This window comes from Carcharodon carcharias, chromosome 14 (assembly GCF_017639515.1).
Source record: "Carcharodon carcharias isolate sCarCar2 chromosome 14, sCarCar2.pri, whole genome shotgun sequence".
Taxonomy (NCBI): domain Eukaryota; kingdom Metazoa; phylum Chordata; class Chondrichthyes; order Lamniformes; family Lamnidae; genus Carcharodon; species Carcharodon carcharias.
Genome location: NC_054480.1, coordinates 105,386,801 through 105,447,748, shown reverse-complemented (window position 1 = coordinate 105,447,748; position 60,948 = coordinate 105,386,801). Strand labels below are relative to the sequence as shown.

At 43.8% G+C, this 60,948-nt stretch overlaps 2 protein-coding genes across 5 annotated transcripts; one reads left to right on the top strand and one right to left on the bottom strand.

Moving 5' to 3' along the window:
• The first annotated feature begins 745 nt into the window (after positions 1–745).
• Positions 746–24,468, top strand: ticam1 (toll-like receptor adaptor molecule 1). 3 transcript variants are annotated; one of them, XM_041205054.1, is made up of 2 exons: positions 746–818; positions 19,050–24,468. In XM_041205054.1, exon 2 carries the CDS (start codon positions 19,276–19,278, stop codon positions 21,400–21,402), a length of 2,127 nt encoding a protein of 708 aa, XP_041060988.1. In that variant the 5' UTR covers positions 746–818; positions 19,050–19,275; the 3' UTR covers positions 21,403–24,468. The 3 variants fall into 3 exon arrangements, with proteins under 3 accessions (XP_041060988.1, XP_041060989.1, XP_041060990.1); XM_041205055.1 differs by lacking the exon at positions 746–818 and adding an exon at positions 3,790–3,889; XM_041205056.1 differs by lacking the exon at positions 746–818 and adding an exon at positions 11,211–11,231.
• A 5,333-nt stretch (positions 24,469–29,801) lies between these two features.
• LOC121287087 (protein fem-1 homolog C-like) lies at positions 29,802–34,462 on the bottom strand. Of its 2 annotated transcripts, XM_041204601.1 has the most exons (2): positions 32,516–34,462; positions 29,802–30,557 (listed from the first exon to the last, which is right to left on the bottom strand). In XM_041204601.1, the coding sequence occupies exons 1-2, from the start codon at positions 34,307–34,309 to the stop codon at positions 30,543–30,545; spliced, it is 1,809 nt and encodes a 602-aa protein (XP_041060535.1). In that variant the 5' UTR covers positions 34,310–34,462; the 3' UTR covers positions 29,802–30,542. The 2 variants fall into 2 exon arrangements, with proteins under 2 accessions (XP_041060535.1, XP_041060534.1); XM_041204600.1 differs by having other exon boundaries at positions 29,802–34,462.
• Between the last annotated feature and the right edge of the window lie 26,486 nt (positions 34,463–60,948).

Here is a 60,948-nt window from a genome sequence, read left to right as displayed (position 1 = left end):
GGGAGCGATCCCTATGGAATGCCGATAAGGGGGGTGAAGGGAAGGTGTGTTTGGTGGTGGCATCATGCTGGAGTTGGCGGAAATGGCGGAGGATGATCCTTTGAATGCGGAGGCTGGTGGGGTGATAAGTGAGGACAAGGGGGACCCTATCATGTTTCTGGGAGGGAGGAGAAGGCGTGAGGGCGGATGCGTGGGAGATGGGCCGGACACGGTTGAGAGCCCTGGGTGGAAAACCTCGGTTAAGGAAGAAGGAGGACATGTCAGAGGAACTGTTTTTGAATGTAGCATCATCGGAACAGATGCGACGGAGGCGAAGGAACTGAGAGAATGGGATGGAGTCCTTACAGGAAGCGGGGTGTGAGCAGCTGTAGTCGAGATAGCTGTGGGAGTCGGTGGGTTTGTAATGGATATTGGTGGACAGTCTATCACCAGAGATTGAGACAGAGAGGTCAAGGAAGGGAAGGGAAGTGTCAGAGATGGACCACGTGAAAATGATGGAGGGGTGGAGATTGGAAGCAAAATTAATAAATTTTTCCAAGTCCTGACGAGAGCATGAAGCGGCACCGAAGTAATCATCGATGTACCGGAGAAAGAGTTGTGGAAGGGGGCCGGAGTAGGACTGCAACAAGGAATGTTCCACATACCCCATAAAGAGACAGGCATAGCTGAGGCTTTTTCTCCTCTTTGTTGGCTTGCCATTGGGCGTTTTTTATAAGCGGCTCTTTCGTCAGCAAACTGCGAGTTTGAGAGAAGTTCCGGGTTAATGTCGTAACCACCGTTGATCCATATCTGCATTTGACAGGAGGATAAGTGAAGAGGTAAGAGTTTGGAGAACGGGGACGGGAGACCGAATCCGGGGAGAAGGCTTGTCTCTGCAGCGAAACTGGTTCGCTTGCTCTGTGCCACTGGAATTGTTTCTCTCTTAAAAGGGTCCTTAAGTTGAGCTTTGAGCAACAGAGGAACTCTTTCTGGGGTTTGTTTTGGATTTCCAGCATCCGCAGTTTTTTTGTTTTTGTTTTTTTCTTTCTGGGGTCACTGGACCCAGAATCGGTGGTGAAGTGGTGGTAACGCTCAACACTCACTCACACCACCGGCGCTGCCTTGCAACTTACTCGTTTAAAAGCAGTCGGCAAGCGTGACCCAGACCTCCCTGTTGCTTGCCATTTCAACACCCCGCCCTGCTTTCATGCCCACCTGTCCGTCCTTGGCCTGCTGCAATGTTCCAGTGAAGACCAACACAAACTAGAGGAACAGCACCTCATCTTCCGATTAGGCACTTTACAGCCTTTTGGACTTAACATTGAGTTCAACAACTCCAGACTATGAACTTTCTCCTCTATCTACACCCATTTTTTAATCCATTTTTTCAATATTCATTTTTGTTTTTTATCCACTTATTTTTATTTCCATTCATTCATTGTTTTATTCCCTCCTCTTTTTATCCCCCCCTTTTTATCCCATTTTCGATCCTTTTTTTTGCCTTCCTCCACTGCTTCCTCCCCCCACCCAACCCCCACAAGGGCCATCTGTTACTTGTTCATGTTGTTCTTTTCAGAGTACTTACCTTTGTCCTGCTATTATCACATTCCGCTTTCTCATTTTGAAGCCACAACAGCACCTTTTTTAGCCCTTACCACTTCCATTAACACTTCCTTTGTCTTTTTGTCCATGACATCTTTGCCAATCTCTCCTTTGTCCCCGCCTATCACTGACCTATCCAGCTTCATCCCCCTTAAACAGCATAAATTTCATCACATTTCTACTTCTCTGTAGCTCTGAAGAAGAGTCATACGGACTCAAAAGGTCAACTCTGTTTCCCCACAGATGCTGTCAGACCTGCTGAGGTTTTCCAGCATTTTCTGTTTTTGTTTCAGATTTCCAGCATCCGCAGTATTTTGCTTTTATCATTTAAAAACATATTAAGAAGAGTTCGGGGCGGGGTAATCTGTGAATGATTTCAAGCATGTACTGGAAACATTTTTTAAGAGTTCCAATTTAGGGGAAAAAAATCACATCATAGTTAAGTAAAAACATAAGAAATAAGTGCAGGTCTAGGCTATTTGGCCCCTCTCATGTCTACACCGCCATTCAACAAGACTATGGCTTCACAGGACTTTGGACCAGACACAATGAAAAGTCCTGTTAATTAATGTTGAATTGAGAACTTAACAGAAAAATGAGGATAGTTTGGAAGCGAGGATACAGAAGGTGGAGTGACTGAAGTAGATGTGACTGTGACAGAAAAACTCAGATGGAGTCTTTATAGGAAGCAGGTGGGAAGATGGAAGCATACTCCAAGGTAATTGTGGGAGTCAGTGGGCTTGTAATAGATTTCTGTAGAAAGTTTATTGTTAAGATTATCAAGAAAAAAACATCCAGATGGAAAAGGAGAGAGATGGACCACGCAAAGGTGGGAGATGAGTAAAAATATTCCAGGTTAGACAGAGAGCTGCAACAACATTGACCTCTTTCTCATTTTGATTGACAGGGAGGTGTGCTGAGTACAAACAAAGAGTATTTCACATACCTTGCGAAAAGGACAGTTTTAGCTAGGACCCACGGGAGCTTTTTTTGTACTATCTCTTATCTGGAGTGAGTGGAATTAAAGATTCAAAGTAAGAACAGGTTTGGCAAGATTGCTGTTACTAGTTGGGCTACTGTTGAAGGAGGAAGAAAGGGCTGGGAAAGCTTCCCTGATAAGGAACAGAAATGTAAAGTGATTTTATATTAGTGGTGAAAAGAAGTTTGATAATTACTTCAGGGTTAGAATTGGGACAATGGAGTGCTGTACATCAGAGAGCTAGACTGAAATGAGGAAGGCAGGTAGTGAAACTGAGGTGGCTGATTTTATGGCAACAGCTCTCATTGAAAATGGCTGGAGGGAAGGGTGGAGGAGGATTGCAAAGGATGGAGCCAGCAAAGAAGGTCAGAATCACTGGAGGAGTCACCTTCGGGACAGAAAGGAAGGCACTGAGTTGAAAGCACCAGCAGAAGAGCTCAACTGCTGCTACACTTTGCTGGGATAAAGGGGGATGAAACTAAGATCCTCACTCAGGACAGATCATTCAGGGTTAGAAAGGGTAAGAGTCAGCGGGGATGCTGAAAACCTGCCAAAGGGTAGGATGAGAAGGGGAGATAGAATAGAAAGAAAGGGAAGGGGAAGAGAAATCAAAGGTTGGAGTTTCCAGTTTTGTTACTTGAAAGGAAAATTATTTTTCTTAAACTGTCAAATGAGATGAAGGATGATGTGGAATTAAGGATCAAGGCAGCTGAAATAATCATCCCCATCCCCTTTCCGACCCCCCTTTTTCCAATAATTTATAATTTTAAAAAATTATATATATATTTTTAATATACATTTCTTTTCCCACTTATTTCTATTATTTTTAAATTTATTTCCAACCATTGTTTTATCTCCACTTTTTAGCCTATTTTGATCCCTTCCCCCCCATCCCACCCCCACTAGAGCTATCTGTCACTTGCTCATCCTGCTTTCTACCCTTAATGTCACCATTAACACATTCCTCAGCTAATATCACCACCATCAAAACCCCTTTGTCCTTTTGTCTATGACATCTTTGGCAATCTCTTCTTTGCCTCCATCTATCACCGGCCCTCTATCCAGCTCTACCTGTCCCACCCCCCTCAACCAGCTTATATTTCACCTCATTTCTATTTGTCCTTAGTTCTGATGAAGAGTCATACGGACTCAAAACGTTAACTGTATTCCTCTCCGCAGATGCTGTCAGACCTGCTGAATTTTTCCAGCAATTTTTGTTTTTGTTTCAGATTTCCAGCATCTGCAGTATTTTGCTTTTGGCTGAAATGTTAATTGGGCTATACTACTGAAGATGGAGGTCCAGAGCATATGGAGTGCACTTAGTAGAAGGTGGATTACATGTAATAAAGTCATAGGGAATCAAAGTGTGAGGAATTGATATACTTCTCTGTTTTTTAAGATGTTAAGATTGTTTGAAGAAAATATAATCATGAATGGGTAATATTCCGGGTCACTGATTTGTGGTTTTCATGGTAAAATGAATCAATGATTATAAAACTGATGGAAAATTCTCTGATCTTGTCTAAAAAAAACAGGAATTTGACCATAAATCAGTAGACCTAATTATAAACTGGTAGAATTTGATTCCCGATCACCAGTAAAATCCCTGCTGTCACATATAATAAAAATAGAATTTGGCTTGATACTGTAAAATCAGTAGTCTCAATAATATGAACGAAGCTGTTCCTGATGTGCAATTAATTTTATTTCTGTAACAATGGGATTATTTTTAGTGTTGGGCAAACTGAAATTAAAATTCCAAGAAGGACAGTATTCCCAAACATGTCAGCAGGGGAGTTGTCCCCCTGAAAAAGATTATCTTTAGTTTTTCTTTCTGTATCTCCATGAGTTATGGACGTTATAGAATATTAACAGATGATTGTAAAATATATCAAGCTTCATTTATATTTCCTTCTGTTGTGAACAGTGAGGAGTAGAGGCAAAGTTGTGCCCTTCCTGTATCTGTATTGAGACCTCCCAGCATTCCACACTGGTATTTTTTTCATTTCTATGCAGCCAACCCTCCCTTTGGCTTTGGGAAGCCAAGGGGATGTTCGCTCTACTAATTGATCTCTTAGAAAGAGGGCATTATATTTGGAAAAATGGATATCTTGTAACTTAATTTAGGGCTTCAGGTAACATCAGGGTCACAAGAGTAAAGCTTGATCTGTCACTGAACCCCAAGTCTAGATTGCTGCCTTGAACTCATTCCTACGACCTGCCAGTATTATAAATTTAAATACACTGTTTAATGATTATTTTCTTCAGTTCTCTGCCCAATGGCAGGTGTGACCCACAGTGCCACGACCTCCACCATGGGCAGGAAAAGGAGACAGGTCCCAAATCCACCCCAGTCAGAATGGGGATTGAATCCTGTGCTGTTGGCACCAATCTGATCCACACCGGCTGTCCAGCCAACTGAGCCAACCAGGCTCCCAGGGAGTCCAAGTTGCTGTGACAACATACACTTTTACATGTATGTTGTAGCTTGGAGCCATGAATAGTGATGGTAGAGACTCCAATTTCTTTCGATCATATGGCTGACCAGGAATCTCTCCTATTCTTACTGCCTGTAATTGCTGTGTGTTGGAAGGGTTTACAAGTTGATAATCAACCTGTTTGGCCATGTTCTGAAAGCACTTCCCTTGGCTACCAAGTCCTAGAATGGGACTCGAATCCAGAGCTTCTGGCTTAGAGGATATTACCCACTGCACCACAAGATGTCCTTCGGTGAGCTAATACAGGTCTTTAAATTATGAAGGAGCTTGATAGAGACATTTAAAATGGCTGTTTCCACTTTTGGTGGTTTCAGAAACCAAAGGTCATGAATCTAAGATAGCCACTAATAAATCCAATAAGAAATTTAGGAGAGACTTCTTACTTCAGGGAGTGGTTAAAATGTGGAATTGGTCACCTCTGTACTGCACGGCTAGCAACTGAAAGTCCCCGTGGGTTGTACGCTTGGTGCGCAAAAACATTTAAAATGGTTGTGTGCATAAACAAATCGCATGGGCATTCCAATAAAAATTAGAGCATACACTGCTTGTTGCCATGTGGAGCAGTTGAGATGAATTGCATAGATGTATTTCACTAGAAGCTGGATAGGTACGTGAGAGGGAATGAAATAGAATGTGCTGGTGGGTTCAGATGAAAAATGTGGAAGGAGGCTTGTGTGGAGCATAAACAATGTTACCGACCAGCTGGGGCAAATGGTCTGTTTCTGCACTGTTAAATATTGTGTACAGACTTTAATGTGGGCTAGGCTGGGATGCATTCATGACATGGCCAAACAGGCTGATTATCATCCTGTAAATTCTTCCAATATGCCTGATGGCAAGTGGTAAGAATTTGAGTTCCCTGGTCTTTTTTTTGCAAAAATATACTTTATTCATAAAATATCTGAAAGAACATTTCAAAATGGCCATCACAAAAATTGCAATCATATTCCAATTTTCCACATAGATCATGAGGTGCTTCAATACAATCAATGAACATTACAGACATTTCAACATGTTCATTACAGTTTGAGTTTCCTGGTCAGCCATACTGCAGAAGGCTATGGCAACCACTGCGATACTTTGTCAAGTGTAATCATGTACCAATCCATGGTCGCCAACACCCTCTAAGGGCATAAAAACAGAAAAACTGCGGATGCTGGAAATCCAAAACAAAAACAGAATTACCTGGAAAAACTCAGCAGGTCTGGCAGCATCGGCGGAGAAGAAGAGTTGACGTTTCGAGTCCTCATGACCCTTAGACAGAACTGAGTTCTGTCGAAGGGTCATGAGGACTCGAAACGTCAACTCTTTTCTTCTCCGCCGATGCTGCCAGACCTGCTGAATTTTTCCAGGTAATTCTGTTTTTCCCTCTAAGGGCATGGTACCTGAATGAGGAGGAGGAGGCTGGAATGGGGCAAGAAAGAGGATGGGGTTATTTTGGATTTTGCTTGTAGTGGCATTATCATTTAACTTCAATGTTCTCACCTACTTTTCTGCTTATGCTGGGGTTTGGTCACATGGTGGTGGCTTTTTATTGACACCTTTCCTCAGTGGCTGTTTTTCTTGTATGACCTTGGACTGTAATCACTGCAAAGAACATAGAGGTTTACAAATTGCAGTGATAAGGGGAAAGAGTGAGAGAATGGGATCAGCTGAGTGGCTCTTGCAGAGAGCTGATGTGCACACAATGGGCCAAATGGCCTCCTTCTGGGCTGTAATCACCAGGAAATGACCAAATAATCTGTTTTATTAATGCTGCTTGAGGTATAAATTTTTCCAGGGAATTCGCCTACTCCGCTTCAAATCCAACGTGGTTGACATAAAAGGCAGACTGCAAATCTGTTACCTCTGCTGTAGTGAAGTCTAGTCCCAGAATCTTTGCCCCCCCCGCCACTTCCCCCATAATTATGGTTTCTTATCCGTGGCATTATTCGGAAGAATATATATGAACTTGGTGACTTTAATGTCCTTTCTATAATGGGATTCCCAAGACTGCAAACAGTACATAAAGCACATTAGAGCCAAGCCTGCTTTTGTCCCCATGTGTCTACAGACACATGTTCTAACAATAGATACTAGTTAGCAATCAGAATTGGCTGATTTTCCCCTTTCTTTTATTCTTTCACGTGATTTGGGCATTGCTGGTTAGGCCATCATTCATTGCCCATCCCTAATTACCCTTGAGAAGGTGGTGGTGAGCTGCCCTCTTAAACCACTGTAGTCCATGTGGTGTAGCTATACCCACAGTGCTGTTAGGGAGAGAGTTCTCGGATTTTGACCCAGTGACAGTGAAGGAACGGCGATATATTTCCAAGTGAGGTTGGTGTGTGGCTTGGAGGGGAACTTCCAGCTGGTGGGGTTCCCATGTGTCTGCTGCCCTTGTCCTTCTAGATGGTAGCAGTTGTGAGTTTGGAAGGTGCAGTCTAAGGACCCTTGGGGAGTTCCTACAGTGCATCGTGTAGATGGTACACACTGCTGCCACTGTGTGTCGGTGGTGGAGGGAGTGAATGTTTGTAGGGGTGCCAATCGAGCAGGCTGCTTTGTCCTGGATGGTGTCAAGCTTTTTGAGTATTGCTGGAGCTGCACTCATGCAGGATAGTGGAGACTATTCTATCACACTCTTGTGCCTTGTAGATGGTGAAGGGAGTCAGAAAGTGAGTGGGTCATTGCAGGATTCCTAGTTTTTGACCTGCTCTTGTAGCACAGTATTTATGTGGCTAGTCCAGTTCAGTTTCTGGTGAACGGAACCCCCAGGATGTTGATAGTGTGGGATTCAGCAGAGGTAATGCCATTGAATGTTAAGGGGCGATAGTTAGGTTCTCTCTTGTTGGAAATGGTCATTGCCTGGCACTTGTGCGGCATGAATTTTACTTGCCAGTTGTCAGCCAAGGCTTGGATGTTGTTCAAGTCTTATTGCATTTGGACTGCTTCAGTATCTGAGGAGGCGTGAATGGTGCTGAACATTGTGCAATCATCAGCAAACATCCCCATTTCTGAACTTATGATGGAAGGAAGGTCATTGATGAAGCAGCTGAAGATGGTTGGGCCTAGGACACTACCATGAGGAACACCTGCAGTGATGTCCTGCAACTGAGATGACAGAACTTCAACAAACACAGTCACCTTCCTTTGTGCCAGGTATGACTCCAACCAGCGGAGAGTTTTCCCTATGATTCCCATTGATTCCAGTTTTGATAGGGCTCCTTGATGCCACTTTCAGTCAAATACTGCCTTGATGTCAAGGGCAATCACTTTCTCCTCACCTCTGGCGTTCAGCACTTTTTTCCATGTTTGAACCAAGGCTGTAATGAAGTTAGGAGCTGAGTGGCATTGGCAGAACCCAAACTGCGTGTCAGTGAGCAGGCTATTCCTAAGCAAGTTCCACTTGATGGCTTCTTCCATCACTTTACTGATGATCGAGAGTAGACTGATAGGGCAGTAATTGGATGGGTTGATTTTGTCCTGCTTTTCATGTGCAGGACATACCTGGGCAATTTTCCACATTGCCGGGTAGATGCCAGTGTTGTAGTTGTATTGGAACAGCTTGGCTAGGGGCACAGCAAGTTCTGGAGCACAAGTCTTCAGTGTTATTGTTGAAACATTGTCCGGACCCATAGCCTTTCCAGTATCCAGTGCCTTCATCCATTTCTTGATATCACATGGAGTGAATCGAATTGACTGAAGACTGGCATCTGTGATGTTGGGAACCTCTGGAGGAGGCTGAGATGGATCATTCACTCGGCACTTCTGGCTGAGGATTGTTGCAAATGCTTCAGCCTTATCTTTTGCACTGATGTGCTGGGCTCCCCCATCATTGGGGATGGGAATGTTTGTGGAGCCTCATCCTCCAGTGAATTGTTTAATTGTTCACCACCATTCATGATGAGATGTGGCAGGACTGCAGAGCTTAAATCTGATCTGCTGGTTGTAGAATCACTTAGCTCTGTCTATCACTTGCTGCATATGCTGTTTGGCATGCAGGTGATCCTGTACTGTAGCTTCACCAGGTTGATACCTAATTTTACATGAATGCCTGATGCTGCTCCTGACATGCCCTTCTGCACTATTCATTGAACTAGGGTTCATCTCCTGGCTTAGTGGTAATGGTAGAGTGGAGGATGTGCCAGGCCTCGAGGTTATAGATTGTGTTTGAGTACAATTCTGCAGCTGCTGATTGCCCCCAGTGCCTCAAGATTGCCCAGTCTTGAGTTGCCATATCTGTTTGAAATATATCCCATTTAGCATGGTGGTAGTGCCACAATGGAGGGTATCTTCAATGAGAAGACGGGACTTCACCTCCACAAGGACTGTGAGGTGGTCACTCCTACCGATACTGTCATGGATAGATGCATCTGCGGACAGCACGTTGGTGAGGATGAGGTCAAGTATGTTTTTCCCTCTTGCTGGTTCCCTCACCACATGCTAAAGACTCAGTCTAGCAGCTGTGTCCTTTAAACCTCAGCCAGTTCAAACTCTACTGGTGCTACCGAGCCACTCCTGGTGAAGGACATCAAAGACCATACCCAGAGTACATTCTGTGCCCTTGCCACCCTCAGTGCTTCCTCCAAGTGGTATTCAACATGGAGGAATACTGGTTGGTCAGCTGAGGAGATGCAGTAGGTGGTAACCAGCAGGACGTTTCCTTGCCCATGTTTGACATGATGCCATGAGACTTAATGTGGTCTGGAGTCAATATTGAGGACTTCCAGGGCAACTCAATTTTAAACCCAGTGTTAACTTAGCAGGTGGTTAGGATCTGGAATGCACTCCTTGAGAGTAGCAGGTCAAACCTAGGCCTTCTGTTTCTGTCTAGCTCAGTTCCACACAGGGTAGTATAACCTACCGAACTCAATGTTGCCTTCACTCTACTCCAAGGTTTATGATAACCTTTTAGTCTTTTCTGAGGATAAATAATTATGGAATAATTTAAAGTTCCTGGAAGAATTTTTGTTAATCTTATTGAAACACATAAGATTCTGAGGGGGCTTAACACGGTAGATGTAGAGAGAATGTTTCTCTTTGTGTTGGAATCTAGAACTAGGGGACATAGTTTCAGAATAAGGGGTCACTCATTTAAGGTTAAGATTAGGAGGAATTTCTTCTCTCGCCAAGTGATGAATCTTCAAAATTCTCTACTCCAGAGAGCTGTGGATGCTGAGTCACTAAATATATTCAAGACTGAGGTAGGCAGATTTTTGAACTGTAGGGAAGTCGAGGCTTTTGGGCAACAAGCACAAAGTGGAGCTGAGGCCAATCAGCCATGATCTTATTGAATGGCAGAGCAGGCACGAGGGGCCGAATGGCCTACTTCTATTTCTGATGTTCTGGTTAGTGAGCAGCTCTGTGTTAGTGCCGTATACAAGTGTATCCGGTGTTTGTCCATTAGCATTGATTACCACTGAATCTTTTGGATAAGGTTACTATTCTCCTGTGGCGATCTCTTGGATCATTCAGCAGGCAACCCAACACACACACAGGATCAAATGTGGAATCTTTGACTCAGTATCAAACTGGGCAGTGCCATTAATTGATTCATCATTGTGGACTTAATTGAATGGCTTCAGATAACTAATGTCAATCGTTAAAAGTATCAGCTCCACCAATTTAATCTTTACAATACCACCTTGTTACTGCACAAATTAACGTTAGAGTTCATGCCATGATCCTCACCTGAAGTGATGTTCACAGGAAGCACTAGCCAAAAAATCACAGGCTCGCAGTGTTTGGTTTTCTAATGCTGTTTAAACTGATCAATACGAAAATCAAGCACTGCCAGCCCATGATTTTTAGACCAACTTGTTTGTCAATCCCAAACCTGGGGAAAAGGCCGGGGAAAAGGCAGAGATAATGAAGCAGAAAGAATTTTGTAAATTAATTTAACTGTAGTTGTACAGTTAAATTGGGAACATCTGTCCGAGGAGTATCTGGACACCACCACACCAGAGAGTGAGGTGAGAATCATGTTTGTTCACCCCGCCCCCCTCTACTCGGTCTCCCTCAGTGATGCCTGAGGCCTGTCCTTCCGTCTCCCACCCTGCAGTTCGGACACTGAGGGAGGAATCGAGCTGCAGAGGAGCTGGTGACTGCTACTGGGATATCGGTGAGCGTGTGGGCTTTATTTAAAACAGAGCAGGGAGTCTTCAATTAAAAAGAGCGCAGACAGCAGCTGATTGGTGAGTATTTCCAGTCTTTAGATTAAAATTAAGGTCTGTAGTTAGTGGTTAGATCTCTAGTCTTTATTTTCTCTTTGTTAAAATAGCTTGTTGAGTATAAGATCGATACTGGAGTAAATAATTAATTTCAATAACGTGTAAAGAGCAGGGATACTAGAGTAATTAATTAATGAATTAAATAAAATAAGATAGCGATGGCAGGACGGGCAATGTGTTGCTGCTGTGGCATGTGGGAACTGCTGGACACCAAGGTGATCTGGAGCAAACACATCTGTAGTAAGTGTTTGCAGCTCAATGAACTTCGGATCTGAGTTAAGGGCTGTAGAGAGGACTTTAAACTAAATAGAGAGGGGATAAGTAGGTTTACAAAGCAAAAGGATATGATGGCATTGCAGGGCAGCTAATGATATCCAGAGTGTGACAGGAAGTGACAGAGTGTACAAACATAAAAAAGCAGCAGCAAATAGGGTCAAAGGGGGTAAAAATGGTAAGAAGGCACAATTAATGGCTCTTTTCTTAAATGCATGTGGTATTTGGAACAAAATAAATGAATTAACTGCGCAAATAGAGATTAATGGGTATGATCTTATAGCTATTAGGGAGACATGGTAACAAGGAGATCAAAGGTGGGAACTAAATATTCGGGGGAATGTGACTTTTTGAAAGGGCAGGTAGGAAGGAAAGAGTGGTGGGGTAGCTTTGTTAGTACGAGATGGAATAAATACAATAGCCAGAAATTATCTTGGATCAGAAAATGTGTAATCCATATGGGTGGAGGTAAGAAATAACAAGGGGAAGGAAACACTGGTGGGAGTAGTTTATAGGCCCCCTAACAGTAGCTATGCCATCGGACAGAGAATAAATCAAGAAATAATGAGGGCATGCAAAAAAGGCAGCATATTAATCACGGATGACTTTAATCTCCATGTAGATTGGGAAAATCAAATTGGCAGAGGTAGCCACAAGCAAGAATTCATAGAGTGTATTTGGGACAGTTTCCTAGAACAATATGTTGTGGATCCAACCAGTGATTAAGCTATTTTGGATCTGGTAATGTGTAAGGAGGCAGGTTTGATAAATGATCTCAGAGTAAAAGATCCCCTAGGAAACATGGGGGAATTTAGCATTCAGTTTGAGAGTGAGAAACTTAGTTCGGAAACATCTGTGCTAAACTTAAATTAGGGTAATTACAAAGGAATGAGGGCAGAGTTGGCTGCAGTAGACTTGGAAAGGAGTTTAGCAGAAAAGATGGTTGATGAACAATGCAGACGTTTAAGAAGATAGTTCATGACTTACAACAAAGATATATTCCAGTGAGGAAAAAAGACTCTAGGAAGGGGATAAACCAACCATGGTTAACCAAGGAAGTTAAGGATAGTATCAAAGTGAAAGAAAAAGCATACAATGTGGCAAAGATTAGTGGTAAGCCAGAGGATTGGGAAAGTTTTAAAAACCAACAGAAGATGACCAAAAAAAAATAATAAAGAGGGAGAAAATAAACTTTGAGGGTAAACTAACAAGTAGTATAAAAACGGACAGTAAGAGTTTCTTTAAATTTATAAAAGAACTTCTTTAACTATATAAAAAATGGAGAGAGAGGCCAAAGTCAATATAGGCCCCTTAGAGAATGAGGTTGGCGAAACTATAATGGGGAACCAGGAAATGGCAGAGCAGTTGAATAAATACTTTGCATCAGTCTTCACGGTAGAAGACACTAATAGCATACCAAAAATACTAAATAATCATGGGGCACAAGAGGGGGAGGAAATAAATACAATAATTATCACTAGAGAAAAAGTATTAGGGAAACTAATGGGGCTAAAGGCCGATAAGTCACCTGGACCTGATGGGATGCATCCTAGGATATTAAAGGAAATAGATGCAGACATAGTGGATATACTGGTAGTCCTTAGATTCTGGAAAAGTCCCAGAGGATTGGAAAACTGCCAATGTAACACCCTTATTCAAAAAGGGAGGGAGACAAAAAACAGGTAACTATAGGCCAATTAGCTTAACATCTGTCATTGGGAAAATGTTGGAGTCTATTATAAAGGATATAATAGCAGAGCATTTAAAAATGCATAACCTAATCAAGCAGGGTCAACATGGCTTCATGAAGAGGAAATCATGCCTGACAAATTTATTAGAATTCTTTGAGGAGGTAAGACAAGATAGATAAAGGGGAACCAGTAGATGTAATATATTTGGATTTCCAAAAGGCGTTCGATAAAGTACCACACATAAGACTACTTAATAAGCCCATGGTGTTGGGGGTAGTATATTAGCATGGATAGAGGACTGGCTAATGCAATAGAAGACAGAGAGTTGCGTTATGGGGGGCATTTTCAGGATGGCAACCTGTAACTAGTGGAGTGCCACAGGGATCAGTGCTGGGGCCACAATTATTTACAATATATATTAATGACTGAGATGAGGGAAATGAATGTACTATCACCAAGTTTGTGGATGACACAAAAATAGGTGCGAAGGCAAGTGGTGAAGATGACACAAAGAGCCTACAGAGGTATACAGACGGGTTAAGTGAGTGGGCAAAAATGTGGCAAATGAAATATAATGTGGGAAAATGTGAGGTTATGCACTTTGGAAGAAAGAATAGAGGAGCTGATTATTATTTAAATGGAGAAAGACTGAAGAAAGCTGCAGTACAGAGGGATTTGGGGGTCCTCGTGCATGAATCCCAAAAAGCTGGCATACAAGTTCTGCAGATAATAGGTAAGGCAAATGGAATGTTTGCTTTTATTTCAAAGGGAATAGAGTGTATAAATAGGGAAGTCTTACTTAAACTATACAAGGCAATAGTTAGACCACACCTAGAATACTGTGAACTGGTTTGGTCCCCTTATCTAAGGAAAGATATATTGGCATTGAAGGCAGTCCAGAGAAGATTCACTAGGTTGATCCCGGGATGAAAGGATTTTCTTAAGAGGAGAGGTTGAGTCGGTTGAGCCTGTACTCGTTGGAGTTTAGAAGAATCAGAAGCAACGATATTGAAACATATAAGATTCTTAGGGGGCTTGACAGGGTAGATGCTGAAGGTCATTTCCCGTTAAGGGAGAGTCTAGGACCAGAGGGCATAATCTCAGAGTAAGGAGGCACCCACTTAAAACAGGGATGAGGAAGAATTTCTTTTCTGAGGGTAGTCAATCTGTGGAATTCTTTACCGCAGAGGGCTGTAGAGGCTGGGTCGTTAAGTATATTCGAGGCTGAGATAGACAGATTTTTAATCAGTAAGGGTATCAAGGGTTATGTGGAAAAGGCAGGAAAGTGGAGTTGAGGATTATCAGTTCAGCCATGATCTCATTGAATGGCAGGGCAGACTCGATGGGCCGAATGGCCTACTTCTGTTCCTGAGTCTTATATCTTCACTGGAAGCAGAGCCAGTTTTTCTCTCTCTCCTTCCTCTCTCAGCAGTATTATAGTACAAGCAAACAAGAATGACTGGTAGGCAGGAGTGGGATCGACAGTACTTCTCCTTCTTTTGCCACTCAGTCTTCCTCTCTCTGTTGTCAGTGTCTCAATCTCCACTCCAAATATGCCTTTTCCTCAGTTGTCATACTGTCTCTCCAAGTTGCTATCTTCTCGCATATTTTCTCTTCCTCTCAAACAGTGTGATAGTCATTCTCTCTCTCCCCCCTCTCAAGCCTGCATATCCCTCGCAGCACTTTGTGGGGAGATGTTAAGCGGAGGGCTGACAATTCATCTTGTGGAAGGAGATGACTATTTCGGAGTATATCTTGTCTTATCAACCATTTCAAGAACAGTATAGGCCAAGACCTGAGAGCAGTTTACCTGCCTGGTTTCTGGATGCAGTTATCATGTGGCCTGGGAAGATGAGGAAAAGCTGACATTGGAGAGAGAGAAAAACAAAGTACAAATTCTCACCAAAGATGTTGCATTTTCATCTATCCGCATTTCAAAATAGAATTTCCAGTACAGTTTTTCTGACTGAGATTTGCTACCAGTTGTAATCTTTTAGCACTGAGGCTGCGTTGTTCTTTGTACCTTGGCACAACACCAATCAACATCGTGAGGTTCCACTTTCTAAATATGTCACACATAGTGCTTTTGAAAGGATTGGAATAGACTTAGTTTTCTGCTGCTGTTTTTGATGGTGGTGTTTTATTGGCTTTGTACCTGGAAATGTGGGGCAAGTTGCCACCATCTAAAGATGGCTGTGTGGATGGTCACCCAATTTGACATTTCTATATTCAGGACTTGATCCATATTGATCTGTCTCCAAGTGTGGAGCCACAATACTCAATAGCATGATAAATGTAGTGAATGTGACTGAATTACTGGAGAGGCTGTGGTAGGAGTGGCATGAATGTCACTGTTTTTAAAAAAATGTATTCTTTCATGAGGTGTGGGTGTCGCTGGAAAGGTTGCCCATCCCAGCGGCTTGCTGGGTCATTTCAGAGGGCAGCTAGGAGTCAATTACATTGCTGTGGATCTGGGAGTCACATGTAGGCCAGACCAGGTAAGGATGGCAGATTTCCTTCCCTAAAGGACATTTGTGAGCCAGATGGGTTTTTACAACAATCGATGATAGTTTCATGGTCACCATTACTGAGACTAGCTTTCAATTGCAGATTTTTAAAAAAATTAATTGAATTCAAATTCCACTAGCTGCCATGGTATTTGAACTCCTGTCCCCAGAAAATTAGCCTGGGCCTCTGGATTACTATTACCACTACATCACTATCTTCTCAAATGTAGGGGTGCAGATTTACTGCTATTATACCACTTAACTCCTACCGTATCGAGAGACACATTTTACTGGAGTCCTAAGATATGATACAGTGTATTTGGTTGACTTGAGGTGGATTTAGATTCTTAATTCCTCAACACAGTGAATTCCTGATTTTAACTCTTCTGTCAGGTACATAAGAACAGGAATTGGCCATTTACTTCTTTGAACCTGTTCCGCCGTTCAATGAGATAGTTGATCTGCGAGCTAACTCCATATGCACACCTTAGCCAAATATCCTTCAATAACTTTGGATAATATCAACCTGAGGTTTAAAATTAACAATTGATCCACATCAACAGCTGCCCCTTGCTGAAAATAATCATGTGCGGAAGTGTTTTTTTAACTTCTGAAAGGTCTGGCTCTAATTTTCAGACTGTGTTCCCTAGTCCTAGACTCGCCAATCAGCGGAAATAGTTTATCTCTGTCTGCCTTATCTGTTTTCCTTAATAACAGGAGATGTTCATAGATGCAAAGGCCCAGGCATTTTGCCACAGGATGGGAGGGAAGATTGGGGGTGATTACTCTGGCATAGGTATTAACGGAGATTTGGAATCACTGAAATCTCCAAGTTTTCATCCAGAGATGGTTAGTAGTGCAGGGATAATATATAGTTTTCTTGTGTCTGCAGCTCAGCTCAGCCAGTCACACTCTTGCTTCTGAGTCAAAAGATTGTGGGATTAAACTGCACTTGAGTATATAATCTAGACTCACACTTGGTGCAGTAAAGCATTGTTGGATGAGATGTAAAATCAAGTCAGCCTGATTATGAGGTTGCAAAAGATTTAATGCACTACTGAAGGAAGGAAGTTCTCCCAGAACCCTAATGCTCTTCTAATATCACACGTCAATTGAAAAAAGTTAAAAACAAAAAGCAGACATTTCAGTCTTTTTTCAGCACTGCCCTAGGACATTTACAAATCATTTGGTCTGTAAATTTTCCAACATGAAGCAGCAATTCAACTCATTGACCTCAGGCTCAGTTTACTTACAGTGATTAGACCTATATGTAAATTGGATATAGTGTGATTTTAGCTGCAGAATGATGTAATGACCCATGCTTTTTGGGGGAAAAAAACCTGTATTTAAGTTGGTGTGATGGTCCCTATAAGAACTAGGTTTCACTGGAAGATGATTTCTTGCAAAAAGCAACTTGCTTCCAGTAACTGATCATATGACCAAGCTGCCTAGCAGATAACCATTAGTAAAGCAAAAAGTAAACAAGAAGTTAATTACAGAGGGGAGTAGATTCCTGTGTGTGGTTATGTTATAAAGCTGTTTAGTTTAGAAAAAACAGGCTGCAGGGAGCATCTCTTTCAAACAGAATGCGGTTGAAATTTTGTATGCTAGCCAAAAGGGATTAAACCCCTTGATAACTGAAGAGCTCTACCAGCAGTGAGTTGGACTTCTGGGATAGCCAAGCTGGAAAGAGAAAGAAAGAGAGAGAGAGAGGGAGACTCCCTAGATGCAAGACTTCAGAGTTAAAGAACATTAGAACCAGGAGAGTTCTTATCTGAGGTGGCTACACTTAAGACTTCACCAACGCCTGACTTGACATGGGTGTCTACAACTGTGGGACAGTTGGAGGAGATTTGAAGGGACAGCCTTTGCCAGAAGTTAAGCAGATGGCCCAAGAAATATCAACCATGATACTTTGAAACAATACTCAGACCAAGTGGTTAATTTTCCAATTTCTGATAATTATCTGACTTGAGCTTTTATGGCGTGTAATTCAAATAGGTGTAGAAGGAAATTTGAGTTAACAAGTTTGGTTAACAAGTGCATAAGTAACTGTGTTCATTGTACTTTTAATATCTTTAATGTAACTGGCTATTTATGATAGAGTGTAGTTATTAGTACTCATGTTCTTTGATTTTTGTTAGAAAAATTATTTTGTTTTAAACAGTGAACCTTGTGGCTTCATTCTTTTAGTAAATACCTGGATGTTTGGAATTCCAAAATAAATGATTTATTGTTCTCTACTGAGATCATAAAAATAAGACATTTATATGGTATAATACCCCTGTGCTTATAAAATAGTCCAGCATCTGGCATACTGTGAAGAATGCCACTGGTCCTAAAATAAGTTAAATACTATTGTAAGTTAAATATTATTTAACTTAGGAGATAAGATTTCATGAATTTGCAGTGCGATGGGAAAACCCATTAAATTCATTTGTTGGTTTCTTTTGAATAAAGCAGAATTTCTCAAATGGTGTTTTGGATGCAGATATGGCCCTTTGGATATAGATATGATCCAACGTAACAATGAACCATAGAGACCAAAGTCCCAAATTTGAACACCATGCTGTATTGAGTTAGCTGGTTTCAACTAGACTGGCATTAGGCTGCTACATTTGAACACACATAAAGAATTTAAAAAAAAAATTTGTTCATATGATTTGGGCATCGCTGGCTAGGCCAGTCTTTATTGCCCATTCCTAATTGCTCTTGTTCAGAGGGCATTTTTTTATGAGTCAACCACATTATTGTGGGTCTGGAGTCACATGTGGGCAAGACCAGGTAAGGACAGCAAATTTTCTTCCCTAAAGGACATTAGTGAACCAGACAGCTTTTTACAACAATCTGCAATGGTTTCATGGTCATCATTAAATGGTTTAACTGCAATTTTTTTATTGAATTCAATTTCCACCATCTGCCGTGGTAGAATTTGAACGCGGGTCCCCAGAGCATTATCCTGGGTCTCTGGATTACCAGTCCAGTGACAATACCACTACACCATCACGTCCCCATGGGAGGATGGATATCCTTCTCCTGATTATTAATCATTATCTCCTGCTCTAATGTGTGAGCATAGACATTACGTGAAGAGAGGATAGCTCTATCCTGTGATGTCCTCTATGGGTAATTAGCCTATTGACACTCATAAATTAGGTTCGCAGATGAAGAATGGCTACTTGAGCATGGAACCAGACTTCAGTATGACCAAACAGCATGAAAAAATAGAGTGGAGAAAAAAAACATACAAAATTTGTCCTGAAAATGTTGTTGCCAAGAAAAATAACTTTTGTATTCCCATTCTTTTTTAGGTTGAACTGGTGGAGCCCAGCAAAGTATCTCAGTCAACCTAAACATTGGCATTTCAAGATGCAAATAGGGTTTACAGACTGACAAACTTCCTTTCCAGTGGATTGTGCCCAGGATATGGACTCCCATTGTTAGATCAGCCTGAATGGAATTGGAAGCGATGTTGAAATGCAAGCTGGTTCCTTTGTATTCCATTAGTCTAGCCCTGTTTTGATACCAAGTGAAATTATGGCAGAGGATTGTGATCGTGCTCCATCTCTTGATGATTTGTTTGACATTTTGTCTGAAGTCACAGAGAAAAGACTGTTGAGCCTGTGGTATAAGTTCAATCCTGACAACTCAAGTGCTTCAAGGGTTCACCGACTCCTGTACAGCATCGTATTATTCTTCTTGAAAAAGAAAGATGAGGCTGAGAGAGCAGCAAGGTCAGTATTAAATGAGATGCCAGCTAACAGATCTGCTTTGTACATCTTTAATAAAATTCGAGGTTCAACAGGTAGTGCAGTCGGAGAAGGGGAAGCATCTGAAATGTCAAATGCAGAGTTTGCTGCAGAAGATGGTAGTGTTCTTGCAGACCTGGCTTCGATGCTTGCAGTGCTTGTGGAAGAAAATCTGTGCAAGCCCTCAGTGAGGAACCAGGCCTGCCAAGCTGCCATCAGAGCATTCAAGTCCAACAATCAAGACCATAGTTTGGATCTTCGGGAACTCATTGAAGGATTTAGGTTGCAGTTTGGTCCTCTGGACTTTGAAGATGAGGAGGAGAATGCTGAAGTATCACCTCTGAAGTCAATTGAAGAGCCAATTCTGAGTATGAGATCAACTGTTGCATGCAGGACCAATCCAATGACCGTCCCAAGTCAAAAACCGACAGACTCATTTAACACTTCAGAAATTACGATACCCAGCCATTTTGAAATCAGTGCATCTCCTACGGCATCATTCATTTCCAATTCATGTAGAGACAATTTAAACTCCTCAATAGTAAACCCTGAAGAGAACGCAGTTAACCCTGCCAATTCCACCAATGTATCTTTGAATAATTATAATAATGTATTGAATTTACCGTCTGACGAATATTGGGGAAGGGAGAAAGTGACCCACAGCACTGGGGCTCGGTGTGGAGAGCAGGACAATGTTGTCACAGTTTATTCAACTAAAAGTTCATCAGGAGCCAAAGTGAATGAAGTGAGACCAACTGAATGTACTGTAAAAACAAGCAGTAGCCAGGTAGTTACTTCAAAGTCAAAAATGTCAGGAAATGTAGAACATGCCAATTCCATATCACATGATCCTTCAGTGGGAGTGACCAAGCTGTCAGTAGGCGACCAGCCTAACTCTTCGGAAACCAGGTCTGGTAAATTCAGCCCTCCTAAGGCAGTGGAGGAGAGCTTTGAGAACAAATTTTACCCTTTTGTTATCTTGCATGCCCCAGAGGATATGGAAATTGCAGAAAATATGCAAGTTAGACTGGAATCATTAGTGAATGTGGAGGGTGCAACGTTTTTTGAGGAATTTTCTCTCCCAGGGCGGTCTCCAATAAAGTGTATTGAAGATGCAATTAACAACTCTGCTTTCACAATCCTCCTCCTCACAAACAATTTCAAAAGTCGTTGGGAAGAGTACAAGACCAATATTGTTCTGATAAATTCGATCAATAATGAGTACAAGCATAATACAGTCATTCCACTGCTACCGAAGATGAGTCGGATGCCTAAAGAGGGCATCCCTTTTGCACTGAGTGCTATTAATAGTCTCGATGAGAATTCCAGACATTTTGAAAGACATGTAAGAAGGACGTTTACTTCGGTAGTACTTGAGAAGCATAAAAAATTTTGGCTTGAGGAACAAAGGCAAAAACAGATTCAAGAAGAAGAAAATCAGGTCAAAAATGACCTTCAGAATGCCTGGAAAACTCTATCAGCTCAAAGGAATTATATGCAATTATACGCTCAACTAACTCAGATGCAACAATTTGCACATTCTTCCTATCCAGGACCTGGCACAGCTATTGGACACACATACCCCATGCTAAACCCACCACTGCATCCAAACTTCCCTGTATTTCCACCTGGCATTAATCTTCCTTTACCATCGGTGTTACCGAACCAACCAAACTTTAACCCACAGTCTGCCTTCTACTCATATATGCAACCACCCTTATGCAATAGCCAAGGAGGTCAAAATGTAACTGTCAGTAGTTCTACACAGCAGCAAAGCCAAGGCACTAACATAATCCAGATTCAGCATGCCAGAAACGTACAGATAGGAGATGCCAACCAGATGACAATAACAGAATCCATTGAGAGCAGTGAAAGCACAGATGGTGAAGAGGAGGTGGTTAATGACCACAATTAGATGTTTTAAAAGTTATTTTTGATCAATGGAAAAATCACAGGCCAGCAGAATTGTGGATTCTGGTAAAGCTACCTTCTGAAAATGAAAACAAATGTAAAATGTATAATTTTCTTGGTAACAATGGCTGCACAGAAATGCTCTGATACGTCAGCAGTCGAATCAATTTTTATTACATGGGGTAATTTGCCACACCAGGTCCCTGCTTAATACATAGTCTGAGCTTACCTCTCTAATTGCTGCAAGGCTTTGACAGGGAAGTTGCAACTGACCTCAGCAACCCTGAGCTGCTGCAGTGTAGTCAAGCCCAAGCTACCTGCTCCTGATTGGCCCTGACGTATATGAATATAATTGACAATGCAGTGCTGTTCCCTGCTCCTCCACCATAATCAAATGCTCTTTGTTTAAGCAGAGTGGTCACTTGGTCTTAGAGGAGAGGAATGGGAAAACACCATTCACAGAGCTGCACCTGTGTGAGTTAATACTGTAATAACGACGACTGGGTCCCTCAGTGGAAAAATAAGAGAATTGCAAGAACCAATGGTGACATGAGGAAAAATCTTTTTAACCAGCAAGTGTTTAGGATCTGGATTGCACTGGCTAAGAATGTGCTGGAGGCAGGGTCATTCATGGATTTCGAAAGAGAATTAGATAATTTTTTTAAATTATTCATTCACGGGATGTGGGCATAGCTGCCTAGACCAATATTTATTGCCCATCCCTAGTTGCCCTTAAGAAAGTGGTGGTGAGCTGCCTTCTTGAACTGCTGCAGATTACCTGAATTGAATGGACAGGGGAGTGAGCCTAGCTAGGTTGCTCTTGCAGAGACCTAGCACAGACATGATGGGCCAAATGGCCTCCTCCTTTGCTGTAACCATTCTATGTTTGCAACAGTAACTACACTTCAATAATATTATACATTATTACTGTATAATATTAACTCACATTTAAACCAAAAAAACTGAGCTGAAAGTGGGTGGAGTTGTTAATTGTTGACATTAGTTATCTGACTTTGGGCTGCTGACTTTCAAATTTTCCCAATGACACAGTGGGCAAAGGTAATGCTGATGTAGTACTAAGCTAATTATCTGAAGAGAAAACATTTGCAGGGCTACAGGGAAAGGGCAAGGGAATGGGCCTAGGTAGGTTGCTCTTGCAGAGAGCCAGCACAGATATGATGGGCCAACTGGCCACCCCTTTGCTGTAACCATTCTATGATTACAACAGTAACTACACTTCAAAAGTACTTCATTGGCTGTAAAGTGCTTTGAGATGTTTGGTGGTCATGAAAGGCACTACCTAAATGCAAGTTTTCCTTTCTGTTTTCTGCTTTGGGGGAGAGATAGGGACACAAAGTGTGTATGAAAGATGAAGGGCAGGTAGAGAAACTTTTGTGAGTGAGAATATGAGGAGAGAAAAATGGGGGGAGATTGTGGGGAACAGACAGAGAGAGAGTGCACGGGTTCAATGAGGAAGAGTGAAGAGAAAGTCTGGGGAGGGAGAGACTGAAAGATTCTGAGTTTTGTGATTAACTAACCTTGGTAGTTTCATCATGAGGACTACAGTAGCTTTAATTAATTCCTAAAATAGAACTAGTTAAAATTATTTACAGAATCCTTTATATTTTCTTGGTCTTTTTTCATTGAAACACACAGTTAACATTATTGCTATATAATATTAACTCACACTTAAACCTTAAAAAACTGAGCTGAAAGTAGGTGGAACTGTTCATTGTTGTCACTAGTTATCTGACTTTGTGAAAATTTTAAAATCAGCAGTCTAAAAACGCAGTGGGTGAAGGTAATGCCTGGTGTACTACTGAGCTGTGCAGGGCAGGACATTTTAGCTTTGGCTTTTCTCTGTGCCTTTCTGGAGGTGCTCACTCCCTTTCAGAGGTACATTTCAAAGTCGGTGTTTGTCTGGCCCACGTCTCTGTTTTTGTTGTACTAAGGCAGCAAGTCTGTCCACTGTGGGAAAACATTACAGCTGAACCCATACCTAATGTGACCCAGTGCCCACATAGGATGGAGACAGTTAGGGAGTGAGAGTAGTTGGTTTCTGTCAATGGAGATCAAGGGATACAATTGGAAGAAAAAAAATCACTTCAGCCTCTGAGATGCACAGGTTTCATTTTTAATCTAGCATGCAAATTTAAAGAAACGATGTTCCCTCTGACAATTAGAATTCAAGTCTCTTTAACAGCAATATCGAATCCTGCATAAGGTAATAAGTTTCTTCTTTAGTCGTTTATCCAAAAAACTTTTTTATTGAATTTTACCAAAAATTATTACAATCAATTCTCCACAGTCTTTGAGTTAATCGGAAGTCGATTTCATTTACTGAAATTTCCTTGTCATATTTCTTGACCATTCACTGAATTGTCAGAAACTTGTTGAGGGAACAGCTAATAAATGATGGATAAAATGGATATAAGAACTTGCAATTGGTTAAGGACTGAACAGTATTGTTAGTCTCTGCTAAGCCAATTTGTTTGTTTTAATCCAGCAGTTGACATTCTGACACTGAGATTGACACCATGCATGTGCAGTAAGCACTCCCCCTATTGTTGCAGCACAAATAAACTCAGCTATAAAATTGTGGCCTTGAAATTGCATTGTGGGACAGTTGCTATGAGCATTTAACCTATGGCTTGACACCACTGCTAAAATAATGGTGAGGGGAATTTCAGATAAATGGGTCAAGCTTTTGCATGCTGATAATCTCAAGGCCAATGTGTTTTTGGAAGTTTTTTAAAAAAGGCAACTGGAACCACACTCCGGCTCGACCAGTAATTGAAAGAAAAAAATCTCCAGTGGGTTTTGACATAAAAGTTGCATCTAAAATCTTAGTTTTCTCTCTTTCACCTGCAGATTTCTGGCACTTTTTCAGCATAAAAAGTCAGATTTCACATTCCACTTGCTTCATAAATAGTCCTGGATGAGCTGTCAAATGGATACTGTCTCTCAATAGCAAATTAAAATAATTCTATATTTTGCAAAAATGTAGCTGCATTTGTTGACTATTCAAATTCTAGGCTGTCTACCAGTGATAAAAATTTACTGAAAAGTTTTTTTGGCTCCTGTCTCCGTTTTTCTGATACTTTTACGGATAAAACTCTTCCACTGTAGTATTTGCATCTGGAAGTTTATGTAATCAATGAGCAGTTTCAAATCTTTGTCAGATTCAGCCTGATAATGATGTTATTGATGTTTACTGTGGAGCTATTGTAATAAAAGTGAATCCTGTCTTTGAGTGTTGACTTAGAATTAACCCCTACCCATAGCTGCTCTGTAACATTAGGCCTGCTACCTATCGATGGTCGACATTGCAGTTTGACTCATTATAGAAAGGGACCAAGCCACTGAAGTTAAGCACCTGCTCCATATGATAAAACATAACTAGTATTCTGTTACTAGATGTCACTGTTATTGCCTTTAATAAGTAAAACACATATAAGGCATACTGATGACATATAGTAGCATTACAACTTCATCAATCTCCAATGATCTCTTGAATCCAGCATTAAAGCTGAATTTGAATGTGAGTGAAATCCCAGTTTCAAAACCCCAAGTGGGAATCTTTATCTCAACTTAAAAGTTGTGAATCTTCAGTCTGCAACTAGTCAGTTGTGGAGATAATCAGTTAAAGACCAAGTTCACTGTCTATTTGCTGCTGATAGGAGTAATTAGAATTTACAGATGATGAGAACTAGTTAAAATTTTGCTAACAATGTAAAACATCTTCAGTGATTAAAATATTGAAACCGAGACTTTCATTTTATTTGGGAAAGCTTCAGTTGTTTGTCTGGGGGTTGTGGAGTCTGTTCTCTATTTTAAAATTTGAGGAATGCATTCTGTGATAGATTCATTTACTGGACCACAAGGTAGATGTAGATGAGAAGAGTCATTTAGGTGATCTAGTTCGTCCATCCAAAAAGAATATGCGGTTCCATTAACACCCCCCTCCACCTCACAAATCGCCCTTTCCCAGGGGCTGAGTTACAAGGAAAGACTGAAATAACTAGATTTTTTTTTAAAAAGATGAGAATGTGTTAGGGCACAGCTGATGGTAAATGCTGAGTTGTTCAAATCCCAAAGGGAAACTTGAAACAACTGCCACAACTTGTTTTTGCAATTTGTATAAATTACAAGATGCGTGCCTTGAATTCAGTAGTAATAAGACCCACCAATTTTATAGGTTTTACAAAACTAGATTAAATGTTTATTAATAAAAAAGATTGTGAGCACATACATATGTCTACAAATTACTGCTACAGTAATAATTTTTAAATCCCCTAGTTAATCTGATTCCCAGTTACACCTTCATTAAGGCAACAGTAAAACACAGATTTTAAAAGTCCCAGGCAAAGTAAACGATACCCTGAACTGTCAAATGCAAAGTGAGTTCTCTTAACTTCAGTACCTGAAGGGAGCAGTTTGAGGCATAGATGCTGAAGGCTTCTCACCCTTGTTGAATCTTAGACTACCTACCCTTACATATAGCCTTCGCTCCTTTATACATATTTCCCCCTTTGAATGCAAATTCCCATTCATCATTATGTTTTTGGACTTTATCTTTCTGATAATAAAAATCTCTTGTAGTACTAAGTTTTACCAGTAGTCTTTGGGAAAAATAAAAACACTCTTTCTATACTTTACCTGGCTAGGTGACACATTTCACTCCCTTTTTTGAAAACCATCTAGTCTGGTTTATTTAAAAATGCACCGATGTTTCTAAACTTCCCCATGTTTACCTAATTAACGTTTCAAACCTAACTTCTCTTCTTACATCAAAGCACCCAGACTAGCTGACTCTAATTCAATTAAGTCTTACACACAAAGACACATCCCACTATTACTCCATTTTACAATAAATTCCAATTACATTGAGAATTATATCTTCTTAACAAGACAAAAACATATATAAGATATAAACAGCAACAAAAAGAGAACCCTAAATGTAGAAAGAAGGATTTGCATTTATATAATGCCTTTCTTGACCTCAGGATGCCCTGAAGTACTTTAAGGCCAATGAAGTACTTTAAATGTAATGACTGTTGTAATGTAGGAAGCAAGACAGCCAATTTGCACACAGCAAGCTTCCACAAATAATGTGATTGTTACCAAATGATCTGTTTGGGTGTTGGCTGGTGGATAATTCAAAGTTAGGCGTAACATTTTCATTAAACTGTGACAGTACAACAAGGGTTTCAATTGACTGAAAGGCAAATTTAGGCCTAATGTTTGCAAGTAGAAGGTTATTGCAGAGATAAGACACCCAAAATTTCCATCCTTCTATTTCTTTCTTACTGAATGATCCTTTTTAAATTTTTGGAAAGGGCAATTCTTAGTATCATTTTTGGAGCAGAATTGAAGAAATATAGATGGAAATGAGAAAAAAGGTAAGTAATCAGACAACTGGGAGGGATTGGCATTTGAGAAATAATGTAAAAATAGAGCCAGTAATTGTCAAACTGCATTGAACAGAACAGGAAAGCCCAGGGTTTGAGCCCTGGTCTCTTTTTAAGATATCTGATCTCACCAAGGCTGCACTGGAGTCACTAAAGTTGATTCAATGCCAAGAACCAGTAAAGGGTAACAAAACGGGGTAGAATCTCTCCTCGCAAAAGACTGTCCACTATTTCCTGCCAGAGCATGCATAATGCATCCGAGGACAGTTTGGACTTTTCTCTGATGCCTCCTACAACCGATAACCCGCCTGTTGGCATTGTCTGGGTTGCTACATAAAGGATGAGCATTTGTATGTGGCAGTATGGGGCTGGAGTTAGTGTCCTCAGTAAGGGTGGAAGATGCTTTATTGTTTCCATTGGACTGAAAAGTAGGTTGATGGTATCAAAGCACCATCCAGTCCTCATAAAATTTTCCTTTTCTGAGCCTCATAATTGTGTCTATTGTACAGACAAAATATTTCTTCAGTGTCTCTGCCATTTCCTCATTCTGCATAATAATTTTCCCTGTCTCTGCTTCTAAGGGACCAGTGTTTTAAGTTAGCTACTCGCTTCCTCTTTATATACTTGTAAATGCCCTTAGAATCTATTATATTCCTGGTTAAATTGCTCCTTTTTTTTGCCCCCTTTTTAAATCCAACTTTTTGGTGGCCCTTTGCTGCTTTCTAAAACACTCCCAACCCTCAGACTTGCTACTATTCTTTTCAACATTATATGGCTCTTTTAATCCGATGCTATCCTTAACTTCCTGAATTAGTCATGCATGGATCTTTCTTGCTGAGTTTTTGTTTTTCAATGGCATGTAATTTTGTTGGAACATTTTGAATTGTTTCTTTAAATGTTTCCCACTGTTCATTTACAGCCATACCTTTTTGTCTATTTACCTAATCAGCCTTAGCCATCTCTCCCCTCATCCCTATGTAATTGCCTTTAAGATTCTTGTTTGTGATTGGAGTATGTCATTGTCAAACCTGACATGGAATTCAACTATCTTTTGATCACTAGTTCCCAGTGGATATTTACTAGAGATTACTAATTAACCAGGCCTCATTACATAATACTAGATCTAAAATGGTCCTATTCCACAATGTATTGCTCCAGGAAACTGCCATGTAAACACTCAATACAAACTTATCTTCTAGGCCATCTTTGCCAATTTGGTCCAGTCTATATGAATATTAAAGTTCCCCACAATTATTATGTTGCTTGTGTTCTACGCCCCAAAAATTTCTTGTTTAATGTTCTAACAGTTATATGTTAGGGGGCCTATAAACTACTCCCACCAAAGTTTTCTGATTCTTGCTATCCCTAATCTCCACCCATACTAATTCTACTTTATGATCTTCTGATTCCAGATCCTTCCTCACTGATGTTTTATCACCCTTTACTAATAGGGCTACCCCTCCACCTTGGCCATTCTATCTGTCTTTCCAAAATATTGTGTACCCTGGAATATTTATTTCTCAACCATGTTGAGAACAGGCTGGCAGGCCGACCGGTGTTTTCTCGTGATTTTATGTTTGTCCATATCAAGAGAAGTATTCACCATTCATAAAACAGATAGGCGAGGGAGGAGGAATTGTTAAAGGGGTGTATATAAAATATCTGTTCCCAGGTGCCTTAAATCATCAGTTTAACTGGGGCAGGGATGAGGGAAAAAAGTTGGAGGCTGAGAAACTTCAGTTTAAACTTCTCACAACTTGAGAGAATTCAGTTTTTGTTTCATCTTCAATTTGCTACTTATGCTGTCATACAGTCTCAAGGCCAGTGGTCACTTTCCTGTACCTTTTCCATGTGGCCATTCTTATAACTGACTATTTGAAGGTTAATTAACTGTGGCAGCATTACAGACAAACCAAGTCCTGTCTTCACCCAACATTCATGTCAGCACTTTTCCAGCTCCCCATTATGGCCCTATCAGCTCTAGGTATACAACCCTGCTCTCCGTTACTCGGTTACATACTATACACTGTAATTAGCAACTAAACCATAAGGGGAGGAATGACAATTAAGCTGAACACTTCCTCTAAAAGCTTTGTGGTTTACTTGAATTGAGAACCATGTAAGGATTCATGCTGGTGGAAAGTTGAAAATGACAGTAAATGGCTGTATGAAGGTTCACAGTCCTTTTTATCAAATTGAATCACTGCCATCTCTTAGCTTTGATGGTACCCTTAGTTTTTCAATTACAGCAACTCATGTTTATCTAGTGCCTTTAACTTAATAGAATGTTGCAAGGCACTTGACAGTCATTATAAAACATGACACCAAACCATATGGGATATTAGGAAATATAATCAAAAGCTTGGTCAAAGTGGTAGCTTTAAAGGAGGAAAGCGTGATTAAAATTGTGGATGCTCAGATTGGAAATAGAGGATCGCAAATAACTCAGAGGATAGTGGGGGCTGGAGGAAATTATCAATATTTGGAGGAGCAAAGTTGCATAGAGAGCTGAAAACAAAGACAAGAATTGACACTCATCTCCCCTCGTGCTAAAATTGCCAGCGAGAAGTTTAGTTCTTCTGACATTCCAAATATTTTTATTCTCTTAATAACTGTTAACACTCTACAAAGTTTAAATCCTTCTAGTATTTTAGCATTACTCACTATTTGGCGAGTTACTTCTGGGACCTTTGGGCTCCTGGAGCGATTTGAGTCTCTGTTACCACCTTTTAGTCTTTTTTTTTTGCTTATATTATAATGGTCATTCTTGTGAACTTATTTGTTTCACTGAATCGAAACGTTCTTTCTCCTCCTGCTTTACTGGGTTGAAATCAAGAATGCACCAATTTCTACCCTGAATTCTTCCTAGAATCTTAACGTTGTGCAACTCCCTAGCTCTGGTCTTTCCTTTCTGCTTCAACCTATAGGTATTCTTTTCTTAGATTTATCATTTCTTTTGAAGGAGGAATGAATAATTAATGTTCTACATCAGTTTGTTTTAGATACACTTTTATTATAAGAGCCACCCAATTCACACAAGTCCAGCTCAGCAGCAATTTGCATTTAATATTCTTCAAGCCAAACAATCTAGTGTAAACACTGGGCAAAGAATGTGCTAAAATAAATAGGTTCCAAAAGCTAAGTTTCTAAGTGTAGTTATGAAATGCTTAAAAACAATATTAGCATTCTTATCTGCTGTGTGAAAACATGCAGTAACACAGCTGGTTTGAAAGTTTCTCCATAAAATAAAACCCAGTTGAAACAAATTAGATCTATACATAGGCGCCTTTAACAGTCCCAGTATTTACAACAAGGTTTAAAATCTCTGCCATCCTTAACTTTATGAAAACTGCAGTTTAATGTTTACACTATAAAACCGGCCCCACCAATCTTTGTTTTACTTCTTCAGTGAACACTGACTTATGAACACCCTCATGGCTCAGAGAGTTCAAATGATACTTATAATATCCAGTGTTAAAAAGATCATTTTTAGCTGTTAACCAATGTGCAAGTTTCAAAAGACATTCAGGACTCAAAAAGATTGAATGCTGTGTTTCATTTCAGTGTTGTGTGCCAGTGGCAAAACACTTGCTTTATGCAGTATTTTTTTATTGCCGTTCACTGCTGTTGCGACTAGGTTACTTTGAGCTTTCTCCCTTTTTCTGAATCAGATTGCAGGTTAGCAAATAAAGAAGTTGAACTTGCAAGGCTTTCCTCTTTTCAAATACTTGAATCAAAAGGTTGGAGCCTGGTGAGATAGTAAGCAACATGGTCAAGACTCCCATTTTTCATTTCCAGGAAACAACTTAAAAAGTGGTTTTGCTTGGCCTTTTGACATTTTGTTTGTAACACAGATTGCAGACAAAAGCTGTGTGTATATTTATGAAGGGGAGTATCAAAAGACTGACAGTACATGGGGTGTGGCAGGGGAAAAATACCAAGATGATAACTGGATGCCTTACTGAATTTAAACAAGCCAATTTAGGACACACATCTACCATTCTGTCATGTGCCAAAGGAGACAGTGGTGGGTTATACCCTTTTACTAAAACAGTAAGTCCCTGGCAGAAGCATGCGAATACAAAAAATGTTATTCTTAAAACTGAGATAATTCAGTCCAAGATGAATTGTTCCAAGTAATAGGTTGGATAAATGGGGTGTGAAGCTTTTTTGAAACTTAGCCACAATAGCAAGCCTCCATTCGTTAAACTGGCTTAACTGATCAATTCCTGGATCTTGGGACAGATGTCACTTGTGTGTTTCAGCAATAAGTGAGACGTATATCAGTGAGGGGTCAAAAAAGGCTGAATCCATCGGTTTTGCCACTACCTAGACAAAGCCCATCAGCCTCAGGGAAGGTAACCAATTTAGTTCCAATTGTTTGAAAATGAAATATGAATTGTGAATATATTTGCTGTCTTGGTAAAATCGCTGCTATAATAAAATTAAGTGGGATGTACCTATCAAACATTATAGCATGCTACACATTTTACTGAATATTGGTCCTCCAAACTGTGCTTCTTTCCACTATTCCATCCTTCCTCCTAACCCAAAAAGAATCCTTCATCAACCCCAGGTCTTACTGATAGATAGGTATCAAACAAAGGATGGTTGAATGTTAAAAGATTGGGTCCTTAGGCTGTAATGATTTAAACATTACAGTAATATTTGTAGGAAAAATAAACTCACTGGTATAACAAACCAGTTTTCAGCCTTTCCGATAAAAGTAAAATCTTTTACCAAACGTATACCAAAATGGTCAAGAATTCTGAACATTTATTATAACATACATAACACATGTACATAACATGAAAGTCTCAGCTAAAATTGGGACAGTAAATGATGGCAACTCAATAGGCTGGTCAGTATCTGAAATAAACTGAAAGACTGACCTATCTTACCCTATCCAATGTTGAGCAGCATGCTGTTTGTTTCCAGCATTAGTGATTTTTCCACTTTCCAATATTGGGGGACACGCTCCAGTCGACTCTTTACCTCAGTGTGCTATTGAGCCAGTGATGTGTTTCATTTTTGGAACTAATTGGGTTTGAAATTGAAAGTGTAACTCACACTAATACTGTATCTATCTTTGGACCTGGTTGCATTGACTGGATATATTCTTTGCTGAATCTTAAAAGGCAGCTGAAACATATGAGGGACACTGGGATTGATTAGGTGTGTTTTTAAATATTTGATTCTCCTACAACTTTGAAGTACAGTTGAGGATATGACTTGCCTGTGAATTAACAGCTGGACAGAAATCTAGAATTCTGTGAACAACGTACAGGACGTGTGGGCTGTGATCCATTCAGCCAGGGTTGCAGCAGTGAGAGCAATGGGGAAAGCCAAGTGGAGGGGGCACAAGCTAAAAAAGATTTGCAGATTACAAACTAATATTCTGTAAATTAACTAGTGCCTTCCAACCCCTCCAGCCCAACATTCAGTCTTTGCCACAATCCAGAACGGACAATAGACAGAGTAACCGACAAGTATACTGCAAAACTAATTTTGTTTGTTCTATTTTAAAGTCTTAGCCCTATAACATGTAAATAGCCCTTCAGGAGGCAGAATGATTTTAATCTCACTGAAGCGTCTGTGTCATATTTATCTGACAGTACAAGTTGGGTGAGAAGCACCTTTACAGGCACTTCAGTGTAGTTGAATGAAAGCATCCAGTTCTTCTGGAATTAATCCTTTGTAAATCACCTTATGTTTTTCAATGGCACGAGCAGCAAGGCACTGGAGGGTGATGTGGTTGATGGGCTGAATCAAATTCTTGGCCATCTTCTTTTCATCCAGCAAATCCCAAGCAGTTTTCTTGGAGGAATTGGTGGCATCAAAATGTGCACCAGTGTCAATTAGCATATTCATAATATCAAGATTATTGTTGAATGCAGCAATATGCAGGGGAGTATTGTTCTCATAATCTCTTGAGTCAACGTCAGCACCACATTCCAGCAGTACCGAGGTCACTTGCAATGAAGGGAACTTGCAAACTGGATAACGGCCAACTGATGTTGTGTCCCTGTCAACAGCCAGATGCAACGGGGTAAATCCACCCTTTCCTCTTGGGTTCAACTTCAAGAGCCGATAGATGGTTTGCTTCTTGTAATGCTCCTGATCAGGACTACATTTTACCTTTTCCAGCAAGGAGATCAAGTGCAAAATAATGGACAAAGCTTTAGTAAACTGTGCAACATCTGGTGGGTTCTCCCGCTGATTCACTGCCCGCTCTACTTCACGAACACTTTTGCACAGGATGCCCATAAGATCATTGAAAGATACCTTCATGGCTAGGGTGCCTTTTGGACGGTCTTGCAGGACAAAAGAAAACAGTTCAGCAAATGAGAGCAAACTACTGGCAGTCATAGGGCTCAATGGGTCTAAATTGTTCTGCTGCATATCCAATGCATACTTCCACAAATTGATGCACCTTTCAAAGTTGCCAGAATCAGCGTAGACTGCACCTCGGTAACGGATATAGTAGGAAGTATCTGGATGGGATGGACCAAGAATTCTCTCTCGGATCAACAAGGCTTGCATCCTCATCTCATCTGGGTCAGTGATCAGGGCCTCCAGTTCTTCAGAGGTTGTAACTTCCTTTGCATAATCATAGGCCAGCACTAATTGCCCTACCTGTGGCTTCTTAACTACTTTGCTTTTATCACTGTGCCTCTTCTCCATTGCTCTCTTCCAAAACTTCATAGCTCCCAGTAAGTCCCTTTTCTTATCAACAAACGTGGCTCCCAAGAGCTCAAGTGCATCAATTCGGTCTTCCTTCCTGGTCTGCACATGGTTAATAAGAAATTCCACAATATTCATGTGGCCTGTGACACTGGCAGCAAGTAAGGGGGTCATTCCATAACCATCCTTTTCCATTTTAGCCCCACATTTTAGCAGCATTTTCATGATTTCCAGGCTTCCTGATTCTGCACAATCGTGCAAAGCAGTGTTCCCCTTCACACTCTTCCTATTCACATCCGCCCCCTTCTCCAGCAAATACTTGGCGATCTCTTTATGCCCTTTATAGCATGAGATCATGAGGCAAGTATGTCCATGCCTATTGGCCACTTCCATGTCTGCACTGTGCTCGATGAGGTACTTGACGATCTCCAGGTGGCCATCGAAGCAAGCTGCCCGCAGTGGGGTGGAGTTGGTCAGGGTGGTGTTGTTGACGGACGCCCCGTGTTCCAGAAGACTCCGGACCACCGACAGGTGCCCAGCGGCCGAGGCTGCCCAGAGCGGCGGGGCCCCTTCGATGGTTTCCCCGTCGAAATTAACCGAGCCGCCCAGCTCCACTTTAGCCTTGCAGTGCTCCATCAGGTAGTCGACCACCTGCAGGTGGCCGTACCTGGAGGCGATGAGCAGGGGGGTGCCACCGTTGGTTTTCTCCAATGTCACCGCCTCCAGCTCCTCAGCGCTCCGGTTGTTGAGCAACTTCTGCATAAGTTTCAACTTCCCGTCTCGAGCTGCGTTGAAAACTGCCGTCTTGATGTCCATCTTCGGGCCCCTGCTGCCATTTAAACACCGGCCGGGCCAACAAAGAAGGAAGAAGATGGGAATCAGAGGCCGCCCTCGGCCCTGCAACGGCCGATATTATCTTTTGGAAGTAAAATGGAGACCCTCCAGCTGACGACTCCGGCCGTGGGGGGGGGCGGGGGGGGGGGGGGGGGGGGCCTCACCGCGCATGCGTCCCCAAGCACCGCCGCTGCGCATGCTCGGAGTTTGCGGCCATGTGGCACGTGACCCCAAGAACGAACGACAAGCTCCAGAACAAAAACAGAATTACCTAGAAAAACTCAGCAGGTCCGGCAGCATCGGCGGAGAAGAAAAGAGTTGACGTTTCGAGTCCTTTTGACCCTTCAACAGAACTGAATAATATAGGAGAGGGGTGAAATATAAGCTGGTTTAAGGTGGTGGGGGGTGGGGGGGAGTTGGTTGTAGGGACAAGCAAGCAGTGAAAGGAGCAGATAATCAAAAGATGTCACAGACAAAAGAACAAAGGTGTTAAAGGTGGTGATATCATCTACACGAATGTGCTAATTAAGAATGGATGGCAGGACACCCAAGGTACAGCTCTAGTGGGGTGGGGTGGAAAGACGAACAGGGCATAAAAGGTATAAATTTAAAAATAATGGAAATAGGTGGGAAAAGAAAAATCTATATAAATTATTGGAAAAAACAAAAGGAAGGGGGAAGAAATGGAAATGGGGGTGGGGATAGAGGAGGGGGTTCAAGATCTAAAGTTGTTGAATTCAGTATTCAGCCCGGAAGGCTATAAAGTGCCTGGTTGGAAGATGAGGTGCTGTTCCTCCAGTGTGCATTGAGCTTCACTGGAACAATGCAGCAAGCCAAGGACAGACATGTGGGCAAGAGAGCAGGGTGGAGTGACAAGCGACAGGGTGGTTGGGTCTTTCTTGCGGACAGACCACAGATGTTCTGCAAAGTGGTCGCCCAGTTTATGTTTGGTCTCTCCAATGTAGAGGAGACCGCATTGGGAACAGCGAATGCAGTAGACTAAGGGGAAATGCAAGTGAAATGCTGTTTCACTTGAAAGGAGTGTTTGGGCCCTTGGACGGTGAGGAGAGGAAGTGAAGGGGCAGGTGTTACATCTTTGCATGGGGAGGTGCCATAGGTGGGGGTTGAGGAGTAGGGGGTGATGGAGGAGTGGACCAGGGTGTCCCGGAGGGAACGATCCCTACGGAATGCCGCCGGGGGGGTGAAGGGAAGATGTGTTTGGTGGTGGCATCATGCTGGAGTTGGCAAAAATGGCGGAGGATGATCCTTTGAATGCGGAGGCTGGTGGGGTGATAAGTGAGGACAAGCGGGACCCTATCATGTTTCTGGGAGGGAGGAGAAGGTGTGAGGGCGGATGTGTGGGAGATGGGCCGGACACGGTTGAGGGCCATGTCAACGACCGTGGGTGGAAAACCTCGGTTAAGTAAGAAGGACATGTCAGAGGAACTGTTTTTGAAGGTAGCATCATCGGAACAGATGCGACGGAGGCGAGGGAACTGAGAGAATGGGATGGAGTCCTTACAGGAAGCGGGGTGTGAGGAGCTGTAGTCGAGATAGCTGTGGGAGTCGGTGGGTTTGTAATGGATATTGGTGGACAATCTATCACCAGAGATTGAGACAGAGAGGTCAAGGAAGGGAAGGGAAGTGTCAGAGATGGACCACGTGAAAATGATGGAGGGGTGGAGATTGGAAGCAAAATTAATAAATTTTTCCAGGTCCTGACGAGAGCATGAAGCGGCACCGAAGTAATCATCGATGTACCGGAGAAAGAGTTGTGGGAGGGGGCCGGGGTAGGACTGGAACAAGGAATGTTCCACATACCCCATAAAGAGAAAGGCATAGCTGGGGCCCATGCGGGTACCCATAGCCACACCTTTTATTTGGAGGAAGTGAGAGGAGTTAAAGGAGAAATTGTTCAGTGTGAGAACAAGTTCAGCCAGATGGAGGAGAGTAGTGGTGGATGGGGATTGTTCGGGCCTCTGTTCGAGGAAGAAGCTAAGGGCCCTCAGACCATCCTGGTGGGGGATGGAGGTGTAGAGAGATTGGACGTTCATGGTGAAGAGGAAGCGGTTGGGGCCAGGGAACTGGAAATTGTTGATGTGGCGTAAGGTGTCAGAGGAATCACGGATGTAAGTTGGAAGGGACTGGAAAAAGGGAGAGAGAAGGGAGTCAAGATAACGAGAAATGAGTTCCGTGGGGCAAGAACAGGCTGACACGATCGGTCTGCTGGGACAGTGCTGTTCGTGGATTTTGGGTAGGAGGTAGAAGCGGGCCGTCCGAGGTTGGGCGACTATCAGGTTGGAAGCTGTGGGAGGAAGATCTCCAGAGGAGATTAGGTCAGTGACAGTCCTGGAAACAATGGCTTGGTGTTCAGTGGTGGGGTCATGGTCCAGGGAGAGGTAGGAGGAAGTGTCTGCGAGTTGACGCTCAGCCTCTGCGAGGTAGAGGTCAGTGCGCCAGACAACAACAGCACCACCCTTGTCAGTGGGTTTGATGACAATGTTGGGGTTGGACCTGAGAGAACGGAGTGCAGTAAGTTCAGAGAGAGACAGATTAGAATGGGTGAGAGGAGCAGAGAAATTGAGACGACTAATGTCACGCCAACAGTTCTCAAAGAAAAGATCAAGAGAAGGTAAGAATCCAGAGGGAGGGGTCCAGGTGGAGGGAGAATATTGGAGGTGGGTAAAAAGATCTTTTGAAAGGGGAGAGGACTCCTGCCCAAAGAAGTGAGCACGGAGACGAAGACGGCGGGAGAAGAGTTCAGCATTGTGCCCGAAATTAATTGAGATGAGGGCGTAAGGGTATAAAAATAAGTCCTTTGCTGAGCACTTAATGTTCAGCGTCGGAGAGGGGAAGGTCAGGGGAAATAGTGAATACACGGCCGGGGCTGGGATTGGAAGATGGGATGGGGACGGAGGGACAGGCGGGGTGGAGGTTCCTAGATGGGTGTTGGTGTCGATGAGTTGTTGGAGCTTGCGTTCCTTAGCACTTGAGAGAAAGAGAAAAAGTTTCTTGTTGAGGCGTCGGATGAGACGAAGAATAAAATGAAACTGGGGGCACGCGCAGCTTTGAAAAAGGGTGCGGCAGTGCTGCTGGAGGGAGAGGTCGAGTGTGTTCATATGGCGGCACATGGTACTGAGTGTGGATCTCAGAATGCGACGGGAACAGCAGTCCAAGAAATGTTTTATATCCCGGAGATACCTGTAATCCTGGGTGGGTTCGAAACAAGAGGGATGGAATTTCAGTTGAAATCCACGTGGGGTAAGTCGGAGACGGAGACAGTCACTGAGAAAGGAGATATGGCTGTGAAAGCGGGTTTTAGTAAACACCTTGTCAAACACCAGGAGAGAAATGGAAAGCAATGAAGGTGAACAAGGCAAAAGAGAGAAACGGAAATCTTGGAGAGAGGAGCAGTAATTCTTCAAGATACCCTGTCCACTCCTCCATCACCCCCTACTCCGCAACCCCCACCTATGGCACCTCCCCATGCCCACGCAAAAGATGCAACACCTGCCCCTTCACTACCTCTCTCCTCACTGTCCAAGGGCCCAAACACTCCTTTCAAGTGAAACAGCATTTCCCCTAACTTAGTCTACTGCATTTATGCTCCCAATGCGGTCTCCTCTATATTGGAGAGACCAAATGTAAACTGGGCGACCACTTTGCAGAACACCTGCGGTCTGTCCGCAAGAAAGACCCAACCTCCCTGTCGCTTGCCATTTTAACACTCCACCCTGCTCTCTTGCCCACATGTCTGTCCTTGGCTTGCTGCATTGTTCCAGTGAAGCCCAACGCAAACTGGAGGAACAACACCTCATCTTCCGACTAGGCACTTTACAGCCTTCCGGACTGAATATTGAATTCAACAACTTTAGATCTTGAACTCCCTCCTCCATCCCCACCCCCTTTCCGTTTCTTCCCCCTTCCTTTTTGTTCCAATGATTTATATAGATTTTTCTTTTCCCACCTATTTCCATTATTTTTAAATTTATACCTTTTATGCCCTGTTAGTCTTTCCACCCCACACCACTAGAGCTGTACCTTGGGTGTCTTGCCATCCATTCTTAATTAGCACATTCGTTTAGATAATATCACCACCTTCAACACCTCTTTGTTCTTTTGTCTGACATCTTTTGATTATCTGCTCCTATCACTGCTTGCTTGTCCCTACAACACAAACCCCCCCACTTCTCCACCCCCCCCCGCCCCCCACTAAACCTGCTTATATTTCACCCTTCTCCTATATTACTCAGTTCTGCTGAAGGGTCAAGAGGACTCGAAACGTCAACTCTTTTCTTCTCCGCCGATGCTGCCGGACCTGCTGAGTTTTTCCAGGTAATTCTGTTTTTGTTTTGAAGCTCCAGAAACCACTGGGCCTCAGCGCGCATGCGCCCCTGGAGCCGCCGTTGTGCATGCTGGTCCAGGCGACACATGACTCCCCGAGTGAACACCAACTCATAGAAACAATCGCGACATCAAGTTCATCAATGATAGGCCCGACTCATCCTTGATTGATGACCAGACTAGCCAATGAGTTGGTGGAATCTTAGAGGCAATTGCATAAGATCCATCAATTTGACAAGGAGGTGGGGTTAATTCAAGGAGATAGAGATGGTGGTGGTGAGGTTTGTGAAGCAAGTTTGAAGTGTCAAACTAGTCCATTGAATCAGGGTCATGACAGCTGCTGTAATGCCACAACCTCAGAGAGGCTTATTGTGCTTCATCTCACTATTTTAAAATGTAGGTGAAACTACCCTGAAATGTTGTGCATCGAAAAACCCTTAAGCATAAGTGGCGAATGAGCAGTTAGTCTGAAAAGATAACTGAACATCAAACTAATCAATTTGAAATGGAAAGCGCATAAGAAACAGGAATGGACTATATGGCCCAATGAGCCTGCTCTGCACCCAGTAAGATCCTGACTGAATTGCATCAATTCCACTTTCTCACCCTGCGACACCCTCATTCCCTGATTCCCTTAGTGCCTTAAAATCTTATCAGCCTAAGTTCTGAATATACTCATCAACTAAGCATCTAAAAATCAAGTTGGAATATTTAGTTCCCAACCTTGGTCACCCTGTAATTTTTATTCTTGATAAGCAAGGGAGTGAAAGGTTATTGGGAAAAGTGGTAAGGTGGAGATCAGGTTACAATCAGATCAGGCTTGAGGGGCCAAGTAGCATACTCCTGCTCCAAATTTGTAAGTTTGTAATCACACCTAGTATTTGCTACTAGTATTTATCTTGATTTGTGCCATCAATTCATCCATTTTGTAACAAATGCTCTGTGCATTCAAATATAGCACATTTAATTTTAACTTTTACTCTTTTATATCTGATATAGCCTTAGTCACTAATGTTCTATCACTATTATTAAACTCTCTGTTTCTTCCTGACACAATTTGCTTCATTTTCCCCAAATCATTACTTTGCTCTCCAGCCTGACTTCAGACATAAATTTATCCTGTCTGAACCCTCCCCCACTGTATTAATTAAAAGCTCCATCTACCCACTAGTTATTTGATTCACCAAGTCCCAGCCCAGTTTAAGTGAAGTCCATCCCAAAGAAACAACTCCCTCTTTCTGGTACCAGTGCCTCATGAAGTGAAACCCCTGTATCCCACATCACTTTCATCAAAGCACTTAAACATCTAAACTGTTTTTCCCTATGCCAATTTGCAGTTGGCTTGAGCAGTAATCCAGAGATTATTACAGAAAACCTTCGAGGTTCTGCCTTTTAAGTTGTACCCTAGCTCCTCAAACTCCCTCAGCTGAACCTCATTCCTAGTGTTACCTGTACCGTTGATTCCCATATGGGCCACAAGAACTTGATCTTTCCACTTCTTCTTCAAGTTCTTTTCCAGCTATAAGAAGGTGTCATTAACCCTAAACCAAACAAGCAACACCTCCTTGGGGACGCCCAGTCGTGGCTACAAAGCCTGACCAAAGTATCCCCTAAAGTTACTGCATTCCTTTCTACTCTCCCTATGTGAATGGCCTCCTGTACCAATCTACCTTGGTCCATTTGCTCATCCTGCTGTCTTTGTTCTCTTTCACACTGGTAGTAAATACCTCATAGCTGTTGGTCAATAGCAAATGCTAAGCCTCCTCCACCACTCTATTTGCGGTCTCCTTTCCTGACTAAGTCACAGGCACATCTTCCTGCTCCTGAACATTAACTAAATATAAACCACTACCTAATTAAAAGGGTGTAACTACAGCCTGGTTCAAAATGTTCAGGTAACTCACCTCCTCCCTGATACATCAATGTTGGCACCTTGAACTCTAGCTCAACAACTCTGAGCTGAAGTTCCTCGAGTTGCTTTCACCTCTTTGTAAAGATTAATATCATTGCAAGTTTGCTATATAATTTTTTTATCAGCAAGGTAAACATAAAAACTCATTGGGTAATCCTGTGCCACCCCTAGAGCACAGAAGAAAGCTATTTAGGCCATCATACCAGGGCAGGCCTTAGTTCTGGTGTTATCTCCTCTAATAAAGATTTCCTGTCCTGCCTCCCCACCCCATTTTCTTTTTCAAGTTCTTATCCAATTCCATTTTATGCAATGTTATGACCTCTGCCTCAATGGTCATTTCTGGTAAATCATTCCAGGGCTCATACTCCCTAATCTGCAAGATTAGCTCCACAGATAAAATGGACAAGAAAATTCAGTCACATTCTCCCCAATGATGTTCAGTAATTGCCATTTAATGGGAGGGGGCTTGTGTGGACCATTTCTATGCCATACATTCTATACTTTTAAGTGCTAAAGAGCCTCCGAGTTAGCCAAGTTGGGTTTTGAGCTGCAATGTCAGTTTCACCTGCCTTTAGCACAAGCTGCCATCTTGCTAAAGGAGTTGAAACACAAGCTAGGAATGGCTACTCTGAGATTGTTAAGGCTCTGACTGATAACTAAATTGGTTGTTAACATTCATTAAAGAGGCTTCATGCTATTTTTCTCACCAGCACTGGAGTTAATGACCTCTCATAACAGCGACCTGCTGAACAGGTGCAAAGAAGGTCATTGCTGAGGATTTCTAGTGCTACTTAAGGCAATGCTTTGCTTTTAATGCTGCTGGCGATTGACTAACTACTCCAGATTTCCTCCACTAGGACCTCTAGTGCCACGTATGGGAACCTTCAGGCCTTCTCCCTCAATCTCTGAGCCATTCTAAAATGCTTTGTTTTGTGTCGGCCAGATCACTCCACACCTGCAATGGACATTGCTGCATTGAGCCTACATAAAGCGCTCCATGAAAAATTGGCCTACTCAACACTTGAGTACTAAATCTGCAGGCCTCCGGTGCAAATCATGGCAATCACCGTTCAGCCCCAAAATTCCAGGCTGAAACCAGACTTTCAAGCAGGCATATCTTATTGCTACAGCTCACATTTAGCTCCTGTTTTCACCCATTCCCAAAAATAACCCCTTTATGAAAATATTTTTAACTTCCTCCTTTGTTGAGAATGGCCCTTGCAAGAACTTTTCCCACTGTGGTGAGAAATAAAATATCACAATGATTGTCAGGGATGGACTTGCTTCTCTTCAGTTTGTAAAATGGCATCGTCGCACAATATAGTTTCTTGGTTCAGGAGATTGTTAATGTGCTTTACTCAATGACAGAGAACCTTGTGCATAATGTGGGCTTGGAAATGGATTTCTGTAATTTTCCTCAACACCTATATTCTATTCTAGGGCGTGGAGAAATCAGCCAGAGTGTTTTCACTTGCTCATTTCCAGCGATTGGTGCTGTATACTGAGCGAGGACAAGATGGACTTAATGCAGCACTTTTCTTTGTTGGCTAGCTTGGCAAAAGATAAGGCTGAAACACTTGCTCCAATCTTCAGCCAGAAGTGCCAAGTGGATGATCCATCTTTACCTCCTCTGGAGGTCATCAGCACCACAGATGCCAGTCTTCAGCCAATTTGATTCACTCCATGTGATATCAAGAAATGGCTGAAGGCACTGGATAATGCAAAGGCTATGGGCCCTAACAATATTTCAGCAATAGTACTGACATTTTGTGCTCCAGAATGTGCCATGCCCCTAGCCAAGCTGTTTCAGTACAGCTACAACACTGGCATCTACCTGGCTATGTGGAAAATTGCCCAGTTATGTCCTGTACACAAAAAGCAGGACAAATCCAACCTGGCCAATTACCGCCCCATTAGTCTACTCTCGATCGTCAGTAAAATAATAGAAGGGGTCTTCAACAGTGCTATCAAGTGGCACTTGCTTAGCAAAAACCTACTCACTGACGCCCAGATTGGGTTCCAGCAGGACCACTCAGCTCCTGACTTCATTACAGCCTTGGTTCAGACATGGACAAAAGAGCTGAACTCCCAAGGTGAGATGAGAGTGACTGCCCTTGACATCAAGGCTGCATTTGATGGAGAGTGGCATCAAGGAGCCCTAGCAAAACTGCAGTCAATGGGAAATGGGGAAATCTCTCCACTGGTTGGAGTCATACCTGGCACAAAGGAAGGTGGTTGTGGTTGTTGGAGGTCAGTCATCTCAGCTCCAGGACATCTCTGCAGGAGTTCCTCAGGGTTTCTAGGCCCAACCATCTTCAGCTGCTTCAATAGTGACCTTCCTTCCATCATACGGCCGGAAGTAGGGATGTTCGCTGATGTTTGCACAATGTTCAGCACCATTCGCGACTCTTCAGATACTGAAGCAGCCCATGTCCAAATGCAGCAAGACCTATACAATATCCAGGCTTGGGCTGTTAAGTGGCAAGTAACATTCGCACCACACAAATGCCAGGCAATGACCATCTACAACAAGAGAGAATCTAACCATTGTCCATTGACATTCAATGACTATCACTGAATCCCCCACTGTCAACATCCTGGGGGTTACCATTGACCAGAACTGAACTAGTCATATAAACAATATCATGACTCACTGGGGATAGTGCACTGTAATATCAAGCCCTTCTACTCCCCAAGTCACAACAAATGTGAAAAATTTGATCAAACCACCTAATTGTTTAATTTAGGTTAACAATACAAGCACCAGGTTTGTAAACTTAATTAGTAAATAACTGTTTATTGAACAAATTGTCTTTAACCAGTGGCAAAGAAAAGATATATGAACTGCTAATTTCTAAAACTATAACTTAAACTCTACCCCTTCTTAAATTCCAATATACACACACATACACACACAAGATACACAAAAACATGGATTTTAAGGGTGGGATAAAACAGTTCAATAGCACCAATTCCGGAGTACAGGATTTGATGGGTTAATTTTGATCGATGTCTTCCAAATTCCTTTTAGTTCTTTGTTGATGACACGAGGTGCTCTTCCCAGCACTTTCAGTTATTAGTTCAATGGTTGAGCACTTGCTTTTCAATGTCTCTAATGTGATTTTCCCTTTTGACAGGGTTTTCAGAGAGAGAGCAGGTTATAGAGATATGAGGAGAAAAAGCCAGCTAGCTGTTATTGTAGAATTACTGGAATCTGACATCCATAGGAGCAAGAGGTTTTAGGACTTTACGCTTTTCGGATAAGCAGCTGTTCTGCTGCACTGCTCTCACAAAACCTGGTCACCTGGTAAGGAGCCAATTAAAGTTTTGTTGCCAGGGAGTTCCCCGTTAGAGCAGAGGAGTCCTCAGCACCACCCTGTCTTTCATGGCACACTCTGTTCCAGGACAGCAACATTGTATATAACCCTCATACTGCTTCGGTAGATATGTTCTTCAAACTGCAGCCATTGTAATTTTAATCCACAGTCCAACAGAAATAAAAATATATGTTCTTTACAATACTGTGGCTTTAAGAGCAGGTCAGAGGCTAGGAATCCTGTGACAAGTAACTCACCTCCTGACTCCCCAAAGCCTGTCCACCATCTACAAGGCACAAGTCAGGAGTGTGATGGTATATTTCCCACTTGCCTGGATGAGTACAGTTCTCTTCCAAGAAGCTTGACACCATCCAGGACAAAGCAGCCCGCTTGTTTGGCCCCACATTCACAAAAATTCACTTCCTCTACCACTGACACGCAGTAGCAGCAGTGTGTACAATCTATATGATGCACTGCAGGAATTCACTTAGCACCTTCCAAACCCACTACCATCTAGAAGGACAAGGGCAGCAGATAGATGGGAACACCACCACCTGGAAGTTCCCCTCCAAGTCACTCACCATCTTGAGTTGAAAATAATTGCTGTTCCTTCACTGTCACTGGGTCAAAATCCTGGAACTCGCTTCCTAACAGCACTGTGGGTGTGCCTACACCACATGGATTGCAGCAGTTCAAGAAGGCAGCTCACAACCACCACCTTCTTAAGGGCAATTAGGGATGGGCAGTAAATGCTGGCCTAGTCAGCAAAGCCCACATCCCTTTAACGAATAAAATAAAACACTCATTGTTGTGACTGAATTTAAGAATGGGCTCTTGAGTGAAGTAATAGAGGATGAACCAGGCCCACATGAATTATCATTTACAAAGAGGAATGAAGATTGGAAAAAGAAAGTGCCTTCCCCACCCCAGAAACCAATCTATAATTCATTCTCCACAGATTCAGCCTGAACTGCAAAGTGTTTCCTGCAATTTCTATTTATTTTTATATTGTGTCCTTGTTCATGGTCAGAATTATCTGAGTTTAGAACACTTTCAGCCATTGGGATCATGGTCAGTTGCCAACCCTATTCACGACAATAGCAGACCTTCCCGTTCACCCTTCTGGAAGGCAGACAATTAAGAATCAGCTGCGGGGATCGACCTCCAATTAGGGATGGCGGATGGACTGAGGAGGTGCAAGGTTTATTCGGCACATCCCATTCCAAGTCAGCTGGCGGTCTATTTGAAGTGAGTGTGTTGCTAAGGGCAATAATGCAGGAGCAGGAGAGTCACAATGGTGGCAATGTGAGTCTGCTGCGAGTGACTGGCACTGCCTCATCCCCAGCACCTCAGTATCCAGGAGTTCCTCATGTCATTGGCAAACCCCTGGGAGCAGAAGACATCAGCCTTGCCATTTTTTGCAGTTTTTAGAAAATCTTGAACTCTCATGCTGCTCTGACCTTCCACTGTGCAGCCGCCTCCTCTAAGGTGCTGACACAACAAGGGGCTCGTGCATTCCTGGCAACATTGCAATGTCGGTGGAAGATTGCTGGTAATTACCTAGTTATACACCTCAATTGGCATCCCACCATGCCAGACAGGTTGCCAACAGGACCCAGTCCATCCCTGGGAAAAGCAGCCAGAGGTGACAACCATCTGGCAAACCTGTCCATTGAAATTTTCTCTAATCGCTCACCGCAACCCCTCCGCCTCCACCCCCATCAGCAACTCCCAAACCCACTCTCCAGGGTCGGTAAAATTCCACCTTTTGAGTTTATTATGTGGCACACGATTACAGTGTATATTCATTTGGGGAGCCCTGCACTGCTTTTGAGGAAATGTTATTGGCTGGTTTCTTATTTGCTTCAGCCACAGAATATTTTAGTTAAGTGCAGTCAGGATGGATATGGGTGCAGAGAAAGGTAGTTTGACCATTCTCAGTTCATCCATCCACCAGCCATACATCCAACTGCCCCATCAATGATTTTAAACTTTTTCCTCTGGTGTCCTACTTGGGAGTTCACGCCATGACCCAGAAGTTGGTTTGCCCAGTGCGAACTGGGCACAAGGAACGATTGTTGCACCAGAACGACTAAGCCCAAGATCTACTTAATATTGGGCCTTGGGCCTTATACAGTGAGCTGCAGCCATCTGCTGGCTGTTCCCAGGCAGCTTACCAGCGAAGATGGTTTCACTTTGGATCCTCAGGCAGATTGAGGAATAAGGAGGGATAGAAAGCTATTGGAAGTGACTGAGGGAAGCGACTGAAACGGGGAGAAATGATCGGGGAGCGGAGATGATTGGGAAGGAGGGACTAACCAGGAGTGCCATAGCAATTTGGAGTAGAGCTAGCAACAGTCTTTGTCACTGCAGTGGAGCTAGCTGGGCCATTATGGAATTAAACATTCCATATTATATATTAATGAAGTAGAATAATTAGAGTAAATTCTAGTGTGTCTCTTTAAGCTTGTGAGAAATTGATGGGAACGTTTTATCTGTAGATATTTAATTTAAGTTGACATTTTACCAGTTCCTGTGATTGAGCTGTGTATAAATTTGATACATTTAAGAGTCTGAGTAGGTAGAGTCCACGGGAGGCTTTTTATTTTATGGTATGAACACGCATGTTTGTTCACCACTGCTGGGGTGTACCTTACTGAGCTCTTGACACACCACCAGGCAGCTTCTTTGCTTGCTGACAACTGGATAGTTCTTGGCTCTGTTGTGATGCCTCTCTGGAGTGACTGGGAGGGATAGTGAGGAGAAAGGCACATTTACTGCCTTCATAAAGTAATCCGAGGAAAATAGTGAGCGGGGAAGGCTGGGAAGAAATGGGAGTGGGGGGCTGGGAGTAGAGGGCATTGCTGTCAGTGGGGTGAGGGCCAGGCTAAGTGGTCACACTGAGACCAGAGCAGGAAGTACCAGGATTATGACAGTAGCAGGAAGGATATTATTTGACACAATTATTGTACAATAATTGAAAATCTATATATTTTTTCAATGTGCAGGGTGCACATTCAATCAGAAGTACCTACGGTATCTGTTGCCCCCATATGTTGTGGTGGGCATTTTCCAATACTTACACCTCAATCAACATCACAAAAACAGTTTAACTTATTATCACATTGCTGTTTGTGGGAGTTTGCTGTGTGTAAATTGGCTGCTGCATTTCCTACATTACAACAGTGACTACACTTCAAAAGTAGTTATTGGCTGTAAAGCATTTTGAGACGCCAGGTGATTGTGAAAAGTGCTATAATAATGCAAGCCTTTTTTACATTGTTAAAGGTGTCATGTTTTCCTACCACACGGTAGCTGCTCATGCACATGAGTAAATGATCAGCTTACATTCAACAGCAGACGTTCGACACTGGGTGGCAGCATAAGCAGAAATTGCTGCAGCTCTCACAACATGCACAGAACATAAACTGACCATCTCGTCCATCTTGTCCCTGCTGGGGCTTATGCTGCACATGAGCTTCCTCCCATCCCTCTTCATGAGGGTGGAGCAGATTAAATGTTGGGACTGTGATAGCAACAACGAGGTAGGGAAAAGCATGAATGATTGGGGGAGGAAATGTAAGGGAGCAATTAAGGGCTACACATCCCCTGTCAAACCCTGGACCGAAATCAACCTGCTGCCATTGCTGGTTCCTTTCCCTGTTGCATCACACTATTGTGCCACCTTCCACCTCTCGGCCAAAAAGTAAAGAAGAAAAACAGAGTGAGAAGCTGAAGAGTGAAAGAGAGAGAGATGCATAAATAACATAACGAGAGATAAAGACATGAGACAAGTTGTAACATGATGATAACAGATACAGGTAAGAGAAAGAACATATTGCCTGACTTAGCATATGTAACAGTGTGAAAGATTTATTACTACTAAAGTTCAAATAAATTTAGAACCAGCAATCTGTGGTGTGTCAGGGGTGTACAGTGGAGACCATCAGGAGCAGTTGGGAGTGGATTTACTTTTTAACTCTTCCAAGGAGATTTTATAATTCACTGAGTAAACAAGGTTTATTCACAAAACCCAGAGAACACAGGCACACAATTCCTTTTCCTTCCCCCTACACAGGTGGAAACCGGTTCTTGTATACACATAAAAATAATGCCCTAATCTTTCTCAATTAGTAGCATCTACTCTCACTTACAACTAGAGCATGCACTTCATTGTGACAGGATTGCAACTTTAACAGGAGATAGGGGACTGAAATTTAGCAAGACTCCTTAAAATGAGGATATAAAGTAATTTTTAAAAATTATGAAAAAATATATATTTAAAACCAAGACTCAAGTGCAAATTCAAAATCTAAGCTAACATTAAGGGAACGTGATAGGCTAGCAGGTTGAATATAAGGAGGAAACTACATTTCCCTTGGAAGTATGAATGAGCAGGAACATTGGGCAGAATCTTCCAAGCCTGCTGGCGATGGGTGTGATAGGTGGTGTGCGTGGAGAATATGGCAGGAACCACTTCACGACGGTGTGAAGGCAGGTAGCGATCTTCCGCTCAGCCCACCAATGGCAGGCTGCGTTTCCTGCCATCAGTCAGCGGGGAGCTAATTGTAATACATTAGCATATAATTAAAAGGCCTCCCTGCCAGGCTCTTGGAACCCTGTTGTATCGTCCGTCCACATCGATGGGAAAGCACACCGATGTGTTTCACAACAGCACACAGGCGACATGCACTTGGTGGCCTTCACTTTGGGGGAACTGAGGTGAGGGAGCAGCAGCGTTCACCACAGCTCACCCATTGTTTACAGGCCTCAGGGGCGCCGGGGGTGGGGGCAGGGGAAACTGATACCCGGCCCCGCAGGTAACTGCTGAGGGGTTGGGATGTCTGGGGGCAACCGGAGGCGACTGCTGAGTGGTGGGAGTGCCCAGGAGCAAGTGCTGGCCAGCTTTGGAGGCAAATGCTAAGGGGCAGGGGTGTCTGGGGGCAAGTGCTAGCCAGCCTCGGAGCTGATTGCTGAAGGGGTGGGGGGGGCAAGTGCTGCCCTAGCGCTGCATCCCGCGCACAGGCAATCAAGGTGGGGGGCAGGGTAAGCGAAGGGACTGGCTACACATTAGGGACACCTGTATAAATTGACCATGCCTCTGTAACTAAGACAGATCAGGCGCAGCCACACTGATAAGATTGGGATCAGGCTCCTAGCCTGCCTGCTCATGCAAACATCGCGGAGGCACAAAAGGGCCACCAAGCGTGCCATACCTTACCCCCCCCCCCCCAGCTACCCCAACTCCCCTGGCACAGACTTCAAATCTGCCACCAATTTATTGGACCGCAGAGCAATTGGACTGCAAACATCGTACAATATCTTCGCCAATGCTGGCCATGTAGCAGTCACTGCAGGAGGCACTCACAGCCCCTTGCAATCTCAGCATCCTGGTTTGGACCAGTGTCCCTCATGTTGCAAGTTGATAGGGCAGCCATGCAGCGCACTCATCCCTGGCCATCCGAGGAGTGACCAGCACTCTCCGGGAAACATTAAGGGACAGTCACACAGGGCCAGGAAAGGTGCTAAGTACAGCCATGATAATCATGCCTCTCCCTTTCATGCTGCGGGAGGGCCATGTCAGGATCATGGGTCCTGGTGACCTAGCTGTATGCTTGATGGCTGACAGAGACCGTAGAAGATGGAGGAGAGAGCGACTGAGCAAAAGCAGGCACCTGGACCCAAAAATGACAGTGAGCTTGGCTGGTCGGCACCTAGCGACACCCAGGGTCTATAGACACTGCCTGTCATTCCTACAGATGACTGAGAACCAGTGTCGCTGAAGACTGCACATGTCTAGGGACCTGGTGGCTCACATCTGCCACTTACTGCACGACTTGGTGCCAAGGGGACATGGAGGGCATCCACTGGCAGAGGTTGTGAAAGTGACTGCGGTTCTCAATTTCTATGCCAGTGGCTCCTTTCAGGGCTCCACAGGTGACCTCTGTGGGATTGCACAACCTGCCACCCACAAATGTATCCATGAGGTCACGGATGCCATCTTTTCCATGGCACACAACTTTGCGCATTTCGCCCGGGACTGAGACAGCTAGGATGCAAGGGCCATTGGATTCGCCCTGATCTCAGAATTCCTACAGGTGCAGGGTGCAATTGACTGCATTCATGTGGCACGCAGGTCTCCATTGCTACATGCAGTGAACTTCATCAACCTCAAGGGCTTCCACTCACTGAACATGCAACTGATATGAGACCACCAGAAACGCATCCTGCAGGTATGGGCATGGTTTCCAGGGAGTGTGCATGACGCCTACATCCTGAGTCGCTTGCAGATCCCTGCAGTTTCCCAGGGTCCACAGAGGCTTCAGGGTTGGCTCCTTGGAGACGAGGGCTGCATGCAGAGGCCGTGATTGATGACACCCGTGCGTCAGCCTCAGGCTGCAGCAGTTCGCAACTTGGTGGAGCAGACCATCGGGATGCTGAAGATGCAGCTCCGGTACCTGGACCGGTCTGGTGGAGCCCATCAATACAGTCCGCAGAGGTGTCATGCATCGTCGTCATCTGCTGTACCCTTTACGACCTGGTTCGGCAATGTGGTGAGTTGCTGGCTGAGGAGGGGATGGAAGAGCTGCATGTATCCTCTGATGAGGAGGATGCTGATGGGGATGGGGTTGAGGGGGTCCTCAGTAGTAATGGGGATGAAGCTCTCGCACTGTCTTGACAAGGCAGGTGCACTCGGGAGGCCATCATAGTTGCCAGATTTGTGGAGGGTGATGACGACTTGCAGTGAGGCCTCCCTGTAGATTCTCACATCGCAGTTGTGAACATTTGACTCCAGTCTGGCTTATCTCAGCGCCATTACCCTCTGAGAGAATGCTCCTGTCATGGAGATGCAGTGGAGGCCCTAATAGTTGCTCGATCACAGGAGGATGATGACAACATGCAGTGAGGACACTCCATAGATCTTCACATGGCCTCTGAGAATGTCTGACTCTTGTCTGGCTGAAGGCAACTCGCTTGCGCTCCATGATCAGGGCCAGCTCAGAGACGCAGCCCTAAAACTTTGGATGCATCTGATGCTGCAGCCGCCTTCAACACCTCAGCCCTTCAGGAGCTGGTGCACATCATCACTGGTCGCAGATACTGGTGTGATGGGGGCCAGCCCCACCTTAAAGGTGCTGAGAGCACACAGAGAGCATGAGAGAACTCTGTGGTGCCTGCCCACTACATTCTGGCAGCAATGCCAAGGTGCTGGCATCTGTAATGTTTCCAGGGAGTGAGGCTGGACCATCACTGTGGTCTGAAGGCTGCACAGAGCACAGGGAAGAGGCCCTGGACTAAGATAACTGCCTTTTATCTTGTGCAAAAAGGTCTCAATCTGATCGACAAGAATACTGCTCATCAGAGCAAGGAGCCATAGGTAGGGAGACATTTTTGGGAGTTTATTGACAATAGTGAACCTTATGTACAAATGATTAACACCTGTGCCCAGGCTGTGCAACTAATTCTCCTTAACTGTCCTAACCCTGCTGCTACGTCTTGGTGCTCCCTGGACACCCATAGCGGAGTTGGAGAAAGCCTGCTGACTGTGATGTCCTGTCTGTGATGACTTTGGTGGGCGTACTCTGGAGGGCTGAGAATTGGAGGGCCCCAGCCTGCTTTTGGGGTCCTGCTGTGTGGCAGTGGTACCCTCCTGGGCCTGTGAAGCTGGATCTGCGGAGGTCACAGGAAGAGGGGAGTCAGATGGACTGGTCACTCCCAGAGTCACCTGAGTGGATGGCCCTGGAGCATGCTGATCCTCCTCCCTATGGGTGCCCGAGGGCCCCCCTGATTGACTCCTTGAGCAGAAGGGGTAGCTAGAGTGAGATCAAGCTGCCCAACACCCTTCTCGCGTACAGTGTTGAAGGCCAACTATGGCATCAGCAATGGAGTTAAGCCCGCGCAGCAGTGCAGGAGTGGCGTCCTGGACCAAGGTCTCTATGGCGGCCACCATCCTGCCAGTGTTGACCTCGGTGCGTTGCAATGCGGGCACTATCACCCCAGCCTGAAGACAGACAGGCTCCTCCATTGTGCCTTGCAATCTGAGGACTGCAGCGGCCATTTCTTCCTGATGTTCCCGAGCTTGCCTTTGCAGCTTCTGTAACTGAGCCATGACCAAGTCCAGAAGCTCGTCATCTGACTCGGACTCAGCAAGGTTCTGGCCTCCAGCAGTCCTCCGAGTGCCGGGGACCTGGGAAGTCCCTTCCTCCGCCTGCTGTGGAAAAGAAAGTGTGATGTGCTCACCAGATTGTGGTCCCAAGGCTACTCTAAAGCTAGGTCCCACCGAAGTGTGTGTCTCTGCACTGGTGAAGGGCGTGGGTGAGCTCTGTGATGGGATTTCACAGAGGGTGCCTTCAGATTCCTCTTAAGAGGTTTCTTCGGACTTGCTTGGAGGCTCTGGGTCGTGGACTCCGTCTGCTGCTTCCCAGATGTGCCTGCGAAAGCAAAGGGAGATAATTAGTGCATGGCAGTGGCCTGTAAAACAGGACACATCACTCATGGCATGGTTGTCTGATGGATGTTGCACTGCTGGATCTTCACTTGGTAGAGCAGTGCCGGCCTAACCGTCAGCACAGGACCGGTCCTGGTCATCGCCGGGCAGCTGGATGGCTCTGTTTTCAAATTCTATGAGAACTTTGATTCCAACATCCCTCCACCTGTCTGTGATCATTCCCTCCTGTTGTGAGCCAGTTTGTCCAGAAATGGGGAGAGTGTATCAGCACGCTGCCGGGCCAGCTGATAAGTATGTCTGGCCTGTGTGGGTGGTGAGTGGTCCATGGACGGGATGAGGACAATGATGGTGTGTATGAAAGAGTTGAATGACGATGTCCCTTGCACTGGCAGTGAGTGAGCGCCCTGAGGATGTATGATGGGTTTGGGAGTGTGTGATTTGGGAGTGATGAAAAGAGTGACTTACCCTGGTGGAACTGAGGAGATCATTCATTCTTTTGCGGCACTGGGTGGCTGTCCTCTTCTGATGGCATTGGTGCTGACCACTGCCTCCCAAGCCGGGTTGGTGACATTGCTACCCATCCTGCAGCCAGAGTGGGGGTAGAGCACATCCTGGCGAGCCTCCACGGCATCCAGCAATCGCTTGAGGGACTTGTTGTTGAAGCGAGGGGCTGCAGTCTTTTTGCCTTTGCTGGCCACATCTCCCAGGCAGCAGTGGTGAGCTGGTGACAATGAGCGCTTTGCTGGCGGCTGCCTTTTAAAGATGGCAGCAGGCATAATGCAACAGCGGGGTGATAGCGAGTGGGCGAATGCAAGCCCGCCCACCATGGAAACGGCATGTTTCGTGGGAGTGAGTATATAATGAGGCGGGCCTGGGAAGATACGGCGTGAAAACCCGCCATTTTCATCGGCAGGTAAGACTCCATTTTACCTGCCTGCCACCGCACTTAGTGCAATTCTGGGAAAAATAAGCCATTATTTTAATGAGAGACATCAGTTGACCAATCCTCAGATTTAAAATTAATGAGGCAGATGATGCGGGGAGAAGGTGGTTATCCTGTAACACATGACAGACTTGGAAAATTTGGTTCCCCTGCAACTTTTGGCTCAGGCAGGTTCCCACCCAGAAGCCAGCTTTAATTATAGGCTCCCAATTGAGTGGGGAGTATTCTGGAAGAGTTGACAAGACCAGGCAGATCTGAGCTCAACCCTGGGTGTCCAATCTGAAAAGGGAGTCTGATCCTTGACCCCAGAGGGACAGATCTGATTCAGCAGTGTTCTGATTCTAGTGGTAGTTTGATCCATGACTCTGAAGTGAGTCCCATCCGGAGGGGTCCAATGCCTGACCCTGGAGGAATTTCAATCCCAGGGGGATCTAATCCCTGACCATGAGGGTCATTTTGCATCGGGTATGAAGGTCTGATGATGGGTGAGTTTAGTGAAAGCAGCGTTTTTCCCTCTCTCTCTCTGCCTCGATTGTGGCCCCTTTCCCCTCTGCCGGGTCTGACCTCTCTCTCCCTCCTTCCCTCCCAGTCTCACTATGTCTTCCCTTTCTGATCATGGCTTCTCTTGATTCTCCTGATCACAGCTTCTGTCCTCCTCTAGATTGCAACACAGTCTCCCCCATCCCATTCGTGACCTCTCGCTCCTCCCTTCCAATTGCAACCTCTCTTCTCTCCCATCTTGATTGGCAGGGACCATCCCAAAAGTTTGTGGCCTCTTGCCGCTGGCGTTCCCTCCCATCCAACAGCCAGACTGGCATTTTTGCCATTGGCTGGACAGGTTACGCAGCTAAAATACTTTAGGGGGTTCTGTCATTAATCCTCTGTCCTTAGTCCATTTTCATCCTCCCCTACAACTGCCCCACCTCCCTGTCAATATTAGGGGTCATTATTTCAGTGATTCAGTAGTCAAGAAAAGGCTTCCCAGGGAAGACAGTGAAAGCAGTTAATATTGATTCGTTCAAATGCAAATGAGATTGATTTTCTTAAAAAAAATAACATTTTATGATACGATATGTAAGTAATTTGAGACATGACATGTGATATGCCTGGGAGGAGCAGGTGATTTTGGGCCGATGGTTCCCAAGCCATTCCACCACAGGGATTTTTCTCTGGGTCTGGCGTAGGCGAATTGACAGAGATTGATTGCTATGAGCTGGGACAGTAGTATATACATGCACAGGTCAAGGACACTTGTTGGAAGAATGGTACAGTATATTGGGAAATTATTAAGTAGCATGTAGAATGGGAATGAGGTGGCAGAACAAGCAGAAAATAAAAACTGTAGATCATTCCCTAAACTAACATGTCTTCAAGCCAACAAATTTAGTTGGAAGGAATTAGAGGATGATAGGATCTGGAACATAAGAGGAAGATTAGTAGGAAATTATTAGTTATGTCCTTGAAAAATAAATTCTGGGGCTCTGGTTTTTCACTCTTCAGAAATGAGTTCAATTTGTGAATACAGGATGGAATTTTCAATTTTGTAAATGACAGTAACTGTGGTGAACTGCGTAGTTCAGTGGAACATGTAGTGAGGTATTGAACTTTGGAAGCCAGAATGACAGGTTGGCAGATATCCCAGTGGCATTGTGTTAGGAACATGTTTTCCACCTGTGAAATAGAAAATCCAACCTGCAGACTGCTAGTCAGATCTGATTTGGATATTGAAATTTTGGGTGCCCCACCGGAAGAAAAACCTGTGGGCGTTCAGGGACTCCAGTGCCAATTCACCGAGATGATACCTTGATTGCTGAGAGACTGGACAAGTGTTGTACTCTTTTTTTTTATTCATTCACGGGATGTGGGCTTTGCTGGCTGGGCCAGCATTTATTGCCCATCCATAGTTGCCCTTGAGAAGGCTTTCCTGAACTGTTGCAGCTCATGTGGTGTAGGGACACCCACAGTGCTATTAGGAAGGGAGTTCCAGGATTTTGACCTAGCGACAGTGAAGGAACGGCGATGTATTTCCAAGTCAGGATGGTGAGTGACTTGGAGGGGAACTTCCAGGTGGTGGTGTTCCCATTTATCTGCTGCCCTTGTCCTTCTAGGTGGTAGTGGTCGTGGGTTTGGAAGGTGTTGTCTAAGGAGCCTTGGTGAATTCCTGCAGTGCATCTTGTAGATGGTACACACTGCTGCCACTGTCGGGAACAGGATGTTAAAGAGTGATTTGATTGAGGTATTTAACTTAAAGATGGCAGTAAAGGTTGAGAAAGTGATTATAAAAGCTTAGGGAATCTTGGGCTTTATAAATAGAGGCATAGAGTACAAAAGCAAGGGAGTTACGATAAAGCTTTGTAAAACACTGTTTCAGCCTTTACTAGAGTATTGTGTCCAATTCTTTTCTTCTTTCGTGGGAATGTGAATGTTGCTGACAAGTCCAGCATTTGTTGCCCATTCCTAATTGCCCATGAGAATTTTGGGCACTGCACTTTAAGAATGATGTGAAGGCTTTAGACAGAGTGTAGAAAAGATTTACAAGAATGGTTCCAGGATTGAGAGACTTCAGTTACGTGGATTGGAGAAGCTGGGGTTGTCCTCCTTAGAGAAGAGAAAGTTGAGAGGAGATTTGATAGAGGTGTTCAAAATCATGAGGGATCTAGACAGAGGAGATAAAGAGAAACTGTTCCAATTGGTGGAAGGGTTGGGAGTCAGAGGACACAGATTTGATGTGAATGACAAAAGAAGCAACAGTGACATGAAGGAAAACTGCAGCAAGTGAACTGGAATGCACTACCTGAGAGTGTGGCGGAGGCAGATTCAGTTGTGGCTTTCAAAATGGAGTTGGATAAGCACCTGAAAAGAAAAAATGTATCACAGGGCTACAGGGAAAGACTAGAGAGTAGGTTGAACATAGTTGCTCTTGCAGGGAACTGGCATGGTCACAGTAGTCTGAATGATCTCCTGTGTTGTAACTGAAGTATTGTCATAAACAGTCCCAGTGTGTGTTTAACATAGACTGCTGGAAACAAGGCCCCTAGGAACTTTCAAATATTTATTAACTATGTAGAACTATATACAGGGATGGATAAGCATGAAGTTCCTTTCAGAATAATCTCTCTCTCAAGTAGTACAATTGGAAATCGTGTCTTCAAAAGCTTTGGAGATGCCTACCCACCAGACTGAATTGCTGGCACTAGCCCTGCACTGGTGATATCCAGGTGTCTCGGGTGTAGCCATTGGACCCAGGGAATGACAATTCGGTCATTATAGAGTAACAAGTCATCCATAAGACTAAGGTGACAAGTAATGGATACAATCGCTAGGAACATACACAGGCCATCCAGTGACACAGTATTCCCGTATCTGTGCAAACTCACCATCAGTTTTGTCGGCTGCTAGAATTTCATCTGGGTGGTTGCTGGGAGGAACTTGGTAGACAAGGAGATGTAGGACTCCATGTCCTCAACAGTGTACATCGTCCTGCATGTGGGACAAAGCATCAGTTGTGGTTTGGTGTTTACCTTGGACATATTCCATAGTGGTGTCAAACTTCATGAGCCATAATTGAAACCTTTGAAATCAGGGTGGGATCTTTGTTAATTCTTTGGTGTTAACCAAGGTGACTAATGGCTTACAATTCATCTGAATAGTAAACCTGAGTCCCAGGATGAAATCTGAAAACTTTTTGCAATCCAAGTGGCTGCCAGGGCCTCTTTTTCAATAACAATAATGTTATGATCCTTGGCCAGACCTCAGGATGTTGTGGGGGAGGAGGTCTGGTTAGGCACCAGTAATGTTTTATTTGAAGTAAATAAAGGTGGAGATTGAAGCCACTTGCTTTTGAATAAAACCACAAGGTACAATGGGTTTTGAATAAACAGAAAAACAAAATTTATTATACAAGTTTTGAAAGATAAAACAATTTACAAGATATATCTTATACTCTTAACATTCAGGGTAAGTATGAGGTACGTGTGAAATAACAGACGGACTGTGGTCGAACACACCACACTGCACAGTAAATGCCAGATTGCAACCAATGGATTTCCTCAAGAACCTGCCCGGACATTAGTGTTCACTGTGAGTTACACAATCTCTTTAAACTCTCTTCTTCACAAGGGATTCCAATTCTCTACTTTCAAAGATCTAGCCTTGGAACTCCCTCAAAGCCACTCTGACTCAGACTGCCTTAATGACTGCTGCCTACCAGGGTTTGCTTCTTAGGACTTCTCCCAAGCCCTGATTGCCTGGAGCCTCTTCTCCCTGCTTCTGAACACACCCAGTTACCTAAGATTTCTTGAGCCCCAACTCTTGGCTGCACCAAGCTCTCAATGGCTCCCAACGCTTCTTCTAAGCTGAACTCTCTCAGCAGCACGGAATAAGCAAATAGCTACTGGGGCTTTGTCTGAGCCCCAGCTGTACAGAGTTACCAAATGACTCCCAGGGCTGACAGCAGCACTTTAACTGCATTGAGCTAGTCGCCTCTTCACCTGCTCATGATTAACTGACTGACTAAAATTGACTGACCCTTGAACTGATCAAGGGGACCAAACAAAACACTCCCAGTGGATCCCACCCTTATTACTAGGCAGGAACCAATGTAACAGCATTTAATGTTACAATCTCCACAGGGATACAAAGGGCCACACGGATAAATTGATTTCCTAATGCAGCATACTGCTGCTCTATATCTGTTAGTGCCCTGGAGGCATAATATACCGATCGGTCTGCGAGAGTCATCTTACTGAATTTTTTGTACATTCAGCAGTTGTGGGCTTCGTTGGCTGGGCCAGCATTTATTGCCCATTCCTAGTTGCCCTTGAGAAGGTGGTGGTGAGCTGCCTTTTTGAACCGCTGCAGTCCCTGTGGTGTAGGTACACCCACAGTGCTGTTAGGAAGCAAGTTCCAGGATTTTGACCCAGTGACAGTGAAGGAACAGTGATATATTTCAAGTGAGGATGGTGAGTGGCTTGGAGGGGAACTTCCAGGTCGTGAGGTTCCCATCTACCTGCTGCCCTTGTCTTTCTAGATGGTAGTGGTAGCAGGTTTCAAAAGTGCTGTCAAGGAGCCTTGGTGAATTCCTGCAGTGCATCTTGTAGATAGTACACACTGCTGCTACTGTGTGTCGGTAATGGAAGGAGTGAATGTTTGTTGATATGGTGCCAATCAAGCGGGCTGTTTTGTCCTGGACGGTGTCAAGCTTCATGATTGTTGTGGAAGCTGTACTCTTCCAGGCAAGTGGGAAGTATTCCATCATACTCCTGAATTGTGCCTTGTAGATGGTGCACAGGATTTGGGGAGTCAGGAGATGAGTTACTTGTCACAGGATTCCTAGCCTTTGACCTGCTTTTGTAACCACAGTATTTATATGGCTAGTTCAGTTCAGTTTCAGGTCAATGGTAACCACCAGGATGTTGATAGTGGGGGATTCAGTGATTGAATGTCAAGGGGCAATGGTTAGATTCTCTCATGTTGGAGATGGTCATTGCCTGGCGCTTGTGTGGCGTGTATGTTACTTGCCACTTGTCAGCCAGGTCTGGATGTTGTCCATGTCTTGCTGCATTTGGACATGACTGCCTCAGTATCTGAGGCATCGCAAATGGTTCTGAACATTGTACAATCATCAGCGAACATCCCCATCTCTGATCTTATGGTGGAAAGAAGGTAATTGATGAAGCAGCTGAAGATGGTTGGGCTGAGGACACTACCCTGAGGAATTCCTGCAGTGATGTCCTGGAGCTGAGATGACTGACCTCCAACAACAACAACCATCTTACTTTGTGCTAGGTATGACTCCAACCAGTGGAGAGTTTTCACCCTGATTCCCATTGACTCCAGTTTTGCTAGGGCTCCTTGATGCCACATTCGGTCAAATGTGGCCTTGATATCAAGGGCAGTCACACTGACCTCAGTTCGGGAGTTCAGCTCTTTTGTCCATGTTTAAACCAAGGTTGTAATGAGGTCAGAAGCTGAGGTACCCTGGCAGAACCCAAACTGGGCATCAGTGAGCAGGTTATTGCTAAGCAAGTGCCGCTTGATAGCACGGTTGATGACCCCTTCCATCTCTTTACTGATGATTGAGAGTAGACTGAGAAGGCGGTAATTAGCCGGGTTGGATTTATCCTGCTTCTTGTGTACAAGACGTAAATGGGCGATTTACCACATAGCCGAGTAGATGCCAGCGTTGTGGCTGTATTGGAACAGCTTGGCTAGGGGAAGGGGGCAAGTTCTGGAGCACAAGTCTTCAATACCATTGCCGGAATATTGTCAGGGCCCATAGCCTTTGCACTATCTACTGCCTTCAGCCATTTCTTGCTATCAGTGGAGTAAATTGAATTAGCTGAAGACTGTCATCTGTGATGCTGGGGACCTCCAGAGGAGGTCGAGGTGGATCATTCACTTGGCACTTCTGGCTGAAGATTGTAGCCTTATATTTTGCACTGATGTACTGGGCTCCCCCATCATTGAGGATGGGAATATTTGTGGAGCCTCCTCCTCCATTGAGTTGTTTAATTGTCCACCACCATTCACGACTAAATGTGGCAGGACTGCAGAGCATTGATCTGATTCGTTGGTTGTGGGATTGTTTAGCCCTATCTATCACTTGCTGCTAATACTGTTCGGCATGCAAGTAGTCCTGTGTTATATCTTCACCAGGTTGACACCTCATTTTTAGGTATGCCTGGTGCTGCTCCTGGCATGCCTGGGACTGCTCCTGGCATGCCCGCCTGCATTCTTCATTGAACCAGGGTTGATCCCCGGGCTTGGTGGTAATGGTAGAGTCGGAGTTATGCTGAGCCATGAGATTATAGATTGTGTTTGAGTACAATTTTACTGATGCTGATGGCCCACAGTGCCTCATGGATGCCCAGTCTTGAGTTGCTAAATCTCTTTAAAATCTATCCCACTTAGCACGGTGGTAGTGCCATAAAACACGATGGAGGGTATCCTCAATGTGAAGGCGGGACTTTATCTCCATAACAGCTATGCAGTGGTCACTCCTACCGATACTGTCATGAACAGATGCATCTGCAGAAGGCAGGTTGGTGAGGATGAGGTCAAGTATATCTTTTCCTCTTGTTAGTTCCCTCACCACCTGCCGCAGACCCAGTCTAGCATCCAAGTCCTTTAGGACTTGGCCAGCTTAGTACATAGTGGTGCTACCAAGCCACTCTTGGTGATGGACATTGAACCCACCCAGGGTACACTCTGCACCCTTGCCACCATCAGTCCTTCCTCCAAGTAGTGTTCAACATGGATGTGTATTGACTCATCAGCTGAGGTGGTACATGGTAATCAACAGGAGGTTTCCTTGCCCATGTTTGGCCTGATATCATAAGACTTCATGGGGTCCAGAGACGATGTTGAGGACTCCCAGGGCAACTACCTCCTGACTGTATACCACCGTTCCACCACCTCTGCTGGGTCTGTCCTACCAGTGGGACAGGATTCACCCAGGGATGGGAATGGTGGTGTCTGGGACATTATCTATAAGACATGATTCCGTGAGGATGGCTATGTCAGGCTATTGCTTGACTAGCCTGTGAGACAGCCCTCCCAATTTTGGTACTAGCCCTAGATGTTAGTAAGAAGGATTTTGCAGGGTTGACAGGGCTGAGTTTGCCATTGTCATTTCTGGTGCTTAGGTCAATGCTG

What these genes read in the sequence shown, in the direction of transcription:
- ticam1 (XM_041205054.1), top strand. Translation starts at nt 19,276, where the DNA reads ATGGCAGAGGATTGTGATCGTGCTCCATCTCTTGATGATTTGTTTGAC.
- LOC121287087 (XM_041204600.1), bottom strand. Translation starts at nt 34,309, where the DNA reads ATGGACATCAAGACGGCAGTTTTCAACGCAGCTCGAGACGGGAAGTTG.